The sequence below is a fragment of the Maylandia zebra genome, linkage group LG5, assembly GCF_041146795.1.
Source record: "Maylandia zebra isolate NMK-2024a linkage group LG5, Mzebra_GT3a, whole genome shotgun sequence".
In the NCBI taxonomy this organism is placed as follows: Eukaryota; Metazoa; Chordata; class Actinopteri; order Cichliformes; family Cichlidae; genus Maylandia; species Maylandia zebra.
Genome location: NC_135171.1, coordinates 21,004,139 through 21,057,007, shown reverse-complemented (window position 1 = coordinate 21,057,007; position 52,869 = coordinate 21,004,139). Strand labels below are relative to the sequence as shown.

General features: G+C 41.3%; 5 protein-coding genes across 5 annotated transcripts in view; 1 reads left to right on the top strand and 4 right to left on the bottom strand.

The window, feature by feature from the left end:
• LOC143418615 (von Hippel-Lindau disease tumor suppressor-like) overlaps positions 1-3,985 on the bottom strand; it is a 4,185-nt gene extending 200 nt beyond the window's left edge. Inside the window, exons 1-3 of the mRNA XM_076883992.1 lie at positions 3,513-3,985; positions 989-1,111; positions 1-593 (exon numbers count right to left, since the gene is read on the bottom strand). The exon at positions 1-593 is cut by the window's left edge and continues 200 nt beyond it. Of these exons, the coding sequence (XP_076740107.1) occupies positions 400-593; positions 989-1,111; positions 3,513-3,699 (504 nt within the window). The 5' untranslated portion in view covers positions 3,700-3,985 and the 3' untranslated portion in view covers positions 1-399. The remainder of the gene's footprint in view (positions 594-988; positions 1,112-3,512) is intronic.
• A 4,069-nt stretch (positions 3,986-8,054) lies between these two features.
• LOC143418614 (uncharacterized) lies at positions 8,055-11,211 on the bottom strand. Its single transcript, XM_076883991.1, has 7 exons — positions 11,025-11,211; positions 10,157-10,319; positions 9,986-10,064; positions 9,835-9,883; positions 9,659-9,742; positions 9,417-9,530; positions 8,055-8,478 (listed from the first exon to the last, which is right to left on the bottom strand). Exons 2-7 carry the CDS (start codon positions 10,210-10,212, stop codon positions 8,423-8,425), a joined length of 438 nt encoding a protein of 145 aa, XP_076740106.1. The 5' UTR covers positions 10,213-10,319; positions 11,025-11,211; the 3' UTR covers positions 8,055-8,422.
• Positions 11,212-12,125: 914 nt separating this feature from the next.
• LOC101468402 (von Hippel-Lindau disease tumor suppressor) lies at positions 12,126-16,075 on the bottom strand. The gene is made up of 3 exons (XM_024802458.2): positions 15,608-16,075; positions 13,314-13,436; positions 12,126-12,918 (listed from the first exon to the last, which is right to left on the bottom strand). Exons 1-3 carry the CDS (start codon positions 15,792-15,794, stop codon positions 12,725-12,727), a joined length of 504 nt encoding a protein of 167 aa, XP_024658226.2. The 5' UTR covers positions 15,795-16,075; the 3' UTR covers positions 12,126-12,724.
• A 712-nt stretch (positions 16,076-16,787) lies between these two features.
• On the top strand, positions 16,788-19,101 carry LOC101474372 (vasopressin V2 receptor). Its single transcript, XM_004544887.3, has 3 exons — positions 16,788-17,032; positions 17,172-18,035; positions 18,219-19,101. The coding sequence occupies exons 2-3, from the start codon at positions 17,207-17,209 to the stop codon at positions 18,425-18,427; spliced, it is 1,038 nt and encodes a 345-aa protein (XP_004544944.1). The 5' UTR covers positions 16,788-17,032; positions 17,172-17,206; the 3' UTR covers positions 18,428-19,101.
• An 8,766-nt stretch (positions 19,102-27,867) lies between these two features.
• crbn (cereblon) lies at positions 27,868-50,105 on the bottom strand. Its single transcript, XM_004544888.5, has 11 exons — positions 49,951-50,105; positions 49,579-49,691; positions 49,242-49,444; positions 47,826-47,975; positions 44,941-45,103; positions 40,877-40,939; positions 40,691-40,775; positions 39,261-39,376; positions 36,090-36,154; positions 32,965-33,096; positions 27,868-31,547 (listed from the first exon to the last, which is right to left on the bottom strand). The coding sequence occupies exons 1-11, from the start codon at positions 50,021-50,023 to the stop codon at positions 31,364-31,366; spliced, it is 1,347 nt and encodes a 448-aa protein (XP_004544945.1). The 5' UTR covers positions 50,024-50,105; the 3' UTR covers positions 27,868-31,363.
• Positions 50,106-52,869: the final 2,764 nt, after the last annotated feature.

The following is a 52,869-nucleotide window of genomic DNA, read 5'->3' as shown; positions in this document are numbered from 1 at the left end:
CCTAATAACCCAATATTTCTGACAGATTACAGCTACAACAATAGAATACAACACAGCATCCATTTTTGAAGGGAATTGTGCAGGTATGGCAAGATAACCTCATATCAAGCATTACTAATAAGAATATGAACAACACAGATCTCTGAATTCTAATGTGGCTACATACAGAAGATGGATTTATATTACATATAACTCTTACTAAAAAAGGAAAAAACACATTTTCTTCTGTTCAACAACTGTGACAAACAAACAGAAGATCAAACTGAAACTGATTTCCAAAAAATGTGTTTATAGCCACTGTGAAGTAAGTCCTGTGTTTCATCTTTAAAGTTCTTTACGTTCTCGGAAAGTGCAAGAACATCTGTCCTTATGTGATAAATATCCATTCTGCCTTAATCATCACTCCTCCTGCCCTTGTGTGTTCTCTTTCAGATGTTGGGCTACTCGCTGGTTTATGCGTTGGAGATCTTTCAAAACACTCGGGCGATCTTCGAGCTCCTCGTGGAGGGACCACGCTATTTCCAAGCTCCTGTAGTCGTTTGGTCGCACAAGACGCCGAGTAACCTGAAGAGCTCGATCCTTGAGACTGTAAACTGTGTAAACAAACGCTTGTTAACAGTGTGGGATTTTTTGTCAACTCACAAATCCAAATATAGATCAGTTTGTCTCTAAATTTACCAAAACTTCTTATGCCAAAAGTGAATCAAACAATACTAACATCAGAGTTTCTTAATTAAAACATTACAACATCTGTCACACTATTTTGTGTGGTTTCCCCTGAAAATTGCTGATGAAAAAAAGAAAAACAACTGGTAAAATTTCTATAATATCCAGAGAAACTATTACGTATTTTTTCATGAAATTATCCTGTATGATTTGATCAATATGTCAATCACTCTGTATACTCTGAAACTAGCTTAATGCATACTTACTACTAAATCATAATTGCATGGCACAGAGACTTCAGGTAATATAACTGATGTTTTACCTGGTAAACTGATATTGACATATGTCACATTTCCACCCCCTGCTGGCTTAGGAAGAAACAGCTCTTTGCTGTTGACCTTGAGAGGGTCATCGGTCTCTGCATCTCTGAACATCCACGGGTGACCTGGAAAAGATACAAGCGGAAACACTGTTTAAGAGTTAAAGCCTGAGGCCTGTACTACGAACAGTTAACCCTGGGTTAACTGCACACTGGGGTGGTGGTTAAATTCCTGTCAGGGTATATCGCCATGATAACTTGCGTTGTCCTTTTGTTGTACCTTTTCGAGATTAGGGATCAACAGGTACAAAATCGCAGCCTAACGCTCACCATAAAATAGCGTAACCCAGAATGGTCCTAAGACCCCACCTACTGTACCAGAGCCACACCACTGTGCCTGCCTCTCTCTCCACATAGCGCTGTCGCCTCCGGTGAGAATCCTGACACCCTTCCCACACCCATCACTTTCATTGCAGACCAGGTTCAGATGCAAATGAGGAGACTCCACTCAGGCAAGTCTGCTGGACCAGACGGAGTGAGTCCCCACGTCCTCAAGGCCTGTGCCCCCCAGCTTTGTGGAGTCTTCCATAAGCTGTTCATGCTGAGTCTGGGTCTGCAGAGGGTCCCAGTGCTGTGGAAGACATCATACCTCGTCCCTGCACCATAGATGGCACGCCTCAGTGGCCCCCAGGACTACAGGACTGTGGCATTGACCTCCCACATCATGAAGACTCTGGAAAGGCTCATCCTGGACCAGCTCCGACCCATTGTCAGACCACATCTGGACCCCCTTCAGTTCGCTTACCAGCCCCGTCTCCGAACTGAGGACGCACTCATCTATCTGCTTAATCGTGTCTACACCCATCTGGACCAGCCAGCGAGCACTGCGAGGGTCATGTTTTTTGACTTTTCCAGTGCTTCCAACTAGGGCTGTGCGATATGACCAAAATCTCATATCCTGATAGACATCATATAATTACATTTTCTGAAAATTCTGTGAATCTCGGGCAGCTCGACTTGCGTGAAGTGTTTCCAGCTGGGCATCGTGTACCTGGAGTCCAGTGTTTTAGCCGATGCATGAAACTATACATTTTTAGACATAAGTTGTAACGGGCCGTTTTCTTTGTGAGTATTTATTACACAGCGTGCTGCGGGGAAAAGCCTGCTCTAACCTTTGAGTCTAAGGTTTATTTTCTAGCACCTGGCAGCTGTTGTTTACTTCTCATCCGTAAACTCTCTGCATACTCTTTCACGTGATTCAGTTTATTTTGAAAAATCTCAACAGGATCTTGAGCTTTATTGTGAAAGGTTTATGTGGAAAATAAACAAGCGGACACGTGTTGATTTTACCGTCGTTGTTGCTAACGACAACACATAAAAACAGGCGCTTGTCCGTCCGTAGTGTGGTTATATTAAATATAAGAGAAAGAGAGAACTTTAAGAAATTAATATAAGTTTACAATAGTTAATTTCAGTTTATTTTGCGACACCACAAAACAAACGATAGCGTAAAATGAAACGATAGACGCTCAGGATTTTCTACGAGTCTGTTGTGGCCAGTGCAATCCTCTATGCCGTTGCATGCTGGGGGAGCAGGCTGAGGGTCGCTGATGCCAACAGACTTATAAACTGATCCGTAAGGCCAGTAGTGTTGTGGGGATGGAGCTGGACTTCGTTAAGGTGGTGTCGGAGAGGTGGATGTTGTCCAAAATAAAGACAATGTTGGATAATACTTCCCACCCACTCCATTACATGCTGGTCAGTCACAGGAGCCCGTTCAGTGAGAGGCTGAGAGTACCAAAGCACCACTGAACGACACAGGAAATCAGTTTTTCAGCACTATATACATATGAACAGTATAAAGAGAAAATATATATAATATGTACAAATATACAAGAGTAATGCTTTAAAGGTGATACTATTTCATGATTTTCGTGATACAATTCTAGGTTCAGTTTCCAAGACATGGCTTATTATTTTTATTATTATTATCATTATTATGAATCTCGGTATTAAAAGACAGACAAAAATACTAAAACATATTATTTAAACAAAGAGAAAAACCTCCAATCAACCCGTCAGTCAGTACAAGGATCAAGACAGAATTAAGCACATATCAATAAGAGCTGGCAACACAGATGATAATCAAAGCAACTGAAAGCTGACTTCCAGTCTGTAAAGACATCATATGTAACAGACCTGCATAAAAAGAGGTCTATATGTGTGTGTGTGTGTGTGTGTGTGTGTGTGTGTGTGTGTGTGTGTGTGTGTGTGTGTGTGTGTGTGTGTGTTTGTAGTAAACCTAATCCTAGACATCCATCGGTTTCCTTTAGTCTGGGCTGGGTTCTTCTCTGAGAAAGCTGCGTTCAGGTGATACCAGCATTCCGAGAAAACTCATTGCTTTTTTACACAAAACAAAGCTTCTCTAGAAATACCTGAGTAAGCACCCTTGCTACAATAAAGCTACAAAGAGCCACTTGTTATCTAATCGCTTTATGCACTAGTAACGTGCAAGCAGCCGTCTTACCGACGTAAGTGTTCATCCTCAGTCCAGTCCCTGGTTGTATGTCATTGTAAGGATGCGGTTCTCCCTGGTAATTTATCCACAAAGGCCGTACGACACGGGGACTATGGTTATAAAACAGCACTTTAACTGGTATCTGACTGTTCAGGGAACGAACCAGAGGAAGAGTCTCCTCTCTTTCTTGAGGCATTGGAGCTAAATAATGCTAAACTGTTATCGCAGCGAGAGTCGCGTTCTGTAGCTAACGCTAGCAAGTAGCTCCCTAAATGTTTACAATCGTCCGCGACGGCAGCTACTCGAAATTATAAAAATCGTATCAGTTAATCTGTCTAGTCGCTTACTTATCTTATAAAACAGAAAAAGTTTAAAACATTTTTAAACGCCACAGCGAGAAAACTACTTCTCAACTAGTTTGTTTACAATCACTTTTCCGGTCGAAAGTGTGGAACGTTGAACTGTTCTGATCTCTGATTGGTCGTGACATGCAGTGGCAGCTCCAAGTGATGCGTTCAGGACGCGTTGTACGTGGACTGTCAGACTCTCACACACCTCCACCTAGAAAATAAATAAAAGCGTATATATATATATATATATATATATATATATATATATATATATATATATATATATATATATATATAAAAAAAACACCCAGCACGCCCCTGCGGGCGGTTTATCCTTCAAGCTCGGGTCCTCTACCAGAGGCCTGGGAGCTTGAGGGTCCTGCGCAGTATCTTAGCTGTTCCCAGGACTGCGCTCTTCTGGACAGAGATCTCCGATGTTATTCCCGGGATCTGCTGGAGCCACTCGCCTAGCTTGGGAGTCACCGCACCTAGTGCTCCGATTACCACGGGGACCACCATTACCTTCACCCTCCACATCCTCTCGAGCTCTTCTCTGAGCCCTTGGTATTTCTCCAGCTTCTCGTGTTCCTTCTTCCTGATATTGCTGTCATTCGGAACCGCTACATCGATCACTACGGCCGTCTTCTTCTGTTTGTCTACCACCACTATGTCTGGTTGGTTAGCCACCACCATTTTGTCCGTCTGTATCTGGAAGTCCCACAGGATCTTAGCTCGGTCATTCTCCACCACCCTTGGGGGCATCTCCCATTTTGACCTCGGGACTTCCAGGTTATACTCGGCACAGATGTTCCTGTACACTATGCCGGCCACTTGGTTATGGCGTTCCATGTATGCCTTGCCTGCTAGCATCTTGCACCCTGCTGTTATGTGCTGGATTGTCTCTGGGGCATCTTTACACAGCCTGCACCTGGGGTCTTGCCTGGTGTGATAGACCCCAGCCTCTATGGATCTTGTACTCAGAGCTTGTTCTTGTGCTGCCATGATTAGTGCCTCTGTGCTGTCTTTCAGTCCAGCTTTGTCCAGCCACTGGTAGGATTTCTGGATATCAGCCACCTCCTCTATCTGCCGGTGGTACATACCGTGCAGGGGCCTGTCCTTCCATGATGGTTCCTCGTCTCCCTCCTCTTTCTTGGGTTTCTGCTGCCTGAGGTATTCACTGAACACTCGGTCAGTTGGGGCCATCTTCCCAATGTATTCTTGGATGTTCGTTGTCTCATCCTGGACTGTGGTGCTGACACTCACCAGTCCCCGGCCCCCTTCCTTCCGCTTAGCGTACAGCCTCAGGGTGCTGGACTTGGGGTGAAACCCTCCATGCATGGTAAGGAGCTTTCTTGTCTTTATGTCAGTGGCTTCTATCTCCTCCTTTGGCCAGCCTATTACCCCAGCAGGGTACCTGATCACGGGTAGGGCGTACGTGTTGATGGCCCGGATCTTGTTCTTACCATTCAGCTGACTCCTCAGGACTTGCCTGACCCTCTGCAGGTACTTGGTGGTTGCAGCCTTTCTAGCGGCCTCTTCATGGTTCCCATTTGCCTGCAGGATCCCCAGGTACTTGTAACTGTCCTCTATGTCTGCAATGTTGCCTTCTGGTAGTTCAATCCCCTCAGTTCTGACTACCTTCCCTCTCTTTGTTACCATCCGACTACACTTCTCCAGTCCGAACGACATTCCAATGTCATTGCTGTATAGCCTGGTAGTGTGGATCAGTGAATCGATGTCTCGTTCACTCTTGGCATACAGCTTGATGTCATCCATGTACAGGAGGTGGCTGACAACTGCTCCGTTCCGTAGTCGGTATCCGTAGCCAGCCTTGTTAATGATCTCACTGAGGGGGTTCAGGCCTATGCAGAACAGCAGTGGGGACAGAGCATCTCCTTGGTAGATCCCGCACTTGATGGTGACTTGTGCTATGGGCTTGGAGTTGGCCTCTAGTGTTGTACGCCACATCCCCATTGAGTTCCTGATGAAGGCTCTTAGGGTCCCATTGATCTTGTACAATTCTAAGCATTCCAGTATCCAGCTGTGGGGCATTGAGTCATAGGCCTTCTTGTAATCAATCCAGGCAGTGCACAGGTTGGTCAGTCTGGTCTTGCAGTCTCGGCTGACTGTTCTGTCTACCAGTAGCTGGTGTTTTGCGCCTCTGGTATTCTTGCCAATTCCTTTCTGTGTCCCACTCATGTATTGACCCATGTGCCTGTTCATCTTAGCCGATATGATGCCTGACAGGAGCTTCCATGTGGTACTGAGGCAGGTTATTGGTCGGTAGTTGGAGGGGACCGGTCCCTTCTTGGGGTCCTTGGGGATCAGGACTGTCCGACCTTCGGTTAGCCATTCCGGGTGTCTCTCGTTAACTAGCAGCTGGTTCATTTGTGCTGCCAGACGCTCGTGGAGTGCAGTCAGCTTCTTTAGCCAGTAGGCGTGAACCATGTCGGGCCCTGGTGCTGTCCAACTCTTCATACTGGAGACTCTTTCTTGGATATCTGCCACTGTGATGGTTACTGGACCCTGTTCAGGGAGGTCGCTGTGGTCTGCCCTCAGATCCACTAGCCACTGAGCATTGCCGTTATGGGTTGCGTCCTTCTCCCATATGCTCTTCCAGTATTGCTCCGTCTCCAGCCTTGGTGGTGCTGTTCTCTTATTATTGTTCCCTTGCCACTGAGAGTACACCTTTGCTGGTTCTGTGGAGAACAGCTGGTTTATTCTCCTGCCTTCTATCTCTCTGGTGTACCTCCTCAAGCGGCTGGCCAAGGCTGTGAGTCTTTGCTTGGCAGTTTCCAAGGCCTCAGGTATGGACAGCTTGCTGTATTTCTTATGCACCTTCTTTGTCGCACCTTTCTGCAACTCCGTTAGTTGGCTAACCTCCCTCCGTGCTACTTTGATCTTGCCCTCTAGCCTCCTTCTCCATGGAGGGTACTGCCCCTTGTGGCTGTTCAACTTGTAGCCAAGCATCTCACTGATCACTGCTGCCGTATTGTAGATCAGCTTGTTAGTGTCGGTAATCGTGGTTGTAGGTATTGTCCGTAGTGCTGCATTAACATCATCTAGCAGACCTTCTGAGGGTACTTCACGTAATCTTGGTAACCGGCTACGGGGGATACAGGTTTCAAGCTTGGCCATTATCCTATTTTTCAGGTCAGTTCCTCTCGCACTCAACGATCCTTCTCCTATCGCACTTGGGGCTATGTACCCAATCTCGGGTGGAGGTGATGATATCTCCCCCCTGACCTGGCGTCCTGACTCCTCCTTGCCGTAGCATTTGTGTTGTACCTCGTCAATCTCTAGCTGTGAGAGCAGTCCCTTCTTTCGAATGTTGGAACACTGAGCTACTAGTTGTTTCGCCGTCATTGTGGATGTTGGGTATCGAAGAATCCATAGGTCCGTCATCCTATTCATGTAGCCCCTTCCGCCGGGGTTACTTGCGTAGTAGCATTCCAACAACGCCCTGTTTTCGTCCCTTGCCCACCGATGCCTTCTTGTTCCAGTAGCCCACTTTTCGTCAGGGTGCCCTGGTTCCTCAACACCTGACGCGGACCTTGTTGATCCGGGCGACGTCCGAGCCGGCATGCCTTCATATTTATCTGTCTCGCTCATGTCTGCGGTAGGCTCGCTTAGCATAGGGGGTCTAGCCTTAGGACCCTTACTGGATACAGACGCCCCAGGCAGGAATCGAACTTGCGATCCTGGGTTCCAAAGGCACAGTAGAAACCTTCCAGATTAACACCAGACAGCATTCGCAAGCTGAACTCGACTGCAGGAGTAAAGCTTCCATTCGCCTTCAATATTATTTGAGGTTTAAGCAGGTATACAGAAATAAGCCACATTGCAGTTACTTCTATGGAACAGAATCTTCTTTTCAACAATATTTTATCATGGGAAATTACGTTTTGACTTTTGTTTGTTTGCATAAAATAAAAATATTCAATTTTTCCTTCATTTCAGATACTTTTCGTCAACATCGAAGGTCTTCAATCACAATGAATGACAGTGACTTTGTGGAGGCACAGGATGTGCCAAGAGATGAGAGTCTGGCCAAGGTGGAGATCGCGCTGCTCACGTGTGGACGAAAGGTGCAAAGGCATAGAAAAATCTCCGTTTTCAAAAATACCCGGGTACGTGTGGACGTAGCCTTAGGGGCATTTCTGAATGAATTGAAACTAAAGACAAAGTCAACCATAAAAAAGACGAATACAGCGTTTACAGCACAAGGGAATATACAAGATTTTCACTCAACTTATGAAGGTGATGAGAGGCGAGGCTTAACTTATTAAATTTAAATTTGCCATTATCATTATTACTTATGCTAAAAACAAAATAAAGATGTTTTGCTAAGAGAACTTGAGTAGGCTATATATCAAGTCTCTTTTGGAAATAAAATTTTGTAATTCGCCATACCTCATTACTTGTGCAGAAAAAAATAAGAAAATTAAACAAATTTCTAGAAGTATGTGTATTTCTGATAATACTTCTTTACAGATTTTCAAGTAAGTGCAAGCTCAGCTTTTCAAACTAATGTGGGCATCTTTAGAAGAGGTCTGGTGAACTGTTTCTTCAAACTTTTGGTAATCCCAGAAAGGTTTTATATGCACCCAAGCTGCATCCTTTACCTACAGGAATGAAAAGAAAAAGATGTCAATGTGTAAACTGGTCATGTATCATTATCCTTCCTTATAACAGCATCCCAGTCATGAACATTCCTGTATAAGAATGATCTCTTATACAATCATCTGCTGTGGTGCAGCAGATTTTGATTGTGAGAATCACTTGATTCATTTTATGGTCTGCCATCAAAAATTAGATTCACAATAGAACATAAAATTTTTCTATTGTGAGCATTAAATTGTGAAGACTTTGAGTATCTCATCATCTACTTAATATCATCAAAAGATTCAGGGAATCTAGAGAAATTTCTGTGCACAATGGACACAGCTGAAAAAAAAAATCGAATACCCAGATGATGTACTTTTCAGGGAAGGCCTCACCTATTTTAGATAATGCTAAACCATATACTTGATCTACTACAACACCATGGCACCACAGTAGAACATTTAATACATTATGAAACGGAAAATATGAGAAAGAAGACCCAGAATTGCTGTGAAGCTAAAATCCTGTATCAGACAAGGTTAGGACAATATTCCTCCCCCAAACGTTCAACAGCTGGTCTCCTCTGTTCCCAGATGTTTACAGGCTGTTGTAAGGGAGAGGAGCTGACCGTACACATTGGTAAACACAGCCCTGTGTCGACTTTTTTGGGATGTGTTGCTGTCATCAAATTCAAAATAAGCAAATATTTATCTTAAACTGGTAGATTTTTCACAGTTTAAACATTTGATATGTTTTCCATGTTCTGTTGTGAGTCAAATATGAGTTTATGGGATTTGCAAATCACTGCATTCTGTCTTTATTTACATTTTACACAGTGTCCCAACTTTTTTGGAACTCGGGACGTCAGTATCACATTAGATAATCCAGCAACACGTGCATGAAAGTTGCAATAAGCAGATTATTGTATGTGTTATATTTTGCTTCAGTCAGTACTAACATGTTGGACTCTTCTCCACAAGCCAGTAGCAGAAGCCCGTCCTAGCGCGCTCATTGAACACATTCCTGTACTGGGACATGTTTCGAGGTGAAACACTGGTTTTTTTTAATGTGCCTAAAGGGAAAAAACATAAACAAAATAAAGATTCAGCAGTGAGACCAATACCTAAATTAAGAGTTCATCACCAACTCTGATGTGACACCTGCTATATGCTCACTAGAGGGAGGGAAGAGAATCATTACCTGCACCTTCGTCCTGAGTCAGGGGAGGTAACGGGCTGCCGGTGGTGCGGTCTAGAGCAGAATTACTTCCATGAGACGGAGCCACTTAAATAAATTATAAAATCAAACACAAATTAGAAATTAGAGACATTTTTCTTGAAAAGGCCAGTTTCTTTTACTTGATTATTCTCACAAACCTGATTCTTTTAACAAGGATGGTGGAAGTGACGCAAAATAAACTGGTACCTATGTGGGAATAACCATGACACCAACTCACAGTAATTTATGATGTAGTAATCTGTCTGCGGCTCTGCAGGTAGGCAGGATTTCTTGTCGTTTTACTCTTACCATTGTTTTCATTTTGCTCCAGTGATCTGTCTGCAGGTGTGGGAAGACAACTGGGTGACTCCTCGGCCAAAATGTTTTGCTGGCGGAGAAAATGAAAAGGATGATGAACTCTGGATCCAAGATCTAATTATTTACAGTTGTGAGAGACGCAGAGAAAAGCTGAGGTCTTACAGCTCTCGCCTGAAACGACCTGAGTGCTGTTTTTTTTCCTTTTCCCCCGCCTGCATGCTCCTGATACACGGCACCCAGCTCAACTCGTTTCACACACACACACACACAACAATGTGTTGTGTTACTTTGTCACTTAGCAACATGTCTGGCAACAGTGCCCCTGCTGAGCAAACAGAAGCACGTTATGATTTCAGGTTGTGATCTGTTCCTGAAAGAGGGCATCCACATGTAGGCTGTGAGTGAGATGCTACAGAAGTGCCAACAGCATGAGGTTATTCGGGTATATTACACGTGAAGTCTGAGCAGTGTCATTGCTATTATGATACAATTTTCAAGTATTAATTTAAAAAAAAGCCATATCATAAATTAATATAAAATATAAATGGATACATTTTTGTATTATTAACCAGAAGAGCAACAAATTAGAGACACTAATACATGTAACTCAGTGATATCCTGGTCGTTCCTTTATTTACTTGTTATCCTCACAGAAAGGGAAGCGGGCATGTATGACTGCACACAGAGGAGGTTACGTTGTTCGAGATGTCCTTGAGATGCTCATTGGATGTTTAATTGTTTTGTTTTTGATACAGCATACAGGATTGCATAAATTGCTTTTACACCTGTGTACCCATTTACGCTGTTACCTGTATTAATTATACCAACTTGTTAGAATTCATCTATTCTTGTTTTAAAATGTAAAGAAATGCATTAATTATCTTGGCATTAATTTACACACAGCTCTATTTAAGGTCCCACCACAGCACAACACCTTGATTGTTTTCTTTTTAAGCCATTCTTTTGTAGATTTGCTGCTGAGCCTGGGATTGTTGTCCTGTTGAATGAACCAGTTTGAGCAAAGCTTTACCTGTTGCACAAACAGCCTCACTGGATTCTGTTTTGGTATACAAAAGTGTTCCTGGTCTGTTCAATGACTGCAAGGTACCCAGGTTGTGTGGCTGGACAGTTGGCGTCTGTGTTTGGTTTTCTGGAAATGTGGCACTGTGCATCTCCTCTTTGCTCTCATCTGTCTAAAGGATATTGCTGCAGAAATCTTGTGGTTTGTTTAACTTTGCAAAGTTGATTTTTCTGAGCATTGCACATGTTTTTCAAAGGACTGCATAGACTCTTGTGAAAATGTGCTTTTCGAGGCAGTAAGTTAGGCACAGCTGACTACACTCAGCTAATTGCAGAGATGTGTAGAGGAGAGGATGGTCTGTATGGCATTGGTCTTTGTAATGTTTTAGTAGAGGACACTTCTTTTGACCACGTTGTAATTTTTGCAGCTTTTCTGTTACTGCTGAATCCAATGGCTTATCTCAGCACAGCAAGATCTGTATCTTCAACAGCAATGTGAAAGCAGTGCTTCTGTATGGGTCCGAGACGTGGCGGGTGACCAAGACCACTACCAGTAAGATACAGATTTTCATCAACAAATGCTTGAGACACATCCTCAACAGCAGATGGCCTGAGAAGATCTCAAACACAGACCTCTGGAAGAGAACCAGCCAGAACCCGGTCGGTCAAGACATCAAGAAGAGAAAATGGGGCTGGATAGGCCACACACTTCGAAAACCACTCGACAACGTCGCAAAGCAAGCACTGGACTGGAACCTACAAGGCAAAAAAGGAAAGTGGGGAGACCCAAACAGACTTGGAGAAGATCTGTCGAGAGCGAAGTGAAGGCCGTCGGAATGACGTGGTCCCAGCTAAAGAGAGCAGCCCAGAACAGAGTCCGTTGGAGTGGTGTTGTTGCGGACCTATGCTCCCCCAGGAGTCAACAGGAAAATTGAATCCAATGGCTTAGCGGTCACCCTGAAATCTTCTTTTTCTTACAACTATTACTTCCTCACATCCCCTGGACATCCTGTGAAACATAACTGTTATACATTTGCTTTATTTAGAGACAGCACCAACAACTAAAACAGCAATGTAAACTGAAGAGTGTTCCAAGGTATCAAGGCGTCCATCCATTAATAAAACTTGTATATATTTTATTCATTATACAAATAAAACTCTTTTACATACAGCAGCAATGTGTCATCAGGAAAATTATTACAAAGAAGACAGAAAAGAAGACAAAAACAAGAGGATAAGCTCCTCGGTCACAGTATTTTCCCCACATTGGAAATCATCTGCGAGTTAACCTTTATGACAGTCTCACCTGTTCCTAATAACCCAATATTTCTGACAGATTACAGCTACAACAATAGAATACAACACAGCATCCATTTTTGAAGGGAATTGTGCAGGTATGGCAAGATAACCTCATATCAAGCATTACTAATAAGAATATGAACAACACAGATCTCTGAATTCTAATGTGGCTACATACAGAAGATGGATTTATATTACATATAACTCTTACTAAAAAAGGAAAAAACACATTTTCTTCTGTTCAACAACTGTGACAAACAAACAGAAGATCAAACTGAAACTGATTTCCAAAAAATGTGTTTATAGCCACTGTGAAGTAAGTCCTGTGTTTCATCTTTAAAGTTCTTTACGTTCTCAGAAAGTGCAAGAACATCTGTCCTTATGTGATAAATATCCATTCTGCCTTAATCATCACTCCTCCTGCCCTTGTGTGTTCTCTTTCAGATGTTGGGCTACTCGCTGGTTTATGCGTTGGAGATCTTTCAAAACACTCGGGCGATCTTCGAGCTCCTCGTGGAGGGACCACGCTATTTCCAAGCTCCTGTAGTTGTTTGGTCGCACAAGACGCCGAGTAACCTGAAGAGCTCGATCCTTGAGACTGTAAACTGTGTAAACAAACGCTTGTTAACAGTGTGGGATTTTTTGTCAACTCACAAATCCAAATATAGATCAGTTTGTCTCTAAATTTACCAAAACTTCTTATGCCAAAAGTGAATCAAACAATACTAACATCAGAGTTTCTTAATTAAAACATTACAACATCTGTCACACTATTTTGTGTGGTTTCCCCTGAAAATTGCTGATGAAAAAAAGAAAAACAACTGGTAAAATTTCTATAATATCCAGAGAAACTATTACGTATTTTTTCATGAAATTATCCTGTATGATTTGATCAATATGTCAATCACTCTGTATACTCTGAAACTAGCTTAATACACACTTACTACTAAATCATAATTGCATGGCACAGAGACTTCAGGTAATATAACTGATGTTTTACCTGGTAAACTGATATTGGCATATGTCACATTTCCACCCCCTGCTGGCTTAGGAAGAAACAGCTCTTTGCTGTTGACCTTGAGAGGGTCATCGGTCTCTGCATCTCTGAACATCCACGGGTGACCTGGAAAAGATACAAGCGGAAACACTGTTTAAGAGTTAAAGCCTGAGGCCTGTACTACGAACAGTTAACCCTGGGTTAACTGCACACTGGGGTGGTGGTTAAATTCCTGTCAGGGTATATCGCCATGATAACTTGCGTTGTCCTTTTGTTGTACCTTTTCGAGATTAGGGATCAACAGGTACAAAATCGCAGCCTAACGCTCACCATAAAATAGCGTAACCCAGAATGGTCCTAAGACCCCACCTACTGTACCAGAGCCACACCACTGTGCCTGCCTCTCTCTCCACATAGCGCTGTCGCCTCCGGTGAGAATCCTGACACCCTTCCCACACCCATCACTTTCATTGCAGACCAGGTTCAGATGCAAATGAGGAGACTCCACTCAGGCAAGTCTGCTGGACCAGACGGAGTGAGTCCCCGCATCCTCAAGGCCTGTGCCCCCCAGCTTTGTGGAGTCTTCCATAAGCTGTTCATGCTGAGTCTGGGTCTGCAGAGGGTCCCAGTGCTGTGGAAGACATCATGCCTCGTCCCTGCACCAAAGACGCCACGCCCCAGTGGCCCCCAGGACTACAGGCCTGTGGCATTGACCTCCCACATCATGAAGACTCTGGAAAGGCTCATCCTGGACCAGCTCCGACCCATTGTCAGACCACATCTGGACCCCCTTCAGTTCGCTTACCAGCCCCGTCTCCGAACTGAGGACGCCATCATCTATCTGCTTAATCGTGTCTACACCCATCTCGACCAGCCAGCGAGCACTGCGAGGGTCATGTTTTTTTACTTTTCCAGTGCTTCCAACACCATCAGGCCGACCCTCCTGGGAGATAAGCTGACAGCGATATAGGTGGATGCTTCTCTGGTGTCCTGGATTGTTGATTACCTGACCTCAGCAGAGATGATGAGACAGAGTACCGGGCTGTGGTCGACTCCTTTGTCCCGTGGTGTGAGCAGAATCATCTTCAGCTCAACGTGGCAAAGACCAAGAAACTGATCGTGGACTTCAGGAAGACCAGGAAACACTTGACCCCTGTTTCAATCCAGGGGGTCAATGTTGACATTGTGAATTACTATAAATACCTCAGAGTATACATAGACAATAAACTGGACTGGGCTAAAAACACCACAGCACTTTACAGGAAGGGCCAGAGTCGCCTCTATTTTCTTAAGGCGACTGAGGTCCTTCAACATCCGCCGGACAACACTCAGGATTTTCTACGAGTCTGTTGTGGCCAGTGCAATCCTCTATGCCGTTGCATGCTGGGGGAGCAGGCTGAGGGTCGCCTCATGCTAACAGGCTTATAAACTGATCCGTAAGGCCAGTAGTGTTGTGGGGATGGAGCTGGACTCCGTTAAGGTGGTGTCGGAGAGGTGGATGTTGTCCAAAATAAAGACAATGTTGGATAATACTTCCCACCCACTCCATTACATGCTGGTCAGTCACAGGAGCCCGTTCAGTGAGAGGCTGAGAGTACCAAAGCACCACTGAACGACACAGGAAATCAGTTTTTCAGCACTATATACATATGAACAGTATAAAGAGAAAATATATATAATATGTACAAATATACAAGAGTAATGCTTTAAAGGTGATACTATTTCATGATTTTCGTGATACAATTCTAGGTTCAGTTTCCAAGACATGGCTTATTATTTTTATTATTATTATCATTATTATGAATCTCGGAATTAAAAGACAGACAAAATACTAAAACATATTATTTAAACAAAGAGACAATCATTAAAATTACACAAAAAACCTCCAGTCAATCAGTCAGTCAGTACAAGGTTCAAGACAGAATTAAGCACAAATATCAATAGGAGCTGGCAACACAGATGATAATCAAAACAACTGAAAGCTCACTTCCAGTCTGTAAAGACATCATATGTAACAGACCTGCATAAAAACAGGTCTATATATATATGTGTGTGTGTGTTTGTAGTAAACCTAATCCTAGACATCCATCGTTTTCCTTTAGTCTGGGCTGGGTTCTTCTCTGAGAAAGCTGCGTTCAGGTGATACCAGCATTCCGAGAAAACTGCTTTTTTACACAAAACAAAGCTTTAAATCTCTAGAAATACCTGAGTAAGCACCCTTGCTACAATAAAGCTACAAAGAGCCACTTGTTAGCTAATCGCTTTATGCACTGGTAACGTGCAAGCAGCCGTCTTACCGACGTAAGTGTGCATCCTCCGTCCAGTCCCTGGTTGTATGTCATTGTAAGGATGCGGTTCTCCCTGGTAATTTATCCACAAAGGCCGTACGACACGGGGACTATGGTTATAAAACAGCACTTTAACTGGTATCTGACTGTTCAGGGAACGAACCAGAGGAAGAGTCTCCTCTCCTTCTTGAGGCATTGGAGCTAAATAATGCTAAACTGTTATCGCAGCGAGAGTCGCGTTCTGTAGCTAACGCTAGCAAGTAGCTCCCTAAATGTTTACAATCGTCCGCGACGGCAGCTACTCGAAATTATAAAAATCGTATCAGTTAATCTGTCTAGTCGCTTACTTATCTTATAAAACAGAAAAAGTTTAAAACACTTTTAAACGCCACAGCGAGAAAACTACTTCTCAACTAGTTTGTTTACAGTCACTTTTCCGGTTGAAAGTGTGGAACGTTGAACTGTTCTGATCTGTGATTGGTCGTGACATGCAGTGGCTCGCTACAAGAGATGCGTTCAGGACGCGGTGTACGTGGTGCAGAAGCAGCAACAAGAAAATAAATTTCAAATGAAATCACAACAAGAAAACTGTCAGACTCTCACCCACCTCCACCTAGAAAATAAATAAAAGCAATATATATATATATATATATATATATATATATATATATATATATATATATATATATATATATATATATATATATATATATATATATATAATTGCTTTATATATATATAATTGCTTTATATATATATGTGTGTGTGTGTGTGTGTGTGTGTGTGTGTGTGTGTGTGTGTGTGTGTGTGTGTGTGTGTGTGTGTGGTTAGAACTCTATATTTTACGTTCTAACCACTTTTACTAGACCAGATCTGTTAAGACTATGCATGCGAACCAAAGTTTCAGGTTATACAATAATAAATAAAAAGATATAATAACAGATTCTTTAATTGGTCTATTTATATTTGATAATACAAATGCATATAGGCCTAAAGTATTTACAATTGCTGAGTAAAGGATCTGTGGAGAAGAGATAAATCGGTCAAAATCAAGTAGGCTAAATAGTACTATATATACTATCCTATACTATTATACTTGATATTAAATATCAAAAAATCATTTTTAACATATTGAAAGTAAAAATGCAATAAAAATCACATGATATCTCTTCTTTAGCCTAAACAACAGTCCGCCAGCACTAATCTCCCATATGCTTTATACTTAATTATCAGGATTAACCCATGGCTTTTTTTATGTGTAAGAAATGCTAATCAGATTCAATGAATATGAGCTCCACCCAGTTTCATTCTGACATAAAATACTGAGGCACAGTAGAAACCTTCCAGATTAACACCAGACAGCATTCGCAAGCTGAACTCGACTGCAGGAGTAAAGCTTCCATTCGCCTTCAATATTATTTGAGGTTTAAGCAGGTATACAGAAATAAGCCACATTGCAGTTACTTCTATGGAACAGAATCTTCTTTTCAACAATATTTTATCATGGGAAATTACGTTTTGACTTTTGTTTGTTTGCATAAAATGAAAATATTCAATTTTTCCTTCATTTCAGATACTTTTCGTCAACATCGAAGGTCTTCAATCACAATGAATGACAGTGACTTTGTGGAGGCACAGGATGTGCCAAGAGATGAGAGCCTGGCCAAGGTGGAGATCGCGCTGCTCAGTGTCGTCTTCGTGAGCGCCGCCGTCCTCAACACCAGCCTGCTGCTCGTCCTGTGGAAACAGCGCAAACAGATGTCCAGAATGCGCGTCTTCGTGTTCCACCTGTGCCTGGCGGACCTGGTGGTCACTTTCTTCCAGGTGTGTCCGCAGCTTTTGTGGGACATCACAGACAGGTTCGTCGGACCGGACTTGGTGTGCCGACTTGTGAAATATTTGCAAGTTCTCGGCATGTTTTCATCGACCTACATGATCGTGGTGATGACAGTTGACAGGTACCAGGCTATCTGCAACCCGATGGTAAAGTTTCAGCGGACACGCACGAGACTAAATGTCCCCGTGTGCGTTGCGTGGGGGATTTCTCTGCTGGGCAGCTTGCCTCAGGTCTTCATTTTCTCACAGGTGGAGGTTACACCGGGTGTGTTTGATTGCTGGGCTACATTTATCCAGCCATGGGGGCTGCAGACTTACATCACCTGGACCACGCTGGTCATTTTTGTTTTACCCGTTATCACAGTTGTTGTTTGCCAAGTCCGCATCTGCCGAGTCATCCAGATCAACATCTACCAAAAGACTCAGCAGAAAGGAACGGTGGGTTTGCCATCCAGAGCCAGCGGTGTGGCTGGCATGTCGAAGGCTAGAGTGAAAACACTGAAGATGACGGTGGTCATAGTACTCGCTTATATTGTCTGCTGGGCTCCGTTTTTCACTGTCCAGCTGTGGTCCGCGTGGGACAAGCAGGCGCCTAAAGAAAGTAAGTATTGCGTATATTTGCTGTGTGATCGTCATAATCAATGTAGTTCATTTGGTCTTTTACGTTTTCTAATTACACAGAACCTGAGCATATTTACGCACAAACACAAATTACTAATCTCTAGGTGGCAGATGAGATTGCTTGGCAGACACGTGACACTTTGCCCTCCTCTTTTAATTCCAGCTGCTACTTTCACCATCCTGATGTTGCTTGCCAGCCTGAACAGCTGCGCGAATCCCTGCATTTACCTTTTGTTCAGCGGTCAGGTTCCCAAGAGGCTGGTGTCGCTCCTGTGCAGGAGGCATTCAGGCGGAAAGGACTCAGTGCACGAGGAAGCGACGCTGGTCAGCACTTTGTATCTAAGCTTAAAAAATCCCCCCGAGTCCAAGTGAAGGTAGCGCATTACTAAAAATGGGAAACTCCTGCAGGGCAAACCGTGCAAAGTCTGCGCGCCTGGATATGCTGCCTCTCTGAATTTTAGCAACCGTTTCAAAGGGTGAAGGCAACGCATGCTGTATGTTATTTGGCACATAAAAAGATATAGTGTGTAGTAAAAAGCAGCCAACAAAGGCGAGAGAGTGAGAACAACATGCTGTTGGATAACAGCATCTGGAGAGACTAAACAACTGGTGTGGATCATCAAGCTGTTTGGATAAATCTTTTTACTTTGAGAAATAAAATGTTCATCCCATTTAGTGGTACCTGAATGAGCCAGTCTTTTCAGCCAGATTGGATTCAGCTGTATAGTGTTTTGCATACTGCCATATATAGAAACATTCCTTGAGTTGATTTCACCAATCTAAAGTAAATAAAATCTATTCATAGCTTTCCAAACGAAAGAATAAAAGCAAGCATATGTGTTTCACTGATGTAACAGAGAGGAAATAGAGGCACACTTTATGTTGGAACAAACTGTATTTAAAGATTGTGAAATATGTTTGTCAGCCCTTTAAATGTTTCTATGGTGAAAACCTACTCACTGTTCACAAAATCACACACCAGGTGCTTGTATTTTGTAAAATACTGTTCATGCCATGAACAACTTTGTTTATTTATGGAATAAAATGTTGTCACAAATGTGTTGCACTGCTGTTGTATAACACATGAGGTAGCCTTTGTAATCCTAAACATTTACAAATGATACAGATCGTATTTATGGCACTAATATTTAGATATAAGTCCATGCGGTCCCACCTAATGTTAATGTGTTTTAAAACAAGGATTGAATTGTCTACATTGTCAACATATCTTTCCACAAATATTACAGCTGGAAGAATGTAATCAAAAGACAAACAGACAGATGGACAACCCTACGCTATGTCATGCAACATCTGCAGGTCATCAGAGTGAAAAACCTTTTTTGAAAGAGCAGCACGCCAAAGAGAGACATAGAATGAGAAAAATATGAAGCTCGGAATGTGGCCAGTTCATTGTCCAAGTCAGTCAGTAATTTTGATCAGGACTTCAGGTCAAACTAGAAAATTAGTCATCAGCAACAACAATTAGTTTCAGTGATTGAAGGCATATCCAACGTGTGCTACCTATATGACAGTGGAAAAAAGAGCATTGGTACTGAGCTGAAAAGTTTTGTTGGTTGCTTTGTAACTATGGGAGCTGCAATGGTCTAAATTTCATTTGAGGATCTTAAAATAACTGAACACTTTGACCTTCACAGCAGTGCTTCAGGTTTCACTGGAGTCCACAGGGACCTGCAGTAACGTAATTTTATTTTCCCTCCTAAATGTGTTTTTTGGGATATTATAAAGAAAGAGGCATCACAGCAGACACTAACTGGTGGCAGTTACTCGTGCACATATATGCTCACCTGAGCACTGAGGCAATCCGACAGCTTACGTTGGGAGTCTATCCAATTTTCTCTGGTAAATTTTTATGTGCTAACTTGTACCTCTGCATAAATTTACAACAGAAAGTATTTTATTTATATATCGAAAAACATACAATATAGGCATAATGCTTCAACACACTGGTTTTCTTTCAATATTATCACCAATGTTTCAACACAACCCAGAAATGATTTCCTCTTCTGTCCTCCTGTGTTTGTCTGGTATCTGATGCCAGAGTAAACAGTTCTGTCTGGTAGCAGGCTGAAATTTAATATCAGCTCATTAAGCCATTTTAGCATCTCCGACGAGGGTCGGAGTGCCAACGAAAACCGTGAGGAAGGAGCACTTCCGCCTGCTGTTGTGGTTGTGATTCGCCCATCTTGCCTGCCTGGATGAGGTGCGGCAGCTGGAATCAGAAAGATCAAACACCATGGCTAAAGTGAGCATAGAAACGAGACACAAGGTGGTGAGCCTGCACCAGCAAGGTCTCTCACAGGTAGAAATCTCGCGGCAGACAGGTGTTTCCAGATGTGCTGTTCAAGCTCTTCTGCAGAAGCACAAAGAAACGGGTACGGTTGAAGATCAGAAACGCAGCGGCCGACCGAGGAAGCTGAGTAAAGCGGACGAAAGACTCATTAAGATGACTTTGCAGCGAAATAGGAAGATCTCCAGTAGCGCCATCACCTCAGAGCTGGCGGTGACCAGCGGCACTCTGGTGCACCCGTCCACTGTGCGGAGGAGTCTGGCCAGGAGCGGTCTAAATGGGAGGAGAGGGAGCAAAAAGCAGGTCCGGATGTGTGAAACGAGCGAAGACAAGACACTCTCAGGTGAACAGAAACAGCAGAACTGGGATGACAATAAATGGGAGCAGGAGGTCTGGACTGAAGATTCAGAAGCTGAGATTTCTGACTCTAACACAGAGGCTGGAGAGCCACAGGACTGTGAGGAGACAGATTAGGCGACATGTGAAGCACGCTGGAGCTTCCTGATAGGTTTGGGATTGCATGTCTGCAAAATCAGGATCACATTATCCTGAGACAAGCATGTCAACAATCTCAGAGTTATATATTTATATAGATCAGTTCATGTTAAACTTAAAGCGCAAAACTATCATACATGTTCAGCTGCCGTGTGTTTGTATTCGTTTCAAAGAAAAATTATTATCTGAAATATATTTTTACACTTCAGTAGAAAGTGCAATAAATATGAGATGTTTGAGAAGTTGTTAAGTTCTCCTTGTTCTGCCTATTTAAAAAGTTTATTTTTATTTTAAAGAGGCAGGCATTCACCAGGTCACATAGACATATTTTTTTGTGAAAATTGGTGGACATCCATTTAATCCATGTTGCATGTTATCCTGTAAAAATGATTAACCTTTCCCCCCGTGGACCCTTTTATATTTGCTGCACCAATTCAGTTTCCCCAGGGATAGCAGTAATGTGCAGTCTGATCTTGAAATTGGTGGGTTTAACCTGATTAAAGGCCTTAACAAGATATGTATTTCACCATCACCTTCAGTTATTTGACACTCTTGTCTCGGTAAAAATACAAAGCTCAGTAAAGGCAGAAAGACAGACCATGTGTGAGACTGCAGGATATAGAAGAGAAGACAGCAGCTCATGTGCTTCGTTGTTTTCTGTGCTCCTCTCACACTTTTTAAATGCGCTGATTAGAAAAAAGCAAAACAAAATGGGAGCAGGATCTAAAAATGTAAGTGTCACTGTATGATTTTTAGAATTTTTGAGTTGTTTTGCAGCATGTGCTAAAATTGAAACCGGGACAATAAATGCAAGCATCCAAAAATCTACCAATTAAACCCTAAATTTAGAATCACACTGTTCATGGTGAGTTCACCTGGTGCTGCAGCACCCCTGAATATGTCTGGACACTTGTAGACAGCAATTTAATGTTTTATTGCAGGTACAGTTCAGGCTCGCTGTGAAACAAGCAGTCCATTCAGACTGCACAGGCACTCCATCTCAACCAGTATGGTTTGCTGTGTCTCCCTGCACAGTCTCAAGACCGGGGTAGACACAGGAAGACGTTTTTAGTCAGTCAGTTTTTACAACCCATGTAGTAGGCTCTCACTGGAATTAATGAATGCCACTCAGAAGTAACTATTGTTTTAGACAAAGAGCAGTTTGTTAGTTAAAATTTAACCATAGTATTATTTCAGGATGTAAACTTTGATAATAACTTTTGATTTTGAATAATTGTGGATAAGCCAAACATGATAGGAAGATTTCATTTTACTTTGAGTCCATATTATTGTTTCATATTAAATTAGTATTTTCACACCTGTTTGGTTTCTGCATACTTTTTCTTTATTACACTGCAACAGCACACATCTTAGACTCTGGCATCCAGGAGTAATGGAGGCTCTCCTTCTAGCTGTGGAGTCAAACAGTTTTCATATCATGTCTATGAGTGCATAGTACTATGCAGCCAGAGAGTCCTGTTTAGTTTAACTTGTGACATAACTGAAATAAATATTTGAAATATAATAAATTACTTCACCTGCACAAGAGACACGAGGAAGAAATGGAAATATGGAAAATGTTTTATGTCTAAATGATGGAAGTTGGGACAGAATCAGTATTAAAGCAGATTCAGCACTAAGAGAAAATCTAATAACCAATCTTAGTGAGACATCTAGAAATATCTTATTAGAGCTGTGTAACAGAGACTGGGAGGCTCTGTTAGCAGTGGTAGTAACAATGTGAAAACCAGGGAAAGATGAGAGAGAACTAGGAAATTACAGACCAGTAACTTAAAAAATCCAAATCTGCAAAACAATGGAGAATATATGAAATGAATGGTTAAAGTACTATATAGATAATAAAATTGAAAGTGGGCTTAGAAGAGGGAGAAGTACAACTGAACCAGCTTTATGTTTAAAACATGAAATTAGAAAAGGCAATGTAAACAAACAAAGTGCCATGACATACAATATGACACAATGTGAAGAGAAGGTCAACTAGTGAAAGTGAGGAAAATAGGCATTACAAATTATTACACAGATACATTTCTTTTAAAAACTACAGAAGGATAAATACATACATGTCATGGGAAGCTTTACACTGGAAAATGTAAGTAATCAAGAGTTGGTCGTGGTTTCATGAAAGGATTACATGGGTCACACACAATGAAGAAAAACAGTAAGAAATGCAAGAGTGTTAAATGTAATCATATGTTTAATTGAAAATAACTAAGCAGACAGGAATTCTATGAGGACCATATACAGCAGATTTATCAGGCCAGTATTAGATTATGGAGTATTGTAGTGTATGGTTCAGCATCAGATACATACAAACATACAATTGCACCCAGCGCACCTGCGTGTAAAACAACCCCAATAGCAGCATAATGAGCAGAGCTGGGTGGAATGCCACTAGAAATCAGAAGGGAGCAGCTAACACTAAATTGCTGAGCAAAGTTACAGGGCCATGAACGGGGTCATCCAACATGAGGCGTTCGTAAGAGCTTTATGGGAAAAGGAAAGAAAAAACAAAGCGCTTTGGCTTGTCTCAGAGAGCAACAGAACTTAAAATAGGCCAGTTAAACATTAGTCAGACCGTGCCATTACAGGCAAAAGAGCAACAAATACTTCCTGTCGCCACAGAAGAATTTACATTAATGGAAAAGAAAGAGTAAGGATGGGGATTTTATTTTAAACATACAGTACAGGCATACATTCATCAGCACTGCAGTTTTGTCCACATTGATGCAGATGCATCAATTAGAGTGATGGTCACTGTTTCTGAGTTTCTTATCAAAGTAGAGGAAAACATTACTGACAGATTATGAATGAACATGGGAGAAATGTTCATAGTACTTGAAGATGCAAGACCAATAACTTGACTCAAATTCACTCAAAACACTCACATAGTGTACAGTATATCTATCTATCTATCTATCTACCTACCTACCTACCTACCTGTCTTCATGTATATACAATTTTAAAATGATCTTGTGTTTTCTTTCTCATTTCCCAGCACAGCCACCCCACCTTGTGTATATAGGTTATTTGAATAACTATAATAAAAAGACACTAATGATAGTTAATCAAGACAACTATTATGAGTGCCTTTTTGTTTGCACTGATGTTCATGAATAAAGTTCTTTTTTTAGAAAAAAAAATGTTTTAGTTAAACTCAGGCTGACAGGAATAAAGAGCATCATGATGCAGAAAATGTTGAAAAGGTGGCAAAAGCAATGAAAGGACGAAATGAAAGGGTAATGGTTCTGGGGAGGAGCAGGAGAGATTCCCATCTGTCATTCGTAACAGGAAAACACCAAACATGTTGTATTATACTATGAAAAATATGAAGACAGGAGACGCAAAGTGGTCCAAAAACCTCAAGAAACTAAAAGTTAACCTGGCTGTTGAAGTCTTTAAGTGGTGAACGCTATCGGGACCAGCTGGTGGCGGTAATGCACCAATTAGATGTGTGCCAACCTCAAGTATGCATCAAGAAGAAGACGCAGAAGAAGACGCTCTTCCGCCTGCTGTTTTGGTTGTGATTCCCGTCGTCTGGTCTACCTGGTTAAGGTGAGGCTGCTGGGATCAGAAAGATCAAACACCATGGCTAAAGTGAGCATAGAAACGAGACACAAGGTGGTGAGCCTGCGCCAGCAAGGTCTCTCACAGGCGGAAATCTCGCGTCAGACAGGTGTTTCCAAACGTGCTGTCCAAGCTCTTCTGCAGAAGCACAAAAAAACGGGTACGGTTGAAGATCAGAAACGCAGCGGCCGACCGAGGAAACTAAGTAAAGCGGACGAAAGACTCATTAAGCTGACTTTCCTGGAGAATCGGACCATGTCCAGTAGCGCCATCACCTCAGAGCTGGCGGTGACCAGCGGCACTCTGGTGGACCCATCCACCGTGCGGAGATGTTTGGCCAGGAGCGGTCTTAATGGGAGGAGAGGGAGCAAAAAGCAGGTCCAGATGTGTGAATCGAGCGAAGACAAGACACTCTCAGGTGAACAGAAACAGGAGGACTTGGATGTCAACAAACTGAAGCAAGAGGAGGAGGAACAATGGGAGCAGGGGGAACAAGGGGAGCAGGAGAAGCAGGGGGAACAAAAGGTGTGGACTGGAGATTCAGCAGATGAGAGATCTTACTCCAACTCGGAGGGTGGAGACAGCCACAGCGACGAGAGGCTTTAGGCAGCCTGTGAAGCATGCTGGGACTGCATTTCTGCAACTGTTGTTGAGTTTTTTGTCTGAATGTGTGAATTCCTTAAAGATACATCATGGGGGGAATTCAAATGATTTACTTTCATGTTTTTTATTTGGTTACACATTACCGTTTGGTTTACTTCTTTCTATTTAGTCACTTTGTTAGTGTCTGTTTGCCTTTATGTATCTACATTATTGTGATCAGCCAAAGATCTCCTTTGTCTTTTGTCTGCTTTGTCAACTTTGGGCACTTTATCTTATCTCGGCCTTAAAAAAAAGTCAAGTTGTTTAATTTTATGTTGCATTTAGTTTAGTTTTTGATCTTTTTGTAAATTGTTTTTCACATTTTGGGGGTAGAGTAAAACTTACATGTGCCCTTCACGCTGCATAAGCAGAAAAGGAATCCGGTGCATGTCCTCAAACGATGTCACTTGAGTCTGCATGGCACAGGCGGAAGAATGGAAGTTTTAAAATAAACAAGGAAGTTAGAGAAGCGTGAGCTTGTTAGGCATATTCTTATAATAATCAGAAGACTGGGGATATATGCTTGAACCCAAATTAGCTGATAAAAGCAGAATGTTTAAAAAAATCTTCATTTTGACATGATGGCATCAAACAGCCGCTGCAGATTTGTCTGCTGCACATCCATGATGTGAATCTCCTGTTCCACCACATCCCAAAGATTCTCCATTGGGCTGATACCTGGTGATTTAGGTACTCGGTCATGTTTAGGGAACCAGTTTGAGATGATTTGAGCCATCAGACAATGGGTACAGTGTGGTCGTATAAGGATGGATGTGGTCAGCAGCCATACTCAGGTAAGCCGTGGCATTTAAACAATGCTCAGCTGATATTAGGGGGCCCAAAGTGCAAAGAAAATATTTGATACCATACCAGCAGCTATCCAAGGTGTTGTTTACACTAAATTCTGACACTACAAATGTCACAGCTTCTTTTTCCCCCCCAGTTTTCTGTTGTCCAGTTTTGGTTTGGTGACAGAAGAGGCACCCAGTGTGGTCTTCTGCTGCTGTAGTCCATCTGCTTCTAAGTTGGACCTGTTTTGCATTTAAAGATGCTCTCCTGCATACCTTGGTTGTAATGAGTGGTTATTTGAGTTACTGTTACCTTCCAATAAGATCAAAGCAGTCGAGCTATTCTCCTCTGATCTCTGGCATCAACAAGGTGTTTTCACCACTACTGGACATTTTCTGTTTTTCTGACCATTTTCTGTAAACCTGAGAGATGCATGTGTGGGAAAGTACCATCACTTCAGTAGTTTCCGAAATGCTCAGACCAGCCTGTCTGGCACCAACAACATTCAAAGTCATTTAAATCTGTCTCCCTTCTGATGACCAGTTTGAACTTTTGCAGGTTGTGCACCTGCCTAAATGCATGGCATTGCTGCAATATGATTGGCTAATTAGACGTGTGTTTAAAAGTGCTGAGCGGGTGTACCTAATAAAGTGACCTGTTAGCATATGTGTAATATATATAGATAGATAGATAGATATACACACACAACACATACATACATACACAGGTATATATATATTTTTTACAATATGAAACTTATGTGAGAATAAAAACCTCACTTTAATTAATAATAATGAGTCAGCTGTCATCAATTTGGACTAATTGTAAAAAAAAAAAAAAAAAAAAGTACATTTACACTTACTCAAAAAATAATTAAAGCACTTTACCAGTTAGCCTATCAATGAGTATCTACATTTATATCTAAACAAATTCCAATAGAGAACTGTAGGGAGGATTTTCTATATTTACGTGATTTTTGTTGACCACAAATCGAGGAACGACTTTACAGAAACTGGTCGCAGACGACTAAGGAAAAAGCACCACCTCATCATCCCTTTCATAAAGGAGGAAAGAGAGAAACAAAACAACTGCTAAAGCCACAAAACAAGCTGACCAATATGCAAACAACAGTATGCTAAATATTTGTTTTCTGTGGTGTAGCAGTTTAAACATTTTCCTAACAAGCCTCCCCTCCTGGGAGGACACACAAATCCCCTGGGGGTTGCATCTGGAAGGGCATCTGGCGTAAAAATCTGCCAAATTAAATACTGCAGAGGTTCCTGCTGTGGTGACTGTGAATAATTTGTTTTTGTTTTGAATAATTTTTTTGTTTGTTTTTCAAATGGTCATCGTACGGTGCCTTCCATTTTTCGTATAAAAATGAATGAAGCTGTCTAATGTTTTACAGAGAAAAACAGGGGGGCAACATTCATGACAAAAATCATACTATGAGAAATATAGTATATGTAAGCATTTATTCTTGGAGGCATGGGTAAATTTTACTTATGGGACCTGTATTTTTGCTCAACTTATGTTAAATTCATAATGACATAGTGTAATATTTCATGTGTTTTTGTTCTGAGGGTGTATTAACCTCATTTAAGACCTGATAATGACCAGAAGATCTGGGATGAGGTGTTTTTACTTTTTAACCACGACCATAGGTCACGTAGTCCACGTGCGAAACCAAGTGAACATTTTTTTTTTTTTACTATAAATGCTCCTCTCCGATGGGCCCTCACGTTCAAGGCCACAGTGGCTGACAATTCTCCGCTCCCATACATGGACTGATTAGATTCTCACACGTGCTACAGAATATCAATGATCCTCCAGCCACTTGCATCTGCATAGTTGCACGTAGTCACATCTGCATACTGCACGCTGCAATGAAGGCGCATGGTAGTTGGTTAGCTCTACCTGCATGTTACAGCTCAGCAGATCATCTCAAAAACCTCCCACAGATGTCCTCTTTAGACAAACATGAGACAAGAGCTACTGCTTGGAACCTGCGTGTTTATTTAAATTTGTGGTACAACGAATGGCTTGGTGAAACGAGCAAAGGCTTTTGCAAACAGATGATTTATCCAGTGAAGCATCCAGGTTATAGTTTTTAATATGTGAGTGTAAATCAGACGGCATGGCAAACACTCAAATCAGTTATATGATGGAGAATGTCATCAAAAGATCACAAGACAGTCATTTAAATTTCTGAGCTCCTCTCAAAGCGGATATATCTGCTCGACGAAACAAAGTGTTTTGATATGAAATATGAAGATTATGAGTAAAAGCTTAAAAAATAAATACTCGGAAGCTCACATTTTCAGATTTTTGAGGGAACAGCAATAATATGAAGATTGGTGATTGGATTACATCTAGATAAACTATTAAATAACAAAGGTATTTCCCCACCAAGTATCAATACAACTCTGTACACTTCATGTTTCAGCAGTAAGAATAACAAGGAAGAAATTTGAAATTGTAAGTTGCTCCCCTTTAGAGAAATAGATTCTTTTTTTAAATTGGCTTGTTAGTTTTTTTTTATGCTGAGAGAAATATGACATGTCTGTTAGAAGAAAGCCCAGAACCAGCTGCTGGTTAGGTTAGCGTGAAGACTGGAAACCAGTGAGAACAACTAATGTGCCTCTGTCCTAAGGCCAAAAAAAAACAAAAAAAAACAAAAAAAACAACTTTGTACCATCATCTCCTTTCTTTAAGGTTTAATAGTTAAGTAGTAATATTATGAGCCTCTGCCTGATTGAACCACTAATCTTGCTTTTCAATTTTTGAGTTAAATTACTGTCACATACAAGCAGTTTCCTCCAGCTTTCTGTTTAACAGGCAGTGGATGTGGCTTAAAGTGGCAATAATTACTTTAAATCCTCATTAAGAAAATGTGGATTACATAATGTACACATTTACACATTTGCCTGACAAGCAAACAATCCCTGGTTAAATCCCAGGAGGAGAAACATATCCCTTTGGGGTTGCATAAGGAAGGGTATCAACTGGAAGTCAAATATTTGGTGGCCCCCTTTGACTGATGCAGCAGCTGAAAGTAGCTATTACAATGTAGTGGCTATCAGAGGCTCCAATGATAAAAATTCTATGACTCCATCCTGAAAGAGCAGAAAGTATACTTGATTTAAACATGGCCAAGCACCTTCTGTCCCTTAAAGGACTTCTCCCGTTCCTGGGCAGCTTCTGTCTCATGACGGCTTTCTGGAAGACCTGTTTGGATCATTTGTACATCATTTGAGGGTAGGTGTAGCCAAATTTAAATGGGATATGTTCTTCGAATGTTTGGCACCAGTTCGCGGAGGTCTCTGGCTCTCACTGGATGAAATCGTAAGCAAACACGATGTTTCACCAAAACCCACAGGTGTTGCATATGGTTTTAATCTTCGTCTGCAAATACTTCCTATACACTAGCCCAACTTGAAGAAAAATTGTGGCTTGAATAAATTAGCTGCAGAGCTGAGACAACTTTTACTGTGAAGGTGAACTTTCTCTATTTCCTGTCTGTGTCACACTCAGACACTTAAATTCAAACTACAACCACAGCAATATGCTAGCAACCAAAGCAATCACAAGGAGATTTTGGTCAACTAGTTGGCAGTTTTTCTCCTGGTGCCTGCTGGTTGCCATGGGGTCACTGAATAGGCCTGCAAAACTGGATCTTTAGCAACCACTTCCCCAGCAGCTACCATTAACCCCCAGCAACCACTCTTAATCAGTCAGGAAATGCTCATTTTTCCCTTGTAACTGGTGGTTGCTAGATGGTTGCAAACCAGTCTGTAGATGCGCATACTACTATAGCTTACACCAGGCAGCAATAATAGAAGACTGCAGAACAACCAGAGTAACAATCAAGGGTAGAAAGAAACGGGGGGGGGGGGGGGGGGGGGGTAAACAGAAAGTGTTGCAGTTTTTGCAGCATTGCTGGAAGGGTAGAGGGGTAAAGTTAAAATGTATCTATTGCCAGTTTAATGTGATCCACAGACATGAACAATGTTTTCCTCTCTCAGCAGAAAAAGTGAAGAAAAAGACGCGTTTATCCAAAAAATGATGTTCTCTATCCAAAAACATGTCATCAGACAAACATTCGAGATGATTTCTCATTGTGTTACTCAGCTTACTCATAAAAAGATAATTTCCTAACAAAGAATCAGCAAAAGAGTTTTGCAAAAAAATAAATAAATTAGACTCTACAAACAGTCGGTCGACAGCCATATAAACAACAAATACTGCCTCAGTTTTACCGTACATAAATACAGACGTGAGCCATTACCCTTGCAACAGAATCCTGAAAACTGTCACCCTACAAACCCAAGAGAATATTAAAATAATAATAATAATAATAATAATAATAACTCTTAAATCTTATCATCATTTTGCCTTTCTGAATCCGATTCCTCGCACTTCAAAAGACACCGAGCTGGAGCGTAGGCACACCATTTTAACATACCACGCGTGAACAAACTAAAAGAAGGGTAAATGCTCCTCTTGCTCTGTCTCAGTGGGCTTTGACCTTTGATAAACAGTCTGCCGCAAGGCACCAATGCATCGCTAATTTTCACTCGTGCAATCAAAGATGATGCTCGTCTCCAGATGGGATAATGAGTCTCTAGTGAATACAAAACAGACACAGATTATATCAGATATATTACACAATATCATTATTGTCACTTCAGTTTCTTTTGTTTCGAACAAAACAAATCCACTGTGATAACAAATTGCAGTTTCACCAAACATCAATGAATATGTTAGCTTAATTTCCAACCTTCTTGCATACAAAAATACATCCGCTGTAATTCCAAAATTCAAAATATCTCCTATCGTGACAGATCTACACATACATGAGTGCACTCTCTTTCTAACAGTTTTCTCCACCGGTCTCTCGCAGCTGATAATAATATTAGAAATCCTATCTGAGAAACTCACAAAGGATCTGAATGCTAGACTATTAAATTACTGTGTGCGGATTTTACAACAGCTTAAAGTGGCCATCGCAGCTTGCCGACGACATCTCAATTTTAGCTGCATGCAGCCAGCTAAGACAGAGGAGAGGAGGTGAAGGTAAAGAGTATTATGCATTCAGCGTCCCCCTGTGGGTCTGTGTGTTCTTCTATTTGGAAAACAGCTGGAAAGAGGTGCAGATCAGGCAGCTGCATGCTGGGATCTTAACCACATATCATGGTCTATTCTGCAAGTCTCAGTTTGACTCTCACTCTAACAGACTGCTTTCAACCTCGACACTGCCTCCGCATTTTAAGAACCTTTTAGAATAATAATTACATCCAGCCTGTTCAAATATGCACTTAAAAATTGCCATCTGAAGGCCAAAATGACCTTTCTGCTAATATGCTGAATTTGTTGCCAGGGGTGACAGGCATTGTGATTGAAGAAACTGCAGCCAGACAGTGGCTAAAGATGCAGACTGTGGGAAGTTTGCAGGAATTTTCTGAATGAGGCAAATAGATGGTCTGGTATCACAGACAGAAGAGGCGAGAACCCTCTCTGCCCTCCTCCCCTTCACTCTGTGGGATACGAGGGAGCATGGCTGAACGGGTCAGACCCCAGAAACGAGGTGGAGACAAGTCCTTCTTGGTGGCTGTGAACTTCCAACCCATGTGGGATCCGCAGGTTCGACACTGAGCAATCGTCCAGGCGTACCTGAAAGCAATTAAAGTGCCACATTTTCACATTTGTGATCAGTAGTGCATACAGTACTGTGTATACTTTTGGCACTTTGCTACAAGCAGAAAGCCTGAAGAACTGTTGCTCAGGACCACTTTAAAAATTACAAGGAGGTCCGGCTCTTTGGAGGCAAGAAAACAATGCAAATAAAAAAATAAAGTGCAACTTAAGACTTATGCACTGTACTCTATTGCCGCATGATTAGATGACTTCCAAGTTCCAAGTTAATGCCAACACAGTCCTCCCTGTGAGTGTGCCATAAGAATAGATTCAACGATGTCTCAGTAAAAAACGCGCCGAATCACATGTACAGTAAAGGTGAAACATACAAATGAAAACTATGTACAGAAAGTCAAATATACCTTGAATTCACATAACTAAGAAGTTCACAGTATTACTCTGTAAGCCCAGAGTCAAAGCAAAAACAAAACAAAAGCAAACCATGTCTCAAGAAACTTCTAGAATAACTCTGTATTATACTGGAGTAGCCCATTTTATCATGTGGCAGAAAAAACATAAGTAGTGGTTTGCAACTACAGAAACTGTTGATTTTGCTCATCTGTGTATCAATATTCAGAGCATGCACAGCTGCTGGAGTTGTTTATGTGTACATCTCTCAGATGAGTCGGAATGAGGTCAGATCACGTTTGCACTGAAAAGTAAAATTGATCTAGAAGTCATTTGTGTCCAAACTCATTCCTCTTAAGAGTGTGACTGTTTTTGTCTGCGACAGAACCAAATCACAAGTCCCACTCTGGAGTCTGATTCGCCTGGTCGAATCTAAACCTCAACTTCTAAAACTCTGAAACAGATTCTTACAGGTCTGTTTAATTCTGTTATCATTCACCAAATCTCTCACAGTGTAGTTCAGCGATACAACCTTAAAAATATCTTAAAATTTTAAAAGAAAAACTGACATTACTGTCAGCATAAAGTGCTTTGCACAGGTATCATGTTGCAGGAATTTAAATTGGGTTATTTAATTACTAAATGAGCCCAGTGACAGCCTGATGGCCTGTCCAGGGATTACCCTCACTTTTGCCCTATGGCAGGTAGGACAGACTAACACCCTGTGACCCTGAATGGGAAAAGCAGGAGAAGAAGGATGAGCGGATTATTAGTGTAAGTAATTTGGAGGCTTCACTGACTGCAGAATCCAAGATTGCACAACCTGAACATGCATAAAGAGATGCACCATTGATAACCAAGTTGACACAAAGTACAGTACAAAGCATTTTAATTTCAGGCACTGAGCAGTGTCACAGCAACTTGCAGCTACACCAGATGCCATTAAATTCTAAGCCCTGGGCTGTGAGGTATCAAGAGATGTGTCTCTTACTTAAAACATCCATTTATGGAAAGCACACTCATGCTGTATGCTAAAAATATTTACCCTGGAAACCAGCTGTGCAGCGTAGATGGCCTTCCAACCAGGTTAAGGTTGTTGGCTTTGTAGACAGTCAGCGTTTCGTGGACGTAACCGTGAGGGTTGACGTACGCAGCCATGGGGCCGTACAAGGACAGGCTGCAGAGAGAGGCAGAGAGAGAGAGAGAGGCAGGTGGAAAATGTGTGAATTCAGTAAACTGTTGAGCCAAAACAAAACATCATGAAAGTGAGACACTGAAAATGAAAAGGGGAAACGGGCTTTAAGAGGTCTAAAATTGAAAATGCCAAAAAGTTCAGCTGTGCTCATCATTTTTATATTAACAATGAAGACAAATTTTCTGTCTTCATCGTTTCCTTCTTAGAGCATTTTAACTCTTTTGGGTAATGTTTTCAGTGGAGCTTCTTAAGAACTTTGAATCTCATCTGTGCTATTTTCAGCTAAGCTAAAAATGCAACATAAAACTGCAGGCGTACGCATGACTCACACAATTTTAAAAACTGAATGCTTGACCACTAGATGGAAGGACTTTGGCTCTGATATACCGTGAAGGCATTTTACTGGCATGGTTGGTATCCACTTCCTGCCTTAGTGGGAGAAATCACCTCTCTCCTGTTGGTCATGATCTCTTTCAGAGTGACAGAAGAATATGAAAATAACATGAATCTTATGCTAAGACCTTAGCACCACCAGATAACAACCCATTTGGTCTGATTACACAGTGGCATCATTAAAACAGGGAGAGAAAAAAAATGAGGAAATGTCTTTTAGAGGAGTGGTGTTCATCTCCAGGTTTTTTTGCCTTTATTTGTCATCTACCTTTAGCTGGAGGAGAACATTTGCTCCTTTTCATGGAGCTAAGAGTGAAATTTGGAAACTCAAAAGGACTGCGCAAAAGTTTCAACTCATCCCTGGAGAAAAATGGGAAGAAAGTGCAGTGATTTATTAAAACATGTGCAATGATACAATGAAATACAGTATCTAAGGTAAAATAAGAGTTTGTAAAATGAGCTTGAAAGTCAATATTTACTATGATCACCTTTATACTTCAACACAGCCTGAACTTACTTATGAAAGCTTTCTTCTAATTTATTTAAGGAGTCTTCAGGAATAGTTCTCCAGGCTTCTTGAAGGACATTCAAAGAGCTTCTTTGACTGTCTTTTGTTTGTGCTGTCAAGATTACCCCACACTGTTTCAATAACCTGGAGAGGCTAAGCCAAGGCTGATATCGTTCCATTGTGCATTTTTCAAATTTGGATTCGTCTTTCAGACTTTCCGATATTGTTCATCTGCTGATGTTACTTCAGCCTGTCATTTCTTCTTTTGTCCTGTCCAGTTTTCCTACATTTCTTTAAGGACAGACCATAGACAATGGCAGGTTTTCCTAATATCTCTTTGCGAATCACCTTGTTGGTGCAAAAAGTACTATTTTATGCTGTAAACTGTATTATCTGTGGCATTTATTATAGAGTCAACAAAAACAAATGTGATTAAATTATGTGTTTTGTAGTAGGCTGACAGTAACAAAGTACCTAAAGACGCCATTTAAAATTGGTTGTTTGTATTACGTCTAGACACAATACTGGTTCATCACTTGAGCTAGGTGTCTTTTTTATGCTTGAATGATCCATAGGTCAGTGTTACGTGGCTTAATAAATAAAAACATTCCTCTCAAAATGGTCAGTTACAAGGTTTACACTGAAACGGAGTGAAAATGTCGAACGGAAAACTTCCAAAGACCTTCAGAAAAGCCTGAAGAACTATTGCTTAAAACAACTTGAAAAGGTTACAAGAAAGTCTGGCTGCTTGGAAGCAAAATATAAAGAAATGAAGATGACTCGAGACTTTTGCACAGTACTGTAAGTGGTAAAATTGTAAATTGACTGATTCTTGTATAGCTCTTTTCTACTCTCCTGGAGTACTCAAAGCGCTCTATACAACATGCCACATGCACCCAATCACACCCATTCTCACAAGCACTTTCTCTATACTGAGTGCTTCCTAACTACGGTCACGCACATTCATACTCCGATGGATGCATCGGAGAGCAACTTGGGGTTGCTCTCCGATGCCCAAGGACACTTGACATGCAGACTGGAGTAGCCAGGGATCGAACCACCAACCTTCCGATTAGTAGGTGACCAATTCTACCGCCTGGCTGCTCTACCGCTACAGCCAGGCGGTAGAGCAGCTCCTGTACAGCGCTAAACCCACGCCATGAATAAGGTTTGAAGTATCAAAAGCCAAACACAATCAGAAATGACGCATCAAAAGACATTTTGATGTCCCACACACACAAACACACTAAGTATAATCAGCCCCAAAAACTTCATTTTCAGTCAGTCTTTAAAGCGGTAATTTGGTTACATTTAATGTACTTCTGCTCTGGCATTGAAAGAAGATGCATTAGCACCATACAGTATGTAAATTCGTCAGAGGCAGTGCTTCAACTATTAGTCTGCTTGCCTCTCTCACACATAATCACTCACTGACTCAAAATATATGGATGACAAAACAGAGAGTGCACTTTTCTCATAAACCCCTAAGAATGTTCTGGGCAATTTCATGACTGTTCAAGGTTTTTTGTGTCACTGTTGGACAAACAGATTAACCATTACACAGCAAACTGTCAGAAAATGACATTATATAACAGTGTGCATATAAGAGAGTGCACTTAGACTGTGTGAGTGAGGAGGTGTAGAGAAGCACCACTTACTTTCCTGATGTAATCCCAGAGTTTACGTAACTCTCAGACAGACAAATTGGTCTTAACTTTGACGTGCTAATAATTTCAGTGATTACAATGAAGAAAAAAAAACAAGAAGAACTTGGATAATAAGACCTAATAAAACTGTCATAAACCTCCACCCCCAATTATGCCAGCTGCTCCGGAAACAACTCAAAAAACTATAAAAGTCTACTACACTCCATTATTGTTAAAAGCAGGAAAAACTGCCGACTTGAACATGGAAATCTGTGAAATCTGTGAAGTTGGTTACATCATCTTTTATTCTATTACTGAATCCAAATTTCCAGTGATGTGAGAAGGATGTTACTAGTGCTGAGACGGAACCACTATGTGCTGATCACTATCAACTACTATTTTAACAAAAATCAAAAACAAGCGCTCACCTGAAGATCTCATTTTTTGTGGTGATTTCCGTGTCCTGGCACTGTTTACAGCACAGCGACGTGCACTGAGGAGGAGGAGAGAAAAGAGGGTTTTAACAATATGTATACATGTCACATATTTTCAAAGCAAAGCGTCCACTGTTGAGGCTCATTGAGGGCGTTATATTAATCATGCCATTCGTCACGCTTCCACAAATGCGACTCAAAACATGGCCCGAGCTCAGGTCACGTCAGTGTCGTTGGTGAGAGGGATTATTATCCTCAATCAGAAAGAAGGGACAACAGATAATGGGCAAACACATTTAACGAGCACTTCACAAATCAAGCTTCAGCTTCTGATTCAACACAAGTGCGACACACTGATCACTGTTTATATAAACATGCCTGGAAAATCATTAACATTAACTTACCATCCTCCTCCTGAATCAGTCATCTGAGCTTGCTAACCAATTAGATGTTTGTTTGTTTTTCTAATTTTACTCCTTATTATTTGGATTTGGCTAACTGACTAGAGCCACACCTTTTTTTCTTTTTTTTTTAAAACCATTTTTCATTCACAACATAGAAAACATGTTAGTAAATCAGTCTGTAAATGACTAAGAACTGACGAGAGGAATGTTGTCCTATTCTTCTCCGAGTCATTTGATGTTACGTACTGTATGTTTACACTGAGGAACAATTTGTTGCAGATTGGTGAAGGCCAGCCCATCTTTACTTCTGAGGAACTCTACCTCTCTAAGGTGCTTTTTAAAAAAAAATGTTATACCCACTCATGTTACTGGCCTCTTGTCAATTTAATTCATTAGTTGCAAAATGATTTCTTTTTAGTACCTTGCTTCCTTTCCCAGACTTTTTTGTTTTCATCCCAGCTTTCAGAGACATGGTGCTGCCATCAAACAGCTTAACATATCCTCTTACCCCAAACGGTCGCAGCAGATGGCCACCCCTCCAGGCCAGCCTAGTTCTGCTGGAGGTTTCTCCGTGTTAAAAGGGAGTTTTTCCTTCCCACTGTGGCCAAAGCGCTTGCTCATAGGGGGTCATATGATTTTGGGGTTTTTCTCTGAATTTATCATTGTAGGGTCTACCTTACAATATAACGCGCCTTGAGGCGACTGTTGTTGTGATTTATATTTAATATTTTTAAGTACCTTGATTGCAATCTTTTTTTTTTTTTAATTTGTTATTAGATTAAGACCCTGATATCATAGTGTGAGCCACTACGATATCAGATGTGTTGTCCATTCAGAGAGCCGCCGGTCATGGAAGAAAGGTGAAGAGCATATCAGGATGATTTGTGATGGAAGTAAAAGGAAAGGTGGCAGTGAGATCGGGTGTGTCATATACAGTTAGGTCCATAATTTGTTGTAATTAAGCACCTTTACACCACCACAGTGAGTTTCAAATTAAAGAATCAAGATTGTAGACTTTGAGCTTTAATTCCAGACGCTTCAAGTCCTGCATTAACTGTGTGGGGATTTCAGCCATTTTTATACAGTCTCCCATTTTCAGAGACTCAAAAGCAACTGGAAAAAAAATTACATAATTTGAATAAGGAGCCTAAAGTCTAAAACTCATGAAGAAGACTCTTGATTGGAGAACCTGACAGAACCTGACTTAGTTAGATGATCTTAACTTACATATATTACATATACTTTATTTCTCATTAAATAACGGGGAAAAGGCTTCAACTAGCCTTGTCAGTCAATCGTCCAGTTCATTTTGTACCTCTGAAAATGAGGGACTATGCACATAAATTGCCAAAATTCCTAAACAGGTAATACAAAGCTTTCTGTAAAAAACCTTTGAATGAAAGCTAAAACGCTGCACTTCAATCACTTCAATCTTGAGTATATAAAATCCACTATGTTGGTGTACAGAGGCAAAATGACAAGAAATGTCACAGAAACTTATGGACTCAATTGCAGGTTCGAGATAAAAGGTCAGGAAGCAGAACTGTAGGTAGTTTCTCATGCGAAGGAGATTTACACTGGGAATGAAAATGATGGACAGGATTAGGAATGAGCATATTAGAGGGAAGGCTCAGGGACAAAATGGAGAGGAAGGAGAAATGATGGTTATCTTTAAGAGAAGGTTATTAAAGTTTGAGCTTCTGGGCAAGAGGGGAAAAAAAAAGAAGGCACAAGAGGTTTGTGGATGTTGTGAGAGCAGACAGTCAGGTGCTGGACATGTGACAGAGCAAGACAAAAAAGACTGGGAGAGATGAAAATGGATGATCGACAATGTGGAATCCTAATGGGAGTATCTAAGAGAAGAAGGAGTAAACAATGTGTGTTTGATGCTGATGAAAGCCCCGTGAGGGCGTAACCCGTCTCCGTATTAACCAATACGCTACACAATATAGGAGCTTTAATGCAACTCCTCTCCTTCCCTTCTTTGATTTTACTCTCATTAAGCACTCACACATAGCTTTTTGTCATCCTCTTCAGATGAACACAAACAAAGTAGCTATTGCTGTTCTCCACTGAGCATGTGTGGAACATGTCTTCCTGTGCTCAAGTATGGCAATGACTGAAGAGGGCCTGAAGAATAGTCTCTGTAAATAGCGGACCTGACTAAAGGGATTAGAAGAACAGCTACCAGACCAGAGATGATTTCAAATCATCTGGAGTGGGAGTTAAATGTTTTTGCCAAATGTAACAATTATGAAGCAATTTCAATCGCAGCAAAGTGATGAAACCACTGACCAGCATAAGTGTCCTTACTACAAAGCCATACTGCTAACACGGCTAAAAACAACCTGTGACTGCTTTGGCCCACATGACTGAGTAAAAGCAGATCTACAGTGGCCAGAGTGCTTTGTTTTGAGTTTTTTTCTTTAATTGAAATATGGATAGCTCTCTTGCTGTGTCCAACCTCTCCTTAAAATCAGATCAACCCCTTCAAGGTGACAAACAGCTGATGTTCACTGCATGCTAAATACCGGTCCATTAACCTTAAATGCTGCAATGGCTGCTTTTGACTCTGAAAACTGAAATATTGCAGCACTAACACATCTGTCAGCCCCCGTCAGACATGGTTAAATATAACAAGACACACCAGAGGGACACTGTGTGCTCAGTAAAGCACAAGTAGGAATCTTATCACTGCATAAGACAAATTATGTCTGAGGTTTGGGGCAGGTCAGCGAGGCTGTTGGTGACTTTTACTTACCCGATCCATAATGTCTAGCTCACAGCGAAGTCTCTGGATGGCGCTGCCAATCTTTAATAGCTGGAGCCGCAGAGCATCATCTATGGGCAGACAGGCTGCTACTCTGTAGGAGAAATCTGACAGAGCGTAGACAGAAGGACAAGAGAGCGATGAAATAAAGAGGACAGAAAGTACAACGAACACAAACAAATTGCGAGTGTGCATGTTTACATACAGATGAGGACAGAATTATTAGCCCCCCTAAAAAAGTAGTTCCCAATAGGGATTGCGTACCATATTTTACTTTGCACACAGAAACAAAACAATTTCACAAGAAACAGAAACAATCAGGTGAAAATTATTAACCCCCCTGATGCTAATAATCTATTGCGTATCCTTTTTTCTGGGTAACACCTTGCAGATATTTGTTGTGGTTTTCACACACGTCTTCTGAGCAATCCCAGCCCATTCTTCTTTGGTCAATCTCCACCACCCCCTCCTCCTTCTGGTCTTCGGTACACACCATAAATTTTCATTCGGATTCAAGCCAGGGCTTTGTGCAGACTAGCCAGTAATGTTCACTTTGGTCTTCTGATAGCAATTCTTCACCAGGAGCCATGTATGTTTTGAGTCACTGTGCTGGAAGACAAAGCAATGACCCAGAACCAGTTAAGCTGCTGACTGCTTTCTTTTAAAATCTCCATGTCTTTCTTCTTTATTCCTTCCACCTTGATGAGATTCCTAGTTCCAGATGCACCGAAGAATCCCTACATGATACTCCGACCACCATGTTTCATTGTGGTGCTCTCTGGGCTGTCCACCGCTCTTCTTCCTCCAGATATAAGCAACGTTTCTGTGGCCAAATAGTTCTGCGTAATCTTTTTCCAGGTTGTCTTTAGCATATTTCAGTCTGGTTTAAAAGTGTCTTTTTCTACAGAAGTGGAGTTTTTCCCCTTCAGCAACCTTGCAGTCCATTCCTGTGCGGCGTTCCAGTGAGTGTCCTTTGATCCTACAATTTCTGACTTTGCTAAATCATTTACTAGTGTCTCTGCATTTTGTTCTGGGGTCTTTAAACACATCTCTCACTAGTTTTCATTCCAGAGCCTTTGGAAGCCTTTTTGGCTTCCTGCCTCTGCCAGGCTTGCTCTGTATTAATAGCTCTCTTTGAATTTATTATTGATACGTCTCACTCCAGTTCGTGACTCTCAGAAAACCTTGTATATCCATCTCCTGCCTTGTGACCATCAACAATTCCTTTTCTTAAATCTAAACTTATTTTATTTTATTTTTGGAACAACACTTTCTCAAGTGACATTCTGCAAAAAAACTAGTGTGTTTAGAAAAGCTATGTAGAAATTCCCCTTGACTTCATCACTTTAATAATAGGGGAGGTAATAATTTTGTCTGCATCTGTACCTGTACCTTCTGGAATAAAATCAACATAGTCTGACCTACTGCATTCGCCGGGAGGGAATCATCCTTCAGATTCTCATCCCATTCATGAAGCTGTTTCTTCACCCTGTTCATGAGCGACTCCTGTGAGGTGAACCACCAAAAGCCGAGAAATCTTGGTTTATATTCATTTGTGTGTCATGTTTATATATAGAGGAGGAAGTGCCGCGGGCTGCAGTACTTACTGAATCATAGAGTGCGTAGACCCAGGGTGGCCATGGCGTCAGACTGGCACAGTGAAACTTTCTCTGTGGTCAATAACACATGTATCACTTAAATCAAATCTAATCTGATGATTATGGAAGCAACACAAGATCCGTCCCTTTGTCATATAGAGAAGTAAAAGTAGCATGTTCCAGGTCACGGTTTTGCACATGGGCTACTTTCACATCCAGTGTTAATGTCACCTGCACAGATACCTTAACATGTCATCTACTTATTCTCCTTTAACAGTAGACATTAACATTTTCTCCTACTAAAACAATCTAACACCTGCCAACACATCTGCACTAAGTCACTTTCTCTACTGTTTTTAACTGTATTGATTTATTTCACATCTTTACATTATGAAACACATCAGCTGCAACAACTAGTCAATTCATGTGAGTGAACTGGATTAAAATGAACTATGTACTAACTAAACACACCATAGGTTATATGTACAGGTTGTATTTGGAAATGTCAAACAATAAAGATTAGCATGCCCAACTCCAAACATGCTGAACCATAAAAATATCAAGCTAATTCAGCACTCAGTTAAATGTAGGCAGTATTTAATATTACAAGACAGAAAAAAGCCGCTTATCTTTTTTTTACCACTTACAGTTTATGGAGGTAAAAATCCCAGAATTTTTGGACAATGACACATTTTTTGCAATTTTGCCTCAGTACTTCATCACAACAGATCTGAATCAGACAATCAAAATGCGTTTGAATTGGCAGGATTTCAGCTTTAATTCAAGTAGTTTTACTAACTGCATTAACAGTTTAGGAGTTAGAGACGTTTTTATCTTGGGTTTTTTTTTAATTGTTTTTAATAACAATTTTCAGGGGCTCAGAGGTAATTGGACAATTGAATGTTAATCAGTATAATGGGCAGATAAGGTCTCTTCCCTCGTTGGCGAGATGTTGTTGGAAGTGAGGGAGGCCATCATTAGACTGAAAAAAGTAAATAAACCTACGAGGGACAGCACAAACTTTAGGTCCAAATCAACAATCAAAGGCCTGAAAGACCACAGACGACCCCTACCAAATGATCATAACCAAATTAATTTAATAGCAACATCTGACCAAGTCAAGAACACTCAGTGAGATACAGTTGCATCATTGTCAAAGTCTACAATTAAGAGATGACTTCATGATTGGGAAAGGAGGATTTACAAGAAGGTGCAAACTACTGGTTACACTAAAGAACAAAAACACTGATAATCGCCAATGGTATGACTCACCCTAGTAGCAGAGACACCTGTGGGATCAATTTCAAAACCCTACATGAACTTCTTCTTGTGTTACTGCGTTTAAAAGATTTTCAGAAAACTTGACCTTGGGCTCAAACTCAAGGTCGTTGAGATTTTTATTAGCTGCACCCACTGTATTAAATTCAAACATTGCCTCATTCTCGAGTTATCACATTCACAAACTCACAATCATCCCGCTAACTGTGATGACGACAATACCCCTTCAGCCATAAGAGGACAGATTAGACTTTCCCAGAAAACATCTAAAGAAAACATCTAAAAGAGCCCGCGTCGGTCTAAAATAAGTTCTTTGGACAGATGAACCCAAGAAGAACTTGTACGAGCTAGGAAGAGAAAAGTATGGAGAAGGAAAAAAACAGCCCTTGAGCCAAATCAAAATACATCTGTGAAACATAGTGCAGGAAGTGTCATGATACAGGCATGTATCGTTTGCCAGTGGAACTGGACCACTAGTGTTTATTGACGATGTGACTGCTGATAGAAGCAGGAGGATGAATGACTGATAAAAGTGTACAGGGCTATGTCTGCTCAGATTCAACCAAATCCTGCACTTCACACTGCAAATGGACTATGACCCAAAGCATACTGCAAAAACAAGCTGAGATTTTCTCAGGGCAAAATATTTTAGATATTCTTCGGTGGCCAAGTTAGTCACCTGATCTCAACCCAACAGAGCATGCTTTTCAGTTATCAAAGACAAAACTAAAGGCAGAGAGAGCCAAGGTCTAGCAGAGGATCTCAGGGGAGGAAACAGCTTTTGATTATGTCCACAGAATTTCATCAAGTATTAAAGACATTCCATGTAATTAACATTATGTTAGTTTGTCCAATTACTTTTAGGTAGTTAATGCAACATTTTAGGAAAAATTGTGATTTTATTTAAAATCTACTGTGGTGGTGTAGAGAGGCATAATCTTTTTTTATGTCACTGTCCAAAAACCTTTGGATCTAACAGTATAGGATTAGGGTGGGATTCAGTGAAAAGGATTCAGGTGAAAATGCTCATTTTGCTCATGATTCAAATGGAAACTTCACCACATATTTCTAGTAATTCTTTGAATGTATTTCAGGTCTTCACTTTCACACAAAACTAGACTTTGATTATTTAGTTGGTCCGCGCAGGACCTGACAGCTCGAGGGTCGTCAGGTCCTGCGCGGACCAACTGTGTGGGGTGATGGAGCACCTCTTCAACCTGAGCCTGAGGTTGGGAAGAGTCCCACAGCTCTGGAAAACCTCCTGTGTTGTACCAGTGCCAAAGACTTCACGCCCCAAGGACCTCAACAGCTACAGGCCGGTGGCTCTGACATCCCACCTGATGAAGACCCTGGAGCGGTTGGTCCTGGCTCAGCTTCGGCGCCTAATAAGCTCATCACTGGACCCACTTCAGTTTGCCTACCAGCCTGGCATTGGCGCGGATGATGCCGTCATTCACCTCCTACATCGTTCCCTCGCTCACCTGGAGACCGCTGGAAGCACTGTGAGAATCATGTTCTTTGATTTCTCCAGTGCCTTCAACACCATTCTTCCCTCGGTTCTAAAGGACAAGCTGGTGAACTCTGGAGTGGACCATCACCTCACTACCTGGATCCTGGACTACCTCACCGACCGACCACAGTATGTGAGGACTCAGGGCTGTGTGTCGGACAGGGTCGTCTGCAGTACGGGGGCCCCACAGGGAACGGTTCTGGCTCCGTTCCTCTTCACCATCTACACTGCAGACTTCTCCCACAATTCCACCCAGTGCTTCCTGCAGAAGTTCTCTGATGACTCTGCAATAGTGGCAAAATAGTGGACAGCTACAGGTACCTTGGTGTTCATCTGAACAATAGACTGGACTGGACTCATAACTCAGACGCCCTCTACAGGAAAGGGCAGAGCAGGCTGTACCTGCTGCGGAGACTCAGGTCGTTTGGGGTGGAGGGCCCACTCCTGAAGAAATTCTATGACTCTGTTGTGGCTTCTGCTATCTTTTATGGTGTGGTCTGCTGGGGCGGCAGCATCTCTGCTGGGGACAGGAAGAGACTGAACAGGGTGATCCGAAGGGCCAGCTCTGTTCTAGGATGCCCTCTGGACCCAGTGGAGGTGGTGAGTGACAGGAGAACGGCGGCTAAGCTGTCATCCCTGTTGGACAACATCTCCCACCCCATGCAGCAGACTGTGACAGCACTGAGCAGCTCCTTCAGTGGGAGACTGCGGCACCCACGGTGTGGGACGGAGAGATTTCGCAGGTCTTTCCTCCCCACTGCTGTCAGACTCCATAATAAAGACTTTAACTGATCAAGCACACACATCCATACATATGCAATAATACTAAGTGCAATAATCCTTTCTGTCATCGTTGTATTTTTACTCAGTTGTATATAGTATTTGTATTCTATTTTTATCTTATTGTATATTTATTTTATTTTATTCTACTGTATATAGTATTTTATTTTATTCTATTCTGTACAGTTGTGTACTGTATTTATTCTTATTGTATTCTAATTTTTGCCTCATAACTTTTGCACTGTCCACTTCCTGCTGTGACAAAATAAATTTCCCACGTGTGGGACTAATAAAGGTTATCTTATCTTATCTTAAACAGGCACCGACTGATCTGATGTTTTACTGAACAGTTTCTCAAAGTGGAAAAATACATTTTGCATCTTAGATGAGGAAATTCATCTTAACTTTCTTGTCACTGTCATCTGATTCAAACATCTCCAAAAGTAGAAACTGTTACTTTTAGAAAGCGCACACAGATTTCACGTTTGTGCATGATTCTCTGTACCTGTTTGTAGTTATTCCACCAGCACTGAGCCTGTTTGCAGCTCTGACTTGGAGGTTTGGAAGAAGGGTGCATGTGGAGCCTGGACAGAGGCGTTAGCTGCACAGCGGAGAGGGGGTCTGGAAGGATTCGTTCTGGAAGGATCTGCACTTTAGCCTGTTTGATCCTGAGAAGAGGAACAAAAGCAGACAATAACAAAGACCCGTGACACAAAAGAAGGGAAATGTGAATGATGACAGCAGAATATGAGTGAAACTGAGCAGGCGAATAGTAGATTAAACAAATGGTGCACTGGCCAAACGCTACATTACAGGATGTTTGGATCATTGAGGTGATCACAAAAAGGTGCCATCTGGGTTTTTTCCTCACTCGACAATAAGAAATATTTTGCCAGTGCCCGACACAGATTATTCTCAGTGAACTTCGTGCAGAGAAATACAAAGCAAAGCCAGACCACAGAGAAACAAGAAACGCTGCCTCACAGCTGTAGGGCTAAATCCATGTCTGTCCAGACTTGACCTTTTAATCTGATCTAAAATATAATTACTAAGCCATTTCATCTTAGAAACATTACAGGGAGGATGTTTACTGAAATAGAAAGAATAGACAGAAAAAGTACAAAGTATATTTTAATTTTAAACAAGAGAAAGCGCAGACTGCATGTAATTGAGTGATTGATTAAATGCTGTATTTTCCAAGAGTCACAACAGAAGGTCAACACAATCATGGCAACCACTGTATGTGTATTATATAACCTCAATTAGAGAAAAGGAAAATGCCTTAATAAAGCCTCATTTTTATGGACAGTATGTGCCGATGATTTCCAGGGAGGATGTGGGTTAATATGATCTATTACATGACTTCAATAGATACATCTTTATCAATGCTTCCTTTTTTTTCAGTCCAAAAAGACAATATGCTTTGCATTTACGCAGCTGCACTGAACTCTGGAATAAGTCAGAAACGTAAATCTGTTGTTGCAACAGCCCTCTTCACAAATTTCAACATGTGAGGATGATTCTAGAGGCGGTGAAAAAAAATATTGCAAAAGCATAGTATTGTGATTGTGATTTTGTGTGGTGATATTGTATGGATCTGGAGACACTAAATATTGATATTTTATTAAATACAATTAAAATACTCTGGGAGTACTATGCACGAGAGGGCATCTCATGCATCATCATCCTGTGATAATGTTAGCCAAGTAAACTTACATTATATAAGATAAGAGATAAGATAAGATAGAACTTTATTAATCCCTCGGGTGGGTTCCTCTGGGAAATTCGACTTCCAAAAAAAAAGCACAGCAACGACCGAAGTTACAGTTACAGAATTGTTTATATATATATATATATATATATATATATATATATATATATATATATATATATATATATATATATATATATATATATATATATATATATATATAGATATATATATATATATATATATATATATATATATATCTCATCTCAACCGAAAAACCATCCAACACTGGACACGCTTAGCTTGACAAAGCTACTTCCAAATTAAAAGCAAGCTAATGACTCAGTGACGCAAGTAAAAATAGGACTTATGGTGGCGAGATGGTTGCCCAGAACTTGAGTGTTGCACAGTCATGACCACTTGTGCAATCATAAGGCAAATGCACAGATCACCCAATAGGAGACAACCTTTCTGCAAACAGTCACATTCTGATTTGAACTGACTGCAGTCACTCACAGAGAGATTGTTAAAGGTTTGCACAGACATGCTGTCTAATTTATAAATGCAGACAGTTTGCCATCAGTCTGAATGAGTCTTTGTCAATGAGCACAACTCGAGGGGACTCGACACAACTGGCTGTCAGCTGGTTGTATTCTGGTTTTGTTCCAATGGAAGAGGAAGACTGCTGAGCATAAATGTAATAGATAGATGTGAATTTCAGTTTATGTAGACAGCAACAGATATGCAAATTTCAATGATTTACCATTGAATTATTAGAAACAGACTGCGTGTACTTGCCAACTTGCCCCATTCAAAGGTAGACTGATTACAGACTTTTAGTGATAAGTGTTGTTATGTTTGACAATCTCATTTTGCAGCAAAAAGAAAAAAAAGAACTAAAATGACATAACATTATCTTACTGGATAAAAGGGATACTTTGCAGTTGATGATAAATTGCAATATACAGTATGTTATTAAAATACACAACATTTTGCAGAATGTTCAAAATCATAATAATCTCATATTGTGTAGTCTGTTTACCACCTCTTGGTAATATAGATAGGTATAGAGCTGACATCACCTCTACACATCCACATGCACATCCACGCGATGCTGAATTGCTGTAATCTCTGGTTTCCACAAGCAAATGTTTTAAGAAACTACATTTCTTTTAAGTACATCTATTAGAGACAGCCTCCATGCTACTTGTTTTGAAGCAGTTTGTGACGCAATAAAAACCTGTGTTTCTAGTTGATTTTATCAAGTGTTAGATTGTCCCCTAGTGGTCAAATACTGTGTGACTGTTGACGGTGTGTCTCTGTGCCATTATTGACATAGTTTTCCTTCTCATCTAAATGTGTTTCTGACTAGTTGTCCGGCTGAAAACCTGCAGGTATGCAACTCCTGTAGAAAACAGCTGTCTCACTAAATGCAAGAAACAAAGTTTCCTTTTTTTACTGCAGAAACTCTGAATTAAACAAGAAAAATGTTTTGCACCCATTTTCTGTTCCACAGCTGGCTGCATTTTTTTCCTTTGCATATATTTGATTTCATTTGGCATTTTTTAAGGGTTATGTGTGGCTTTGTTGATTTGTCGCACATCTTTGAACCAGGGATTGGCAGTAAGAATTCAGCCCCCACCTTTGGTTTAATACTTTATGAGGGAACTTCAACTTACCCATCTGCTTGAGTTCTTATCTCGTGGACCTTAAATCGCTGCCTCCCTATAGCCTTCACTTTGACTGTTTCAATGCCGTACTCCTGCTCCTCTCTGTATGCATAGATTTCAGCCGTAGTTCCAAACTCTGCATCCGGCTCACCTGTATCGCTGCAGACACACATCAGATGCAGAAATTGAAATGAAATGCTGAGAATTATCCACCAGTGACCCACAAGAAACAGTTTACATAAAGAAGAGTCATGGAAATTTGCACCTGTGGTCACAAGGTTACACACACACTCAACGTGGACATGAATGCCATAGTAATTTTGGCTTAAAAAAACAACAACAACAAAACAAACAAACATTAAAACAAGAATTAGAGTACACAAGCCTGAATTTATCTGGGATTTTCTATAACCCATTTTCTATAATCCACAGAGGATCTGCCACTCTTCTTGGCAGAATTGTTAAGAGTGCGTTTCAATTCATTGATTTCCTGGTATGGACCTGGCTTTTAAGTGTTGTTTACAAGTTTTCAATTGATTTGAGGTCTTTAGAAAGACCATTCCAGAAGCTTTTACCTGCTTTAGCCATTCCAAAACAAGTTTTTGTGTGTGTTTGGGATCATTGCCCTGCTGAAAGATGCAATTCTATACACGTTTTAACCATCTAGCTGTGAGTGAGTTAAAGTTGAAGAATTTAGAGGTGGTACACTTTCATTATTTCATGTACTTTGTGCCATGTACCAGAGCCACAGGCAACAAAACAAACCTGGACCATGATGCTATCACCACCATATTTATGCAGCTAGTACTGTGTTACTAGGTTTGCAGCCTCACCTGACGCCAGTGTCAGGTAAATAACATGTGACCACACCCTCATGCAATCACCTGAGGTGCAGGAAAATCTAAACACCTGTGCCACCATAACAAATAAACAAAACATAAACATTCATTTTGGTTTTATAGTGAGGTCCTTGGACTTTCCCATTGTTCTAAGTATTGGTCAATCCTGGGAAAGAGACACTACCAGTTGTAGTCAACCGTGATCAGAAATGAGATATTAATAGACCTAAGACTTGTCAGGTTAAAAGACACTGCATAACCTTCACATATTTGAAGATTTAAGTGAGTGTGTGTAAGCCAGAGTGTATAACTTTAACCCTCCATGGATTAGAGAAAATCCAAAAATAATTTCAAACTTCTGATATATGTTTTACAATCATTCAACCCTGGGGGAAAAAAACAGTTCAAAGACATCATTAAAAGCCCAAAATTGCAGTGACATTCATGCCTATGATGAGTGTGTGCAACCTTCTGACCACAACTGTATTTTCTTCAAATGAAAACAAAAAAATGCTTTCCATTTGTAGGAGTTGTGCATCTTTCCATGATTGCCAGCATACACAGAGATTTTAACAGCATCACACACCTGTGTGCGAGCACAGCAAAAGTGCGGTCTCTCTGGATGACGCTCCTCATCATGCTGACCTCCTGCGGCCTGAAGAGCTGCAGAGGCAGCGTCTGGCCCGGCACCAGCATCACAGCTGTGTGTGGCAGCACGGGAATGGTCTGACAGCTGTCGTCATCGTGGACCGTACGGCCATGAAACTCCTCCATGTCTGAACCCAGGTACTGGCACACAAAAAGGGGGTTAGATTAACACAGCAGCTGCAGAGAAACTAAAACTCTGAGAAGGATCACATGCATGAAAGCAAATCATGTAAAAAAAGATGTTAGAATAAGAGGGATTGTGATGCATGACTCACTGAATGTGATGTGGGAAGACTAGGGTCAAAGGTGATGATGTTGGGCTTTTCTGCCTCCTCACTGTCTCGATCTTCGGTCTCCATGTCATCCTCCTCTTCCTCCTCCTCATTGTCTGTCACAGCGCACAAGTGTACACAGAGAGGCTAAGTTAGGTAGCTCGTTGACAAGCCTTAGACGTAAAAGCTTCACCTTAATAAATCGCACTGATGGCATAATTGAAAAGAAAGCGAAAGCAGAGGGTTGAGACAGTGAGAGTGATCACTAACAGTGGCCTGCTGTGGAGGTGTGTTAGCTAGCATTTAGCAGGAGGAAGAGAAACGCACTGTCCCGGTGAAAACACCGAGCAGGCTTTCGGTCAGCTTAACGGGTACCTGGTAAGAGCTGTAACTGGTTCCCCATGTTGTCGTTGGCGTTGTCTTCCCCTCCACCCCTCTCGTCAGCCATATCCTTGTGTTTACAATACTAAGTCTTCTTCTACGGCGTATCAATGTGCAGGACCCGGTGGAAATATAGCGCCCCCCGGCGACATCGCTACATAATGTACACTGTTGAAATGCCATTTTACTACGGTGGCCCCGAGGGGCCAAACGAAAGCAGAATAAATGCAGCAAAAGAATAAAAAAACACGTCGGGGGAAAAAATAGAGAAAAAAGGAAACAAATTAAAAAAGAAATTAGAAATAATAAATAAATACAATTTTTTAAAAATGGCTCAAACGCGACAGCCAAAAAGTAAAATTTTTAAAGTAATTACTGGGTTTTATCTCACTTATTTGTGCAGCGATACAAATGTTCCAATGACAAAGATCATGAAAAAGTTCAATTTGGCTGCATGTCAGCAAAGTTATCTGACATTAGTGATGTTAGTTAGTACTTAATGCAGGTTCCACTTGCTTTTAAAGCTTTTACTTTATGATGCACGCCATTCAAAGATCGACTTTAACGTTAAAAAGACATTACGATTTTATGAATAACTAATGCCAGAATATTCACAAACAGAACAAGCTGAAACATGTAAAAAGGGTGTAATGCTGCATAAACATTAGCAGACGGCTGTGGAGGACAGGAGGACCTTGACACTGAGCTTAAAATCACTTTTACAGCCCCGCAAAAACAGCACGATCAATTACACTAATGTTAATGTTAGTTCGGTTATTTCGGTTATGCTGCCTTAGCTGGTTCTGTTGGTGGTGTTGAGCCATATTTATTTTAAGAAGAAACAAGCAGACAGTTCACTTGTTAAGTTAAAAGAATAGTAGTTTATTCACAGGACCCAAACATTTGGCCAGTGTACAAACTTAACCACTTTATACTTAAATTTAGCTCTCATCTTATTTAGTACCCCTAATAAAATAAATACTAATAAAACAGGAAATACTCCCTGTGCTATTTTTGTACTAGTGTATATAGCCTGAGCCTGTCACCTTTCTGTCTGTCCTGCACCTTTCCCTTCTCTTTTTCTTTCTCTCTGATTGTAAAATAAAAGTATGAACATGTATTTATAAGTTAAACTTGTGTTTTAATCACACGTTTGATTTCCAGTCTGAGAACTAAGAGTGTTGAGAGTCAGGACAGACTGCGTGACATCTTGAGGAAGAAGCTGATAATCCTCCACAGAGCAGAGTGGCACAGGAGACGGGGAAGAGAGAGAGCCAGGAAACGAGCAGCTTTTATTGCTAAAACAACTGCTCGGGACAAACACAGCGGCCAGCTGAAATGCTCAATAGAGGAGGTGAGTCACTTCCTTCAAGACATCATGAGTGACCCACAGAGGGAACAAGATTTGGGACCTAATGAAGCTCTCGTCAACCCCCCATAGCAGAGTTTAAGTTGACAGAGCCAAGTTTGAAGGTGGTGTGTGAGGTCATCAAGTCAGCCTGCTCAGCATCCTCCCCAGGTCCCATAAGCACTGCCCAGTGCTTCTCTGACATCTGTGGAAGATCTTAAAGGTGATATGGCAGAGAGCAAGAGTTGATGACCAGTGGAGGTGCACAGAGGGAGTCTGGATTCCCAAAGAGGAGGACTCGAAAAACATCAACCAGTTTTGGAGCATCTCGCTATTGAGCGCAGAGGGGAAGGTTTTGTTTAGCATCGTCTCCCGGAGACTGACCGAGTTTCTTCTTAGAAGCAGCTACATTGATCCGTCAGTTCAGAACAGGGGGAGGGGGGGGGGGGGCTCCCAGTAGTTCCTGGTTGCCTAGAGCACACTAACGTAGTTACACACCTTATAAGAGGAGCCCACAAGAACAAGGGCGACCTAGCTGTTTTGTGGCTTGACCTGACAAATGCCTGTGGGTCTATCCCACACAAGCTGATTGGGCGTGCTCTACACCTCCACCATGTTCCCAGCAAAATCAAGCACCTGATCTTGGATTATTATGGCAATTTCAGACTGAGGGTCACTTCTGGGTCAGTGACTTCAGACTGGCATCGCCTCAGGAAAGGTATAATAACAGGCTGTACCATCTCAGTTATGCTCTTTGCTCTCGCAATGTACATGGTGGTCAAGGCCGCTGAGGTGGAGTGTAGAGGGCCGCTAACTAGGTCAGGACTGATGGCATCTCACCATCACGATGCCATCAGTCCCAGGGTGCAGGTGGATGTTATGAGGTCTTGAGAGTCTCATCTCAGGGGCAAGGATGAGTGTCAAACCTTCCAAGTCAAGATCTATGGTGCTGAAGAAGGGAAAGGTGACGGACAAGTTCCGGTTTTCAATCTCAGGAACTATAATCCCGTCCATAACGGAACAACCAGTCAAGAGCTTGGGAAAACTCTTTGACTCCAGCCTGAAAGACTCTGCTGCCATCTAGAAGGCAAATGTTACTGCACTAAATTCTGTAACTAAATTACAGTTACAATGATGTCGTTACTTGTGTTACAAAGGTTCTTCAGTTATCTGAAGACCAGTTGGTTAACAGTTGGTCGTATTTTACCCAGTAGGCAACGATCTGTAAATTAATTTAAATTATAAAACTCAAACAGAGATATATAGTCTTTCTGTGTATACTTATAAATTAAAAAAAAAAAACAAACAAACTCAAAAACTTTGGGATGCATATATTCCAGAAATCCACACATTCTGAATGAATAGCTACCATTGATAGGTACTATTCAAGTTAAAATTACCACACTTCTTAATGTCCAAAAGCTAACCTTATCTTCTGTGAAATTTTTCAGTTTTCAAAGCAATCAGATGGACCAGACTGGACCGTTTGGCAGGTTACTTCATATCAAACCACGTGTTTGATATTCCTATAGTAAACCTTTACAGTCCAGCAGGTTTTGAAAAGA

Bases quoted from the DNA above. Each gene is read 5' to 3' on its own strand.
- LOC143418614 (XM_076883991.1), bottom strand. From the start codon at position 10,212: ATGCAGGCGGGGGAAAAGGAAAAAAAACAGCACTCAGGTCGTTTCAGG. The intron at 10,065-10,156 runs GTAAGACCTCAG...TTTCTCCGCCAG, and splicing joins GGTCGTTTCAGGCGAGAGCT to CAAAACATTTTGGCCGAGGA. The intron at 9,884-9,985 runs GTAAGAGTAAAA...ATTCCCACATAG, and splicing joins GGAGCAAAATGAAAACAATG to GTACCAGTTTATTTTGCGTC.
- LOC101468402 (XM_024802458.2), bottom strand. From the start codon at position 15,794: ATGCCTCAAGAAGGAGAGGAGACTCTTCCTCTGGTTCGTTCCCTGAAC. The intron at 13,437-15,607 runs GTAAGACGGCTG...TATCTTTTCCAG, and splicing joins GAGGATGCACACTTACGTCG to GTCACCCGTGGATGTTCAGA. The intron at 12,919-13,313 runs GTAAAACATCAG...TTGTTTACACAG, and splicing joins TGCCAATATCAGTTTACCAG to TTTACAGTCTCAAGGATCGA.
- LOC101474372 (XM_004544887.3), top strand. From the start codon at position 17,207: ATGAATGACAGTGACTTTGTGGAGGCACAGGATGTGCCAAGAGATGAG. The intron at 18,036-18,218 runs GTAAGTATTGCG...TTTTAATTCCAG, and splicing joins CAAGCAGGCGCCTAAAGAAA to CTGCTACTTTCACCATCCTG.
- crbn (XM_004544888.5), bottom strand. From the start codon at position 50,023: ATGGCTGACGAGAGGGGTGGAGGGGAAGACAACGCCAACGACAACATG. The intron at 36,155-39,260 runs GTAAGTAAAAGT...CCTCCTCCTCAG, and splicing joins AGCTAGACATTATGGATCGG to TGCACGTCGCTGTGCTGTAA. The intron at 31,548-32,964 runs GTAAATATTTTT...AATTGCTTTCAG, and splicing joins CTGCACAGCTGGTTTCCAGG to GTACGCCTGGACGATTGCTC.